General features: G+C 32.9%; 2 protein-coding genes across 2 annotated transcripts in view; both read left to right on the top strand.

Moving 5' to 3' along the window:
- Nucleotides 1-1,983: 1,983 nt before the first annotated feature.
- On the top strand, nt 1,984-23,711 carry LOC127878389 (receptor-type tyrosine-protein phosphatase epsilon-like). Its single transcript, XM_052424914.1, has 21 exons — nt 1,984-2,122; nt 2,800-2,940; nt 5,895-6,038; nt 6,335-6,461; nt 7,036-7,121; nt 7,494-7,678; nt 8,435-8,522; nt 9,212-9,288; nt 9,700-9,736; nt 9,880-9,977; nt 10,310-10,438; nt 11,118-11,272; nt 11,687-11,822; nt 18,392-18,541; nt 18,922-19,048; nt 20,263-20,336; nt 20,631-20,762; nt 21,323-21,448; nt 21,917-22,053; nt 22,339-22,474; nt 22,734-23,711. The coding sequence occupies exons 1-21, from the start codon at nt 1,984-1,986 to the stop codon at nt 22,803-22,805; spliced, it is 2,496 nt and encodes an 831-aa protein (XP_052280874.1). The 3' UTR covers nt 22,806-23,711.
- Nucleotides 23,712-50,587: 26,876 nt separating this feature from the next.
- Nucleotides 50,588-62,457, top strand: part of LOC127877187 (uncharacterized) — an 18,366-nt gene continuing 6,496 nt past the window's right edge. Inside the window, exon 1 of the mRNA XM_052422848.1 lies at nt 50,588-50,713. Coding sequence (XP_052278808.1) covers nt 50,653-50,713 — 61 coding nt within the window. The 5' untranslated portion in view covers nt 50,588-50,652. The remainder of the gene's footprint in view (nt 50,714-62,457) is intronic.

The following is a 62,457-nucleotide window of genomic DNA, read 5'->3' as shown; positions in this document are numbered from 1 at the left end:
CGAAAAATACCTGTTTCAGCACGGACGTCGCCATCTTTACTTCCTTTAGATCATCACGTGATTACCCTCTCTGCAATCTGCGTGTTTTAAAACAGTATCTTTTGAGAAAAAAGGTTTGTTATATACAAAATACAACGAAATAGCCTCGGACCTAATAATTTCAGAAAACTCTTCAACAGTTCTATTTATAGACTCCCTACAAGACATATCAATATTTTGGGTAATATTGTTTAAACACGGTAAACATCCTATAATGCCTATACGAAAGCGCTCTGCGTTTGCCTCGTTGCATTTGTATTTAATTTCGTATTGTGGGTTATCTTTCTGAACAGGTTTTGGGCATAATAATGAAAAACGCAACGGTGCGTGGTCACTACATTCATTAAATGGTTCAATAGTAAAATCATTGATAAGTGAGAAGTGACGTTCATTCATTAAAAGATAATCTATTACATAACAGCCGTTATTCGAACAAAAGGTCTAGTTACTTGTATTAAAAACTCTACCATTCACAATACATAAAGACGAAGATTTGCAAAGATCTATCAATTTAACACTGTTTGCAGACACGAGATTTAGTGTCCTATATTTTAGAAAAAGGCAATTATTCATATATGTATATTATTTTGAATCCGAAACCGCCACTGTATATTAATGACTATCATTTATCACTGCGTTAAAATAATTCCTGTTTTACTCTGTGCGAAGATGTGTATTTTCCATGAGAGTAAGTCTTTAAATCAGTCACCAAAATAAGATTTGGTTCATTCAATGGTAAGGTTTAAGTTCATTTTGCTTCCTCTGTCAATTTTGCCTGGAGCACAGCTACTTTGTTCCTCAAGGGTATACCTAGAAACATCCTTATACAAAATCATCAATCAATTCTTCACACAATAAACGAGATATCGGGGGGGGGGGGGGCTAGTTTATGCACATGAGAAATGATTAATATATTATATAATGTAAACTCAACGAGTTAACAAGGGAAAAAAGTATTATCTTTTGATTGAGAATGGCAAGTATGCATACATTTCAGATTAGCGTGAATTTTGCATCTTGATCGTTCCATTCCGAAATAATAATCTTGTTTGTTGTATTACAATTCATATTTACTGTATAAAGATAAACGATTGACTACATAGCGGCTGTATGCTTCATAGATGTAATATTCTTGCAGAGTGGGCAAATCGAACGTGGAATACAATTAACATAACAAATAGCAATATCGGCGATATCAAAATGAAATTTAAACTTTTTCTTAAATACAGCATAGTTATTCCCACTTGTATCGTCTTACACACTTTAAGTATGTATCATCTTAAATCACAGAATACGGCTTTTATACGCGTCTGGATTATTATTATCATTTGCGAACTTTACGTTGGGTTTGTTATATTATAAATATAATCCTCAGAATCGGGTTAAGATTCAAAAAAGCATTTATTCCAATTGCATAGCACCTGAAATATTTTTTAATCTTTGGGTTTCAAATATTTGGAAATCGCTTATTCCATATCTCATATACCAAACAAGGTATCCGATTGTGCAAATGAAAACGGGTAAAAGTAACGGGTATTGTCCGTAATCGATTCAAAACTACAAAAGGCATTTTGTCATTATATTACTTTGTGTTTTCCTATATGTTACGTATGTGTGCAGTTCATTTTTTATTATCCCGCCTCAGATATTTTGTGGGCTCTATAGGTTTGCAAACACGAAAATTAGTGTTCTTCATTTGTGAAACAAGGAGTTATTCAGATTGTGGATTTCATTATGCATCCAACTATCCTCAAAACGCCACGGTATTATTCATGACTATACAAAGTCACTACGTAAAACGATACCGATTTTTCTCCGTCGTCTCTAAAATATGTATTTCTAAACGTGTTAGGCTGGAATTTTCATCAGGTACGATATTTGAAAAAAAAATCTTGTTTAACGTATATCGACGTAAGCAATTTAATGTTCTTGCAGCGTGCTCAAATGGAAGCTGGGGTGAAGGCTGCAATCGCCATTGCGGTCGTTGCAAGGGAAGCCAACTATGTGATAAGCGGACTGGAGAGTGTCCCGGAGCGTGTGAGCCTGGTTATCAGAATACAAGTCTCTGCGATACACGTGAGATGTTATATTTAAATACACACATCCATGTATACTGCAATAAAATGCATCGTATTTTAGGAACCAAAACTGAAATAATTCGTAATCGGTATTTGGCTAAAGTAGATATGTGTCTACAAATACTAAGTATCTGGAGTTTATAAACAAAGATCCTTAGACATTTTAATCTCTTAGACATGTAAATGCACGACCAAATTGTATGACAATGTTTTATTAACAATGTGCATTGAGCAAGAGTTTCTTTACACATTTCATAGATTCTTACAATCAAAATGTTAAATAATGCAGATTAAATGTAAGTGGATTTTCCGGCTTCATTTTATAGACAATTAAATACAGTATTAGGTAATAGGTATATCGGTTGTTAAGATGTTTAATACCAAGCGAATGAAGCGAATTTATGTGTGTGTTTTTTATAAATATATATCTGTATTAGTATGTTATGTGCGATCCACACGTAAGTCTTCGGCTAGACAAGTGGGGATATTAAAACACATATAATTTTGAATTACAGTAATGTATACATTTGCAGAATCGCATGAATTTCGGATTAAGAGCTATCAATTTCAAAGTAAATTGACTCGCTTAAATATGTGCATTATAAATTGTGTAAAACATATACAAAGTTACACTTTCGAACGCGTTGTATTTGCATGTTTAATAGATGTGTTGTGCTTTCAGCGTGCTTAACTGGTAGCTGGGGTGAAGGCTGCAATCGCCATTGCGGTCATTGCAAGGGAAGCCAACAATGTGATATGCGGACTGGAGAGTGTCCCGGAGCGTGTGAGCCTGGTTATAAGAATACACGTCTCTGCGATACACGTAAATACATACATACATCCATGTATAATTCATGCGATGAAAACACACTTAATTCAAATGAATATGTTTTGAATTTGATTTTTCTTAGTTAAACATTATTTGTATACATGAAACAAGGAGTTATTCAGATTGTGGATTTCATTATGCATCCAACTATCCGCAAAACGCCACGGTATTTTAATGACTTTACTAAGTCACTACGTAAAACGATACCGATTTTTTCCGTTGTCTCTTAAATATGTATTTCTAAACGTGTTAGGCTTTAAATCAACGATATAAGATCTGGAGCATTTAGATGTCACGTGTGAATAAATTTTCCTTCTTCTGACCATTCGTGTGACCCTGGAACGTAGCAACATTTTTATCAGGTACGATATTTGAAAAAAAAATCCTGTTTAACGTGTATCGACGTAAGCAATTTAATGTTCTTGCAGTGTGCTCAAATGGAAGCTGGGGTGAAGGCTGCAATCGCCAATGCGGTCGTTGCAAGGGAAGCCAACTATGTGATAAGCGGACTGGAGAGTGTCCCGGAGCGTGTGAGCCTGGTTATCAGAATACAAGTCTCTGCGATACACGTGAGATGTTATATTTAAATACACAAATCCATGTATACTGCAATAAAAAGCATCGTATTTTAGGAACCAACACTGAAATAATTCGTAATCGGTATTTGGCTAAAGTAGATATGTGTCTACAATTACTAAGTATCTGGAGTTTATAAACAAAGATCCTTAGACATTTTAATCTCTTAGACATGTAAATGCACGACCAAATTGTATGACAATGTTTTAATTAACAATGTGCATTGAGCAAGAGTTTCTTTACACATTTCATAGATTCTTACAATCAAAATGTTAAATAATGCAGATTAAATGTTAGTTGATTTTCCGGCTTCATTTTATAGACAATTAAATACAGTATTAGGTAATAGGTATATCGGTTGTTAAGATGTTTAATACCAAGCGAATGAAGCGAATTTATTTGTGTGTTTTTTATAAATATATATCTGTATTAGTATGTTATGTGCGATCCACACGTTAGTCTTCGGCTAGACAAGTGAGGACATTAAAACACATATAATTTTGAATTACGGTAATGTATACATTTGCAGAATCGCTTAAATTTCGGATTAACATCTATCAATTTCAAAGTAAATTGACTCGCTTAAATCTGTGCAATATAAATTGTGTAAAACATATACAAAGTTACACTTTCGACCGCGTTTTCTCTGCATGTTTAATATATGTGTTTTGCTTTCAGCGTGCTTAACAGGTAGCTGGAGTGAAGGCTGCAATCGCCATTGCGGTCGTTGCAAGGGAAGCCAACAATGTGATAAGCGGACTGGAGAGTGTCCCGGAGCGTGTGAGCCTGGTTTTAAGAATACACGTCTCTGCGATACACGTAAATACATACATACATCCATGTATAATTCATGCGATGAAAACACACTTAATTCAAATGAATATGTTTGGAATTTGATTTTTCTTAGTTAAACATTGTTTGTATACATGAATATGTTTGTGTATAACATCTTTTCAAAGCAGGTGGACGCATGACTTAGCAACACACATTTTCCCTCTCAAGCGCGATCCTAGCACTTCTATATGAAATGTCCTTAAAAGTACAATCTTTCTTAAAATCATTATTAATTAATGATGAAAAACTTACTTATGACAAAGTATTGTAACTTGTTGCAAACCGAAAATGGATTTCGATAACATAATGGTTAGATTATTTGATAGTTTTGCCCACATGTTCAAAGATTTTAATGCAAAGTCGTTGTATTTTTCAAGAATTTGCCTTTGTAGATAATCAACCGTGAGAAATAAAACTAAATATTCGAATTAAACCGATAGTCATTAAATTCGACTAGTCATTTGAGCTAAAAAATAAGTTTTGCTTAATAACGTTTAAAACTAAAAAAAAATCAACATGCGATGAAGACAAATAGTTTGTGAAAATGCGGATTTTTTTTATTCATCGTCACACCAATCTGGATATATGTTTGCTTTACCTATGGCGTGGTTTACTAATGGATTTCATGCAAGCTCTAGCTTTCTTGAATACAAGATACAAAAGGCTTTTGCATATCGTGTAAAGAGGTGTTTTCAATAGCGCCTTTAAAACATTCGAAGAGAAATCTGTTTCTTTCTCGAAAAATGTCAATGAAAGAACATCAAGCAATTATCTACCCCACATATGAAACTTCAGTGTCGATTGTCTATTTTTCGACCGTTAGGTGTGTTGAAATAAGGAGGCTCACCTAGGTTTTTCATTTGGCATGTTGCGACCAGGGTATACTAAATTTCATATGGCTCCCAATCATTTGTGATTATTGGACAGGGTAAGCTTGTCCTCACTATGATATTTTAGAACTTTGTTTATTATTATATAATAATTTTAATTCATATTTATCCATCATGATTAAATTTTAATAAACATATGTGTGATAGGAATGAATCCAAATGCAATGTCAAGGTTAAGAACACGTCTGCATAACTAATTTACATAATTATTCACTATGCATTACAAACTACGATAAAAGCGGGTAAATCAATTGTAACGGCCTATTTTTTCTAGAGAATATTAAGAAGTGGAAGCTGACATTAATGTTGGTTATATGAACCCACTAAGTAGTGAACCTAAATGGTCAACACTTATCAACTATCAAATATCCCATAATTGCTACTTTAGCGGGAAGGTTTCAGATTTTAGTTTTGAACTGTATTTTATCTCTGATTATCTATGTAGACGGCGAATCATCGCGTTTTTTAAAGAAAACCGCCGGATCATTCCTGTTTTGTATTCATCTGCCTAATGGTTAAGTGGGCGATAATGTTTAAACGAAAATGGTATCGCATACAAGCGCAAAATCATGATATGTGAACACATACAGCGCCCGTATAATTATATGCATGAAAATAACATGTATTTTTTTATTGGTTATGTATCAGAATGTCAGGATGGAACGTACGGCCAACATTGCAACGCGACCTGTGGCTATTGCCTGAATCGCGCACCATGTGACGTTGTAAACGGTCGATGTGAGAGCTGTCACGAGGGCTATGCAGGGGAATCATGCGATACACGCGCAGAAGGTGACAACTGCTAAGCTATATAGTGTCTTCATTCAACAGTATAAACTATTTAATAGGAATGCACCACATGCACCTATTAGTGTTATTTGAGTATATTTTAAATGAAACTAATATTTTAATTAAGGTAAATCCCTTTTTAAGCATGCTTGTAATTAGCAAATACATAGATATAAAGTTCAGTCATGTGAAAAGCGTGATCAATTTCTTCAGTGGTATTTTTATCAACTATTAAGTAAATCATTATTTATGTTACTTTGTAAATGAATAAATGATCCGAAAATGTATATAAATTACAGAATCGAGTCAATTTCCAGTGGCGTTAGTATCTGGAGTTTCAATTGGGATGCTAATTCTTCTGGCGGTGTTAATTATGATTGTTGTTTTATTGATTAGAAAGAAAAAAGGCAAACGGACCCAAGAACAGTACGTAGCGTATATTTAAAAGTTAATGTATAATTAACAGATGACCAAGGAAGTCAATTAATGTTTAGTGTGTATCAGATCCAAGTGATGTTTACCGTGTTGTATAAGAATCCAATTAATGTAAACCGTGTATACGAATCCAAAAGATGAATACCGTGTATAAAAATCCAATTAATGTATACCGTGTATAAGAATCCAATTTATGTTTACCTTGTATAAGAAACCAATTAATGTGTACCGTGTAGAATAGCCATATTAATGTATACCGTGTATCACCACGTTTGGATTATTCGCGTTCACAATAGTTTATTAACATTTTACCTCAACATAACCTCTATTTATAAAATGACGACGAAATGTGTACATCATTTAAGAGATATTTTAAACATTTTACAATGCATTCAAATATGACATACTTATCATCATTAAATTTGTATAAGTGACAATTATTTATTACTTGCATAAGTATCGTTTCGGGGGAAAAAATCCCGTTTTAAACTATATAAGTTATAGTGAACGATCATATGCTAATTGAATTATGTTGTGTATGTACCGATAAGTTTGAATTTTGTAGTTCGAGTGTGCTATCAACTGTGCGCGAGCCAATAAGTATCGTCCATGACGAGCCGCAACAAATGGCCGCCGCAAAGCCAAATAATGGTAAGAGTGACGAGATATTGTTACATATCTTTAAAAGCAAATATACGAAAACAACGAGTGTCACTGAATTAAATGATATGTTTGTACAATTATGTGCTTCAGTTAATTGTTAACCAAAAAAATTATGCATGAGTCTTTACATCACAATCATTGTAAAGTTATTAGGAAAAATTGTTTTTACTTTAAGAAATATACTGTAGTAATGCATAAAAGACATTAAGTGGGATTTTAGGGTTTTTGTTGTAAACTTTTCTCAAGGCAACATTGAATAGTTGTAAACACTCCTACTGTGAATAGTTGTTTCACTCCTTATTGTTAATAGTTATTTTAAACTGATTAAAATACGATTCATTTTACACTGAATAAATTCAGAGCAACAATGTTCGCTACCAACATCAGAGTCGGTTACTACAATGTTCATTCAAGAACCGGTATATTCGAACATGAAGGACTTACCTCACGTAGAGTCATCGGGAACCATTATCGCCCTGTCCCAACTGCAGGGATATATGATGTCAAAAAGCGCGGATGAGCTCTACTTAGACTTAGAATTTAAGGTATATGAAAAGTCTTAATATTTATATAAAACATGTTTTCATTCAATTAACACAATTGTCAATATTATGTAGGTTGTACGTGTTATGAAGCGCGTATTATTACATCAAGTGTACAATGATTAAAGGGATCTTTTCACGTTTTAGCAAATTGACAAAATTGAAAAAAGTTGTTTCAAATTCGCAAATTTTCGTTTTAGTTAGGATATTTGTGAGGAAACAGTAATACTGAACATTTACCATAGTCTAATATAGCCATTATATGCATCTTTTGACGATTTAAAAACCTGACAATTATAAAGCGTTGCAACGCGAAACGATTGGATAATTTGGAGTGTTCTGTTGTTGTCATTTAATTTTGTGAAACTACGAAGATTGCTTATATATAGTATAAAATACGTCTCTCATACATATTTGGCAGGATGGCCGAGCGGTCTAAATGGTTTCTATTCCAGGACTCTGGGGGTCACTGGTTCGAACCCTGTTGCGGGCTACTTTGTTTTCATTTTTTTATTTTATTCTTGATTTTTACTGGAGCTTTTTAAATCCAATGTTTACATTTATCAATATAAAGCATTTAATGACAAACTCCAAAGCATGCCAAAATCTGTGAAAAGGCCCCTTTAAAGTAGCATCTACGTTTCGTTTAGTTAACTATTATATCAGAATCAAAGTTGTTATCATTTGTGGCTAATCCCTTTAACTTATAACGTGTGTTCATGTTTGGCTGTAATTTTTAAATAACCATCGTTACTGCAGAAAATCCCCTACGGAATTCAACACCCAGCTACTTCTGCAACGGCGCCAGTGAATGCGGGGAAAAGTCGATACAGAGATATGTATGCCTGTACGTTATGAGAGTATTTAATAATTTGTATCTTAAGTTATGTATATCCGCCATGTTTGCTGTTCATATTATCACGTGCGATGCATAGACGAACAGAGACTGTTACCCAATGAGTGTTGTTCTCGCGTTTGAAGTAAATAGAGCTGATTAAGCATCCATGTTTTATGTCATATATTTTACCATCGGAGCATAAGAAGAAAGGTTGGTAACTCATTTTTTTACAACTTCATATGCTCATTTTTTTTGAAAATGAACCAATGATAAGATCTGCTTACGAGGTCTTACGGATTTTAGATTACTAAATGTGTCCAGTTTAATACATTCTAAATTTGATAGCGGGTATCTGAGACGCGTTAACTGGCTATTTGTATTAAAACACGAATACCTCAATTGGACAGGTATTTAATACAAGTCATTATCAAATTAACTGATGAGTTAAAAGGCAAATATCAATGACTAGTTTATTATTATTCAAATAAGTTCATATTGATAGAGTTGGAACGTTATTACAAACATTTAGCGCCAAACATAAGCACAATTGAGAGACAATTGCCATCCACCATATGTGATATACGTATGCCACAGCGGAACTGGAGCAATTGTCAAAAATAAACATAACTGAATTAAATTTGTATTTTGTATAGTCCTTATGTTTGCCACGACACGATCCTGATATGGCAATGTTTCAGATGACCACTCTCGCGTAGTGCTTAAAATTGTTGATGGCAAAGAAGGCAGTGATTACATCAATGCTTGCTTCATCGAGGTGTGGTTTGAATCCTTTTGTAAAACATTTAAGTGTCATAGAGTACGACACATCGAATCGCACCGCTTATACAAACTTTTTATATCAAATAATGTAGATTATAACAATACTATTCCTGATTAGAACATATATTGTTTATGAAATCATATTTGATTTGTTGTTTTAAATAAAAAAAACATACACCCTACGTTTTGGGTGATACCTCATTTATATATAAATAAATTATTTTTTTAATAAGTATTCATTATTATATTTTAAGTAATTGTATTATTATTATTACTATAATAATAATACTTATTATCATTATTATAATTATTATTATTATTATTATTATTATTATTGTTTAATCACTCCTGTCTTTATTAATGGTTGAATATACGCATACGTGCTGGTGTTATTTTTCTTTTATAGGGTTTCTTCAAGAAGCGAGCTTATATTGCATCACAAGGTGAGTCTTCTTTTAATAACACAACGAGCTAAATGATATGCCATTCCATTTTCACTCGTCACAACATAAGTTTTATCGCATATTAATTGTGCGTCTTACAATATCGCATGTAGTTATACGAGTGATACATAATATGTTTAAAGGCCCGACGGAGGCTATGATGGATGACTTCTGGCGAATGATTTGGCAATATGACGTATCTACCGTAGTCATGGTAACGAACCTCGTAGAAATGGGAAAAGTAAGTAATATTGGTCTGCGTAACGGTGGAACGACTTAATATATAAATAAAACATGAGGGAATATAATTGAGTACATGCTATTATATTAACATTTTGCGCGATTTTAAATGCGTTATTTATTTATAGTATTCTTTTTAGAGAACCGTTTGTTTTGGTGTTGTTTTGTCCATTTTTATGAAAATAGTCTCACTATGATGACGGTCTGATTACTTTTACTAAAAACTGCACTATGGTTACACTTTCTGTGATACGAATGTACGCAAACAACATGTATATTCTGTGTTACATTTCTCATGATTTATGTATGGATTTTCATACCAAACATACACAGATGAAATGTTTGGGGTACTGGCCTCTTGAAGTTGGTTCCAAGAAAGATTTCCAAGCACTCACAACAACTTTGATATGTAATGAGGAGTTCACAGACTATACAGTTCGGAAACTTTCATTGTCACTCAAGGTAGAAATTAACATTGCTATTTCTCGTTCTTTCCATTTGTATATTATGCAAATAAAATTTTTGACATTGGTATGAATTTACGGTTAACTTAACATTTATTGCCAAATTGTATTGATAATTCCCGTTTTAAAGCATAGTACTAGTTATAGTATTTTCACATAAAGAATATAAATACAGTGATTGAACATTTCACATTTTACCTCATTTACTTATCGATTAAATGCCTATTTACAAGGCGTCATAAGGGCAGAAAGGGAAATATTTTAGCGGTCTCTATTACGTTCGCGCACAATAGCTATGACGGGAACATCTAGTACCTATCGCGTGCGCATGTCATATCTATCGCGTGCGTACGTCATAGCCATTGCATTGCTATAACGTTCGCGCGTCAGAGTTATCGCATGAGCATGTAACAACTATCGCGTGCGCCTTAAATAAAGACCGCTATTATTATTTTCTAGGTAACTTTTAGACCACCGTATACGTATGATACATTTTTTATGCATTGGCGTAACATACATTTTGGAGAAACCAGAATGATACGCTGTCTTCGCGACATATAACAAACATTTATATCAGCTTTCATAAAGGCAGTCCTCAGTACACATGGCCCATTTACAGGATACTTATTCGTTATAGATCTTATGACGTCATATTCGTATAAATAATCTTTCCTCAGGACAAACAAAGTGTCTCGCGTGTGGTTACCCACTTTCATTACACGGCATGGCCCGACAAAGATGTGCCCACTAGCACTTCGAGCCTCTTGCACTTCTGGCGTAGGATCAGGGCCCACGATCCCGACAAGAAGCAACCCTGGGTCGTTCATTGCAGGTAAGGCAGTTCACAAACTAAGTATTCAAGTTATTTAACCGGGTTAGTATAAACGAAGAACAAGTACATTCATAATTGAACGTTATGATTATTATTTGAACGTCTTAATATTTTCCAATGGCGGCAACGTCGTAATTTGGTATACAAGCAACGAAATTTAAGCCAAGTGTTGTTTTTTGTTCGAATTTACATCATAGCACTATTAATTGTTTATTTTTAAATCAAGTACGTGCGGGAGCATTCTTTAGATCTCCCCCAAAGACACCATGATCTGATTGTAAGCCAAGGAAACGGACTCGAGAGCGTTTCAATAAGCCTGAGGCTTTCGATGCAATCGAGCTATAATAAATAGGTTTAAACTAAAATGAATCAAGTACATTTTAATGAATTTGTTCGTTTTGGTCCATTTATCAGCGCCGGTGTTGGTCGGACGGGCACATTCATCGCCATGGACATACTGATAGACGAGGGTCAAGACAGACAGACAGTCGATATCTACGCATGTGTGACCAAGTTGAGACAGCAGCGAGTTAACATGGTTCAAACAGCGGTGGGAACTTGAAAGTGTAGCATAATATGACTGCCCAAAGAGCGAAATGATTTTTATGTAGATGTACTTCTAAAAAAATTCTGCATTGAAAAAGGTCTTTAGTTACAAATCCCTCACAATGCTACCGCCCATGTTGTAAACGTTACATGTTGCATTCACACAAAAAATCCTTCCAGATCTAGAAGGTTTTCGATTTTATGACGTTTTCGACAAATTCGTATTATTTTCTAAATAACCGATTTTTTAGATATGGTTTACAGTCAGAGTATAATTACGTGAACGATACAAACTGAAAATTAGTAATATTTTCTGAAGTTTTTATACATGGCTTAAAGTAAAAACAAATAGAATACAATAAACAGTACATACTTTGAATAATATACAATAACAATGATATTCGAATGGACCTTCATCGACGTGGTGTGTAATGGCGGCACTAATATCAATTTGTTTCCGGAGAATATTTGGTTAGAATTTATTCCTATTTCACTTTAAGTAATACATTATATTATTGAAAATTCCCTCTACAAAGACATATGTAGAACAAGATATAATGCATGTAATATATATCAGACAAAAACAGATAAACAAAATTGTGTTAATATTAAAAATTTCAGTAGATATTGAACTAATGACTTACGAGTCAATCAAAAGAGATACAGTGGAAAGCAGTAGGCATTCCTTTCCTTTCCACAGTATATTTTTTCTTTACATGAGGTATTCACACTTGCAATCATTTAATGCTAGTTTTTGTGATGGGTGATAAGTTGGTTCCTTTTTCCTAGTTCCTTATTCCGTATTCGAATAAGGAATAAGGAACTGTTCCTTATTCACGCGTAACATATTTGTTATAGGGTTTTAAAGAACAATAATGCAAACATGTCTGAAGTAAATCAAAACAAAATAACAAGAATACATTTACTTTATGTATTACGTTACATATTCATGTTTCTTCATCGCGCTTGCATAGGATTTCTTGTTTAAACCGAACCGATATTTTCTAAATCGAATACTAACTTCACATCAACAAAACCTAAAGCATATACTATTATTTTACATGTATGTGATAAAAAAATCAAACTTGTACATTTAAACATGTTTGTTTTTATTTATAATCCAGTTCTTTATTCGAGGCTAAATAAGGAAAAAGGAACCAGTTCTTTATTCCTTATTCGAACCGAATAAGGAACTGGCATTTTTCACTTAAACATCAATGAAATTGATCCAAAATTAACCGCATATAAAGGAACATATTATTTAAATATTGGTTGTTAATGTAAAATTATAATCGCAATACATTTCTACTAAGTTTTAAGTGATGATCATCCAGTTTCTTAGTCAGTGTTAATAAGAAATAAGGAACTGGTTCCTTATTCCTTTTTCAAATCGAACTGGACTTTTCTTGCTATAAATTATCAGTCAAAATGAACCAACGAGACGAATAACTCAACGAACATTATTGTAAGTGTATGCCGGGTGTAACAAATATTAATTGCAGTACATTTCTACTTTGTTGTATTTAATTATAACATAGTTCCTTATTCGATTTAAATAAGGAATAAGGAACTTGTTCCTTATACCTTATTCAAATCAAATAAGGAACTGGACTTTTCATACTGAATAAAATATTAAAATGAATCAAAGGGACCAAAAAATCAATAAAAATCAGTGTAAATGTAGGTTGGGTATAAAAAAAACATTAATTGCAGCACATCTCTATTATGTTTCATGTAATGATAACATTATTCCTTATTCGGATTGAACAAGAAATAAGGAACTGGTTCCTTATTCCTTATTCAAATCGAATAAGGAACTGGCATTTTCCTACTAAACAAACAATTAAAATGAACCAAAGAGGCCAATAAATCAATGAAAATCATTTTTAATGTAGGTTTGGTATAAAAACAACAACATTATATGCAGTACATCTCTAATAAGTTTCATCTAATGACAACATAGTTCCTTATTCGTATTGAAACATAAATAAGGAACTGGTTGACGCATTGAAATCGCTTTGCATTCTTAATCATATCCCCTTGTAACTGTTTAGGTATAAGAACAGAATTGGATAGCTAAATCATGACTGGTATTCAGCTATCGGAAAGACTTCTCTAGAAGTAAGGGTCAGAAAAAACTTCAAGAACTGTATCAGACATATAAATTTAAAAAAAAATCATACGTTAAAAATAGCCAATTATAACCAATATATAGCTGTGCTATTCTAGAATGATCCGAATTTAAATATACGAAATTATGGCCTCGGAATAAGGAATTGGCATAAAGTTAGTTAATATTCGGAAGCCTGTATTTCGGACAATCACTTTCGGATATTTTATGTTTAAGATGGAGTGTGGGTTATTCAAGCATGATTATGTTATATGGACGTATTCTGTCACATTTCTTTTTATATTCTATGTCACTATACACGCTGATAACAAGTATTATAACAAGGATAATTGGAAAATGGTATTGCCTTTCTCAAACATAAACTAAAATGTACCAAATAATATAAAATCTCGATGAAAATCATGGTTTATATAGGTTCGAAGTAAAAAATATGTATTGCAATATATTTCTACCTAGTATATTTTAATAAAAAAACACAGTTCCTTATTCAGTGCGAATAAGGAATAAGAAACTGGTTCCTTATTCCTTATTCAAATCGAATAAGGAACTGGCTTTTCATACTAAACAAACCAATAAAATGAACCAAAGACACCAATAAATCAATGAAAAGCATTGTAAATTTAGGTTTGGTATCAAAAACATTAATTGCAGCACATCTCTACTATGTTTCATTTTATCATAACCTAGTTCCTTATTCGGATTGAAAAAAAGAATAAGGAACTGTCTCCTTATTCCTAATTCAAATCGAAAAAGGAACTAGCATGTTCTTACTTAAACATCAATGAAATTGATCTAATATTAACCACATATAAATGAACATATTATTTATATATTGGTTGCATATGTAAAATGCTTATTGCAATACATTTCTACTAAGTTTTAAGTAATGTTTATCCTGTTCCTTATTAAGTTTAATAAGGAATAAGGAACTGGTTCCTTATTCCTTATTCAAATCGAATAAGGAACTGGAATGTTCTTTCTATATATAATAAATCAAAATGAACCAACGAGACGAATAATTCAACGAAAATTATTGAATATGTTGGATTGGTATATAAACATTAATTGCAGTAAATTTCTTCTTTGTTGTATTTAATTATATCATAGTTACTTATTTGATTTGAATAAGGAATAAGGAACTGGTTCCTTATTCCTTATTCAAATCGAATAAGGAACTGGTATTTTCTAACTTAACAAATTAAAATAAAATGAATTAAGAGACGCATTAATCAAGGAAAATCACTGTGTATGTAGGTTGGGAATAAAAAATATGTATTTATTACAGTACATTTCTTGTTAATATTCTTGTGTAATGATAACCTAGCTGTTTTCGCGGCTCAATAAGAAAAGCGTAAAAAGATGCAATATCTAAAGATATCACTTATAACCATCGAGAACAGTGTAATTGTGTCGGTTTTCACGACTTTTAATCGTGCGCCAATGTTGAAGGTGGACGGATGTAACGTGGCATACTAGAGCGAGGAAACGCGCTTTCGGAGATAGATAATCTTTTGAAATAAAACCACCTAATTACAGCTTTGTAAGTTTTGGTTTTTGATTGAAAAAAAAACAACAGCAACAACGAAATACAGAGGAATTTCGATGAAACTTTCCAGTCTAATAGAGGCACCGCTCTCACTGCTTGCGGTTCAGTCTCGCTTTGTTGTGACATCAGTAACGACGCACTGATGACAACTCTGTCCGAAACATTGGCATTCGTCTTGTGCCGAGGTTGAAAGTCGCCAAATGTACCGTCGGTCTGCATGAGCAAGTAAACGCGTATTCGCTTTAAAATTTATCAGAAGAAAACACACTTTTACAGCTAGGATGCGCGCTTTTTCGTTTCAATTATAAAATAAAATAAACTATTGAGGCATTTCGATGAAACTGTTCAGTACTTATAGAGGCACTTAGACCGCTGCTTCCGGTGCAGTAATTTCTTTTATGGAGAGGTGTTAAATCATTTTGCATTCTTAATCATATCCCTTCGTAACAGTTTTCGAATGAAAACGGAACAAGATATATAAAACATGTTTAGTTTTCAGCTATTATATAGTCTTGACCAAAGACCAGGGTCAGATAAGACTTCAAGAACTGTACCAGAGATATAAGTAACAAACTAACGCAAAAAATCGCCAATAATAACGAATATAAAGCTGTGCTGTTCTAAAATGATCCGAATTAAAAAACCCGAAATTATGGCCTCTGAATAAGGAATTGGGCGTAAAGTTAGTTCCTTATTCGGAAGACTGTTTTTCGGACGATAACTTTCGGATATGTTATATTTTAGATGGTGTGTGGGTTATTTAAGTTTGAATATGTTATATGGACGTATTCTGTCAGATTTCTTTTTATATTCTATGTGACGATACATGCTGAAAACAAGTATTATGAAGACGATGATAAGGAAATGGTATTGCCTTACTCAAAAATAAATTGAAATTAACCATATAATATTAAATGTCGATGAAAATCATGGTTTATGTAGGTTTGAGGTTAAAGATATTTAATGCAGTATGTTTCTACCTATAGTATTATTTAATAATAACACAGTTCCTTATTCAGTGCGAAAAAGGAATAAGGAACTGGTTCCTTATTCCTTATTCAAATCGAATAAGGAACTGGCTTTTTCATACTAAACCAACTATTAAAATGAACCAAAGAGACAATAAATCAATGAAAATCATTGTTTATTTAGGCATGGTATCAAAAAATTAATTGCAGTACATCTCTACTATGTTTAATTTAATCATAACCTAGTTCCTTATTCGAATTGAAAAAGAAATAAGGAACTGGTTCCTTATTCCTTATTCAAACTGAATAAGGAACTGGATAATTATCACTTAAATCTGCGTAGAAATGTTTTTAATGAGAAGTTTGCATATACAACCAATATATTAAATAATATGTTAATTTATATGAGATTAATATTTGATCAATTTGATTGGTGTTTAAGTAAGAAAATGCCAGTTCCTTATTCGATTTGAAGTTACAAAGGGATATGATTAAGGATGCAAAGCGATTTCAATGCGTCAACCAGTTCCTTATTCCTTTTTCAATACGAATAAGAAACTATGTTATTATTAAATGAAACTTATTAGAGATGTACTGCATATAATGTTTTTTTATACTCAACCTACATTAAACATGATTTTCATTGATTTATTGGTCTCTTTGGTTCATTTTAATTGTTTGTTTAGTAGGAAAATGCTAGTTCCTTATTCGATTTGAATAAGGAATAAGGAACCAGTTCCTTATTTCTTTTTCAATCCGAATAAGGAAAATGTTATCATTACATGAAACATAATAGATATGTGCTGCAATTAATGTTTTTTTGTACCGAACCTGCATTTACAATTATTTTCATTGTTTTTTTGTCCCATTGGTTCATTTCAATATTTTGTTTAGTATGAAAATTCCAGTTCCTTATTCGATTTAAATAAGGAATAAGGAACCAGTTCCTTATTCCTTATTCAAACCGAATAAGGAACTGTGTTATAATTAAATACAACAAAGTAGAAATGTACTGCAATTAATAGTTGTTACATTCGACATACATTTACAATTATGTTCGTTGAGTTATTCGTTTCGCTGTTCATTTTGACTTATAATTAATAGAAAGAAAATTCCAGTTCCTTATTCTATGTGAATAAGGAATAACGAACCAGGTCCGTATTCATGATTAACACTGAAAAAGGAACTGGATAAACATCACTTAAAACTTGGCAGAAATGTATTGAAATTAGAATTTTACATATACAACCAATATAAAAATAATACATGTATGTTCATTTATATGTGGTTAATTTTGGATCAATTTCATTGATGTTTAAGTAAAACAAGCCAGTTCCTTATTCGGCTTGAATAAGGAATAAGGAACTGGTTCCTTTTTCCTTATTCAGCCTTGAATATGGAACTTGATTCTACATAAAAACAAACATGTTTAAATGTACAAATTTGATATTTTTTATCACATACATTTAAAATAATAGAACATGCTTTAGGTTTTGTTGATGTAAAGTTAGTATTCGAATTAGAAAATATCGTTTGGTTTAAACAAGAAATCCTATGCAAGCGCGAAGAACAAACATGTATATGTAAAGTAATTCATACAGTAAATGTATTCGAGTTATTTTGTTTTGATTTACTTCAGAAATGTTTGTATTTTTGTTCTTTAAAACCCTATAACAAATATGTTACGCGTGAATAAGGAATAAGGAAGATTTCATTATTCATTATTAGAATAAGGAATAAGGAACTAGGAAAAAGGAACCAACTTATCACCCATGTATTTGTGTCTGATTTTCATGGGATTTTTGTAAACGAAATATTACCATTGAAGACGTGTTGATTGAATTGTAAGTTAATTTTGCTGTGTTATCTGATATATTATACTGAATCTTCTTTTCGGTAACCGGGTTATTTATCGTTCTAATTTTCAGGGCCAATATAAATACTTACACAGACTGCTGGTGGAATACCTGACACTTCGCAGTCAGTTCGTGTCCAACAATGAGTTTGCTAATTACCAAAACACGCTTCTCCAAGTCGACCAAAAGCTGGACAAAACTGGACTGTTTTTACAATATGAGGTTCGCGTGTTGTATTATAGTTACTTTGTAAACAAGATACAATTTGATTATCCATGAAATCTGACGACATTACATATATTTATGACATATATTACTCAGTCAGAGTCTGAAATGTATTGCCATTTGGAAAAATATTTTTTTTCATTGTTAACCAGTTTAGTAAATAAGTTTATGTTAACGTAACATTCAGAGTTTTAAATTAAATGGCCGTGCAGATATTTGTGTACGTAAGTTTCCAATAGCAGTCCTTAAGTAATTAATATATCTCGTCATATAGAAATTGACCACCATACTGACTACGATCATACTGTCGAGCTTCCAATGTATATTGCATAAGGATGTTTAAAATTGCCTCATTGATCGTGTCGTGTCCATTCAAGACAGAGGCATCCTACCACACACTGGAGCTTGCTGGGGCAAACATCAAAGGTGACGAGGGGGATCCTTATTCCGTTGCTACCATGCCTGAAAACGCGAAGAAAAACAGATTCGATGCTATACTACCGAGTACGTACTTACGAAAAAATGCTTTAAAGGGTACCATTAGCTTACATGAAAAAAATATCGTAATATACTGGAAATATTGTGTTGCGAATATAAAGATTTGACAATGCCAGATGTCGAGCGCTCTTACCATATTACTTCAATTCTATTTTCCTGTCTTCAATTACCTCTTCTAATTCAATGCAGGTAATGTAAGCATCATACCATGTAAACCATATAATAAACATAAACATATATAACTAACTCCATAAAAGCAGTCATTCACATTCATGGAATATAATGCAAAATAATGGTTATGTATTTCTCTATTTTGTAGATTTGTACAACATTTCATTAGTCATATTCTGATGTTTCACAGAAAGAGACAATTGATAGTTTTCCGTTCGTCCTTTCTTCGGTATTCCAGTCAATCTGCCCATAAGCCCGAAAAATATGTACATGTAATAACTTAAAAAGCTTGAGATAGTTTGATTAAACTGAGTATTCTTTAGAATGGCAGCCTATAAGTGCATTGTACACGACCTTTTAGTTTCTACCAGAGGGCTAAGGCCAGGCTACTGCTATTGCCTCTCCTGCCAACCTGTTTATCCGCGTGACTTTTCATCCATTCGCAAACGTTTAAATTGCTGGTACATTATACGATCATTATGCGATCATTACACTTTAAAATGCCATATAAATCCTCCAAATGTCACGTGCATTTTCATTTTACCTGATGTAAAACGTTTGCTGAATGTTTTAATTACAAAAAATATATTGTCACCCATGTGATAAATGGATACTGGATTCAAATAGGAAACGATTCCTACGTTCATATATAGGATATTATCTTAAATTGATAGAGGTGTCATCGGTTCGGGACTTATTTTTTGAATGACCTTGAATGCAGTTCGGGAGCATATAGTGAAATCAGTCCGCCCTGCTTCGGTTGCCGCGAGAATAAACCGAAGTCGTGTTAAAATATGGACACATTTATTTCCCTCTGGATCATGTCATTGAACGAAGCATAACTCCATTAAGATTATAGAATTTTGAAATAAAACCGTGCATTAAAAGAGCAAATAATGTTTATTTCATAATAAATCATGGTCTTAATTGGCAAGCACAGAATGCCTACGTTAAATATGTTATAACAATAATGTTTGAGGGCAAGCCATTTTTTACCAACTTATTCGAAATTAGTATCAGAAATTAATTTATTATAATTATTATTAAAGATAACCAATATCGAGCGATGCTGACTGTTCCTGTGGAAGGAAGAAATGACTACATCAACGCTGTATATATGCCGGTAGGATTTAATAACCTGCAAGCGTATATCGCCTGTGTGTGTTCTTACTATGTATCCATAGAAGTTATATCATTGAAAATATAACTTTTTGTCGTTGTTTATAAAATCAACATAACAGACATTGAAAATAAATATTGATTGCCCTACAAGAATTTCCACGAAATCTACTAAAATATTTCTATCTCAGGTTTTGAAGCCCAATATGTTGATAAGCAACTAGATATATTTCTTTGTAAGCAAACGATAGATACACGGTTATGGCTGTAATACATCAAATGTCGTTTGTTTCTTCAGAGCTACAAGGTGGACAACAAGTACATCCTTACTCAGAAGCCGCTGTCAGACACTGTGGTGGACTGCTGGAGACTCATAGAGGCCAGGGGCATCAGTCTGGTGGTGACATTCCCCGATGAGGGAAATGAACAGGTAATTGTTCAAATCACATTGGCTTGGTAGTAACATTCCCCGATGATGGAAATGAACAGGTAATTGTTCAAATCCTATTGGCTTGGAAGTAACATTCCCCGATGATGGAATTGAACAGGTAATTGTTCAAATCACATTTGCTTTGTAGTAACATTCTCCGGTGAGGTACATGAACAGATAGTTGTTCACATGACATTGGCTTGGTAGTAACATTTCACGATGAAGGCGATGGACATGTTGTTGCTAACATCACAGCCGTAATTTTGAATTTGGAAATTGAGCGGGAAGTTGTCCACTTCACACCATATTTCCCGACGATGAAAAGAAGAAATAATTGTTCACATAAAATTGTTAACATTCATAGAGGAGAAAAGTGTTCACATCATTTTGCTAACATTCCCTGATGAGGGAAATGCACAGGTAATTGTTAATATCATATAAATATGTTCCCTCGATGATGGAAACAAACAGGCAATTTGTTACATCATATTGGTATTATTCCTCGATGAAGGAAATGAAAAGGTAAAACATATTTTGATTAGTTTGGTACATTCTTTCAGAACGGTCGAATGTTTCCTACTACGGGGTCACTCATTGTGGGTCCCTTCAACATCATGTTCATCACGGAACATCACAAAGAGGACACTTTTGTTTCGAGAGTCTTCAAAGTTCAATACAAGAAAAAGGTAAACAGTTGGGGTTTAAGCTATATTTACTCAACACTGTTTACCATATACATGTGTTGATCCCAACCACACAATTGTATATTCAAAGCCTTTTTAGCCTTAACATACTATTTACCTCTTCCAAAAAGCAGTTTGTATAACATCATTAAGTAATATTTTCTCTTTATGTTTACCTTTCTGACGACATATAGTGTTACATACATCTCGTGCATCAAAGTAATGCTACATACACTAGAACTGTTTAATTGTTTAATACATCAACTATTATCGTATCAACATTTGCCTTGTCGCCTTCAGTCAATTCAAAATGATATTGTAGTGATAATGGTCAGTTTATCAATGAAATAACTTGTCGGTGTTTCATGTATAAGGCCGTACGTAGTAACCGTCAGACTGTGCTTCTCAAGCTAAACATTTGGATACCATACCAATTAAATTGATTGGTGTCAAGCGTGCACTATTCTGTAGGAGAGGACGGTAACTCAGCTGCTGTACCAGAAGTGGCCCAGGCGCCAGATGGCACCGCCAAATGTCGGTGAATTTCTGATGTTAATGGACACTGTGGAGAATAGGACAAAATCTTCAGCAGCGTTGATACAGTGCTTGTATGTACCGTTGCTTCCAATGTGCTATCACAACTTCCCTTTCATGTACAATATTGACGTACGTGTATATTAATAAGTGATATATGTTTCAAATTTAAGAATAATATTCTGTCTCTAGTGTATCGGCGCTCCGGATAGAATAATTTAGAAATTACCAAACTGACCGTCATTAGTTAAATGAATCAAATAAAACAGCTATTTAAACGTAAACCTATATCAAATGACCTTCATAAGTTTAGAATTAAAACATGCATAATAAATTCATTTCATTATATGTCCTTCCAGAGATGGTGCTACAAGAAGCGGCTTGCTGCTGGTACTGTTGTACGCAACGGAATGCATGTCCAAGGATGGGGAAGTGTCGATGCCTATGGTCATCAGGCATCTTAGAACGAGGCGCCCGCAGCTCATACCGAACTTTGTAGGAATATTCTAAATGTTTAACATAGCGTGTTTAATTTTTTTAACTTGGCAGGAACATATGAAATTATGTGAACCGCAATGTCTTCGCAAATTTACACTGTTCGTTATGTTCACCGGTATCATAGCTCACTTTACATATAAGTACATCTGTGCTGATTTTATATTGCTGGATTTATTTCGTATTTTTAAAGCTTTTAATAAAAACTACACTGATTAAGCCATTAATATTATGTACAAATTTTGTTTAATCATTTCAGGAACAGTATCGCTTTTGCTACAGCTTGATGACACAGTATGTAGAATCCAATGTGACGTACGCCAATACATAGCGTCAAGAGAGTACCAATCTATGTTAAGTTACTAATGACATCTGGAAGTCGCGGTGCATGACATGATGTACATATTAGAACGTGACATATGGCAATACGTGCGCTAGGTGTAGATGTTCATGAATATTGCAAGTTTGCACTTATTACGATAGAAATGACTCGCATGTATCCACATTATCCAACTAGAGTTAAGGACAATATGTAACATTTTCAAAAATACGTTTCAAAGTGTGGACCATTGAATTGTTTATGAACATTATTTGGACAGTATACTATTTTAGACTGCAATAGAGAATGTCGACAATGAAGTACACAACTGATGGACCCTGGATTGCATTTGGACTACTTAGTATTAATTCCTGTTTATCTTTGCTTTTATTGTTTAATAACCTCTGTGTTTTTATTTTAGAAATGAATACCGGAATATTGTATATTTAAAATTTATTGCTGAAAGACGAACAGATATTTCATTTCTTGCATAATATACCGTGTTTCTTTATCCCTTATATCATTGAATAAGATACAATTACCCTTGACACAAATACCTCAAGCTTTTGATTGTAAACAAAAACAACACCAATGAGTTGGATGAAACAACATTTGGGCTATACAAATATCTCTTATAATAAAGCTATTGAACATTATGTACGGACTTAAGATCACTTTTATATCAGAAATATTTATTTCAAGTTTATATCAAGTTATAAGAACATGTACGGATATGTTTGACAACTACAACATCATTGAGGCCCTTTACAATGAGGTTTACTGGCATTCAGAGTAATGTTAAGTGTTACATTTTATTCAATATATACACACCAAAAATAAAACATGTCGCAATAAAAGTCGTAGGTTAAGTTCAATCTTTTGCATATTTGTTTTATTCCATATTTTGACACTTAGATAATTGTTTTATTAATTCATATATTTTCATTTAAAAATGTTATTGTTCTGCATTTTTAATGAAATACGAAATTCTTTATGTAGGCATTTAATGATACAAAAACAATATGTTTCATAAAGATATTTAAATGGGTAGGAGCACAGTGAACATTTTTACTTTTGCACTATGATCATATATTCATTTTGTGTCGCTGCCAATGTAAAAGATTACAAGTGTTTATGGATACTTTGTAGCAAACAGCATTCAAGACAGGTTTATTCATCATTATATATTTTGCGTTTTAGAGTTTTAGTCTATCAGAAATTTTAACTTATGTGATTGCATTTTCGTCTTTCTTGCATGGTGCAAAGACATGTTCATTCAAACGACAACTTCTTTTAAACCCTATGTGGTAGTCTTCTAGGTTTGTCAATGTTTAATAATTGGGTTTTACTGGTTAACATGTCCCGTGTTTAACATAGTTTGTATTGATTTAAACAATACAATAAAACTATCATCAAATCTTATATATTTCATATTTGGATTTAAACACGATATATATTATCTTCAAAGATTATTCTTATCATACCCCCTGGGTCAACATTGACCACTTTTCGGTGGTCTCGTGGTATGTAGCATCATATTGTTGTCATTTTCAATTAGTTGCAGACGAATTGTTGCCCTGGCAACATCAATATCAACCCGGGGACACGCGTGATTTATATAAACTTGATTATTACTTTTATGTGAGCTATCGAGAAACATTTGCATTTTGTTTTTGTGGTCATCCACTGCGCTTGTAAAATTAGGTGCACAGTATTCAACTTGATTTTGCATAAATGTATAATGGAGTTTTTATTTGTGATTTTATATTGTGTTTTTATTTGCTTCAGCAAGTTATATTTCTGTTGATCTGGCTTGCATCTACCCTTTGATTCGTCTAATGATAATTGACTTGTAATGTATTATCTTGTTCTGCTATGAAGTTTGAATTGTGATTGTATGAATGATTTTTTGTTATTTTCATGTTAATGTTTTGCAAATAACTACGAGTTTTCGAGCTCCTTATAATCGGTTTGAAAACACAATGCTTCGAATTGACCGTTCTTATGCGGTGATTCCGTTATTAGAATAAATAAAAGACTATATGCTATGATAAAAAAAATCCTGCAGGTGCAGCTGAAGTAATATTGTATATATTTCAACCATAATAACATATTATAACGAATGCGGTTGAATCTACTTTAGAAGCCCTTTAATATGCATTTGAATTTTAATTATATGAACTTGTGATGTATATTTTATTTTTTGCTTTCTAAAAAAAGAATTCTCAATAATATGTTTATTTTTATATTGTAAAAATGAAATATAAAGACGTTTATTATGAACGATTAGAATTAAGGCTCACTACGGAAGAGAAGTTCAAAAAGAATAAGATTTAACGAATGCTTATTTTATTATAATGAATCTTTGCGTTATCATAACTTGTCCAGTAAGAATGGCGTTTTTTGCTTTTCAATTCAAATATATGAACTTGTTCAATGTGTGATGTATAATTTATTCTTTGCTATCTCAAAATAAAATTTTCTCACATAATAATGCTTATTTTTAAATTCTAAAAATAAAATATAAAGACGATTGATGTGAACGATTAGAATTAATGCTCATTACGGTAGAAAAGTTTAAAAAGTTAAAAAAAGATTTAACGAATGCTAATTTTATAATAATGAATCGTTGCAATATCAATATCAATCCAGTAAAACTGGCGTTTTTTGCTTTACAATTACCGATTATAGTCGCCAACGGCCCCGGATGACCCATTAGGCAAAATAGGCAACTGCCTATGGGCCCACGACTTTTAAGGGCCCAATGTTACCGTGACGAAAGAAAAAACACTTACTTACTAAGCCTAATATAATGACTTAACAAAGCCAGTTATTGTATATTAATGTTATGTTTTGATTGAGGGCTTGACATCCTAGCACGGATATTGATTTGTCTTGCCAAGTGACAATAATTTAGTATTTGCAAAACCGTATTGTTTTACTGGTGATTTCGTTTTCAATATAACATTTTATACCTATAAAAGGAAATTGTCACATTTTATGTCTTGCCAGCCTTGCAACTGGTATGCTAATTCAAACGAGTGAAATCGACTGGACACTGGCGTTCTAGTACGCACTAGGCCGACTTGGGGCCTTGGGAGTGGACCCAAACGTTTCAGTGCTTATGGGCCTACACGATGCTAATCCGGCACTGGTCGTCCATTTATGAGAAATTTTACTGATATATTTTGACAAAATATTACACGTTTTCATGGTTTTATACTTAAACATTTTCTTCAGCCTTTTCCCGTTTAAGAAAAGTCTTGTATCTAATTGGGGTAAAACTGCGGTATTAATCAAATGTTAAACTAAATTTAGCCGCAATATTTGCAAACATCAGATGAAAGTACTACATACGACGATTTATAGTACACGCAATTACTATGAGCTACAAAAAAGGTTTGAAACATTTTATTTAATGGTATAGTAGATTGACTTAGTGTGGAATTTTGTGCGTGCGGAGCTCCTAAGATCATATCAAACGTTTTAACTTTCAGTTTACAGTCTATGGAAAAAAAATCAAATTATATCATCTTTATAGATATCTGACGAGAAAAGCGGTACAGTTTAAGATTCGAAATTATGAAAAACGAATAGATTTTGCATAGCGCACATATATCCGTATTAACGTAGGCCTGATATATTTTGTTATCTCGGGAAAAAATGTGGTAGCCGACTTGACTTTTACAGGAAATCATGTATGCCTCCGAATATGGCATAAATGCTTTCGAAGTATAGGCTTGTCATGTGGGGGGATACATTCGTTCTGACCAAGAGACTTGACAACAATGATCATTTAAAGAAAAAAAGAAAATTAAAATTAAAGATTTTTGACATTGATAAAGGACTTTGACAGTTCACATAGATGCATAATCATTGAAGATTACTCACCATCTATTCGTGGGGAATTATGCTCAAACTTTATATTGAAATCAACATCGGCATTCAAAATTAATGTATAGGAAAGGAAAATAAATGCATTACCTGTACCTTTAAATTGAAGCAGTTATATGCGACACGTCATATGGACTAAAATTAATAGTCTTATGAAAACAATCGCTGACACTTACAAGTTAAAGAACGGAAAACGAATACACATGAACTTTGCCATTGAAGTGTGACTTTGACTTTCAACTATGGCGCATAGGATTTGTACGCGACAAGTAGTCTGGTCGATGGAAAAACAATCTAAAGATGTATTTAATTCCTCTTTGGCATTTAACGCCGTATATTTGACTGTCTTGTTTATGTATAATCAATTTCTTACTTCATTTTAACAGATTTTATCAATATTGCATTTAAACTATAAACATGTACGTATATACTTGAAAAAGTGAATATTCATTGTTTTAAAGTTTGTATACATGTTAAGGCGAAATACCGTCGATACTCCCCGTTAACATATAACAGAATTTAACAGAATTTAACAAGTGGTTCCGCTTTATTAAACCAACATTAACACAATTCTTAAATATATTTAACTAATCTCCGATTTCAGGGCGAAAAGCTGCTTTAAGAATATATAGATTAAGTCGTTTTTTAGTTGATTCCTATTATTATTTTAGAAGTTACGGTGTTGTAAAAAGGATAATGTTGGTTATTACTTATATAACTGTCATTAAAAACTTTACTTTTTAAATGATTTTGTACCATACTCAATTCCGATATGTATAAAAAAGCGAATGTTCCTATTATTAAAACAGACACGATGAAATGAAACAAAAACGAATATCAAATATATTTCGTGTTTATTGAAAAGTTGTATAAAAATATCATCAAATAGTTCAACATGAAGATCCTCGTCTTGCAAATTTAGGAAAGAGCCGCAATGAGGTCGTTAAAGGATAAATTAGTACACATTACATTATGTGAGACTATGAGATAGACAATGTCGTTGTTTCTAAAAACATACACGACTCTCGACAGTAACTAGCAGGTTATTTATGATCGCACTAAAACTGCACGGATTTGCTGATTGTGTGAGCATGGCCGTCTTTATTGAAGGCATTAATTATTTATTTCACTATAAAATCAGTTTAAATAAAAACAAAGTGAAACTTATTAATGACAAGGAACCGATCGCCACATAGTATGACACAAAACACAAGCGATAGGTGTGACACATGTTTAAACATGGGGTGAACGCTTTGAAACTGTCTGTTCAAAGCATTGGGGTTTAAACCGTGCATTTTTGCGTGATACCTACTGCTTAAATAAATAACTGATGACACAATTAAAATAAGTTTCAAATCTGAGAATACGAATAACTTTATTGAAATAATCATGAACACAAACGTTTCATTGCCCGTTTATAACAGATGCATAGTACTAGTATCATAGTATGGACAGCATACTAAGTATGCACAGCATACTTAAAATTGTATTAGTTTGTGTATTAAAATAATCTACATGACGTAAAACATGTGGTCCGCATATCTGGACCGTATATTCCGCAAATCTGGGCCGTATGGTACGCAAATCTGGGCCGTATGGTTCGTGGTCCGTACTGTCCATATAACTTTTTGGCTATATTCGCGAACGTTTTGCATATTACATTTTACTAATAAATTGAGTCCCATTTATATGTTTCAATGATTTATTAGTGCCACCTTATGAGTACCCTATCAATGTTTCCAAATGATAACACCAGAACAACTGTCGAAACTGTGAAACATGCTTTAGAGTAAAATATGCTGACTTTTTTTATAGAGTCCTTAGTATAATGTAACTTAAAGAAAGCGCAATTTTGAAAACAAAAACAACAAAACCCAAAATTAAAGAAACGTAAATAAACCAATTGACTCGTCGGCGCGTCTGTATATAAATTGTAATTGTTTTGCGATATGTGTTTGTTTGAAAGGTCCTTTCATATATAGAGAGCCAATTTATTGATAAATTAAAATTTAATGAAGAGTTATTATTAATTTAAGAGCTTTCGTACCAAGGAGTCTACGTTCCACTCGACAACAGACTTCGCACCATTCTCGACTTTCCAATAGACCAGAAGGCCGTGAAAACGATGACTTCCGGTTGCAACGTAATTTTGTTATTGTCGTATTAAAAATCATTTGTCAATCAATTATCATTTAAAAATATTGAAAAAAATATTGAAAATGAATGTTGTATGTGTTTGCATTTTGTTTTCAGTATATATAATATTCATGTGTATGTGTTGCCAACCGTGCGAACAAGTTTTAAAATACACATTAAACAACTGTTATGGTGGGTGGAGTAAAGTGTACTGATGTAGATTTAAAAAAATGTTTGGAGACTTTAACTTATATAGCAAAACGCCTGTAAAAAGATACATCAATAAATATTGGATGATTATTTAGGAATGTATTTCATTTTACATGTTGGGTTATGTTGTATGGTGAACAACAATGTCATGTAATGCTAATGGATATAAAATGTTTAATGTCACTGTCTAGCTAATCGTGTTATTTCCATGGACAAAATGACACTTGTGTAGTAAGATAATGATACCAAATATAACAATTCATATGACAAGACTGTTAAAAAAGTTTTTATTTCTATAATGTTATTTTCTATTTCATGTGTTTGATGCCGTATGGACCTTTAATAGAGTGACAACTCTAAGAAGACGATTCAACATATCAGACCGGCCTTTTCTTGTGCATCACAACGTATAACATCGAATGAATAAAATAGTCTGATAACCATGTAGTAAACATGTTCATATACTTCGAAGAGATGTATAGCCTGGAAAACGTTTTTTTTTCTGGACATAATTTTACATGATGTAATAAAGAGTGTGCCGTTCCTTCCAAAGCTTAGTTTTTGAGGCCTTCCAAAGCTTTGTTTAGGAGGCTGCTCAGCATATTTTGTTTGTAGCACTTACATATATTCTCTATTTGTATGTTTACATATGCTAATCTATATAAAAATTATAACTTTTGTAACAAATTTTATTTGAATATATATATGATTATGCGAATTATTTGTGCAACAAGCAATTAATTAATTTAAACCAGACATATAATTCAAGTCATTCAAACTCAAAATTAGTTAATTTGCTTAATTTACCATTTAATAATTGTATGGTTGTTAATAATATACATGATTTATTAATATAACAATTATTTGATTGGTTGTCAGTATTAATGTGTTGTCATATATCAAAGTATTTTTGGAAGAACCTTCTAGAGACTTAGTGATATCTTGATCAATGAACAGTTGTCATATAAAGTAAAATTAATGTTCAACAGTTTCATGGAGTACATTCTTTTAACTCTTTGACCGGAGCAAATGAGTTTTTTCATTAAGCATAGTATATTCAGTTAGTCAGATTTCATTTGAAATAGAGGTCATTAAGTAATATTTCAAGTCTAGACATTTTGACGATTATCGTTTTTTGAGTGCTAATTGGAGCTTTCATGTGTTTATAAAGCAAGATTTGCAAATTTATAAATTGACTGATTAAAATTACTTTGTAAATACTGCTGTACTTCTTTATGAATTTGATGCTGAATTACTATTGTAAGGTGTGCATGCTTATTATAAAGTAATCTTATTATTAATGAATTGTTTATTGTATATACACAGGATATTCATATGGGGATGATATTGAAAACTAAATAAACTTATTTGACCACAAACAAGCATCATTGGCTTTATACTGTTATTTGTTATGAAACAACTGTTTTATTAACATTTATACTCAGATTTCATATGAATCTAATCAATATCAGTAATAACATAGATTAAAAAACTATTAATATACACTAATATCAATACATGCACTTTGTTTTGATTATGCAAAGTAAATATGTAATTATTTGTTTACATAGTTAATTAAAATAGGCCGGGCTTACTCTTCAATTCGCCGCAAAATTAGCCAATGGCTAAAAATCGACCTATTTGGCTAAAGAAAATCTAATATGGCCACAACTTTTTCTTCATAAACCCTAAAGATAGCCAAACATAGAAGAATTTTGCCGCTATAGGTGAATTTGGCTAAAGAAATTGTTAAGCCACGGGAAGCTATTATAGCTTTCCATAAACACCACAGAATGAAGCTGGGTCCCTGTCTGTCTCTGGGTTTGATAATTAACTTGCAGCATAACACTTTCCGTGTGGTTTGATGGTGTTTATGTAATTCCTACACAGCTTTGCACTTTAAAACCGTTACAAATCCTTCGACTTATCCTTGTCAAGTCTGAAAAGCAACAGAAGTAAATCCCATTTTCACGCAAGTGCTTTTACTTTCTGTGTCATTCATTTATATAACACAATTGGACAAATAACGAAGCAAAAAAATCAATAATGATATTTTTAAAAAGACAATAAGTGAATAGAAGGAACTTTTATATTTGAACATAACATGTTTGTTAAAAAAAGACAATTGATTGGATGCAACGTCTACAGTGTGTTTTATTTCAAAGACATATTCAGTTAAAAATAACTTGTTTTAACAATAGATCTGCACAATGAATTCAGTATTCTATTATTTAACATTTGGTTAATTTGATATTTTGTCAGTACGTACTGAATCATATGTTCGAGATTTTTACAATTATGTGTTAAGATTAAATGCTCGAAGTAATTTTAGTATACACTGGCCTTGGACATGTATCTTTTTCATGCACACACATTCTTATTAAACAGGACCATCATCATTATGCTAATCTGCCATGTCAATTAGGCATATTGGACGGATACCAAAAGTACAATGGAATCTGAAACAAAACATTTATGGATCAATTGTGTCGAAATTTTAAAATACTTATGAAATGTAGCATGCAAGTTTGCTACCTTACCCCACCCACTAGACGTATCTAGTCGTTACGGCACTAGTTAAACATCAAAATCGGCTGAGGACCCAATTTAAGACAATTACTTGCATTTAAATATACATAACTTTAAATGATTTAGGTAAAACATACTACATAATCCGAGTCAAAACATTTTTTATACATGCTTATCCACCGAAGTTGATAATGTTCGTGATTGCACCCGAAGAATCGATGTTTACATTTCACCGGAAATCACCAATGCCGAAATGATTTATGGGAAACTGGAATATAGAGAATATACATCTATTATATTTGCTATATGTGTATGCTACATGTATGTGTATTTTAAAAATAAGTCATTTATAATATTTTCCAACATATAAACAGCTTTAAGTTATTCAAATGGTACGTATTCACAGTTTGTTGCATTTTTATTAGTAAACGCCTTCATGATGCAATTAATGGCTTGATATGAAAATTAGAACTGTATAGCTCAACTTTATTAACACAAATATATAAAAACAAATTAAAGAAAAAAGTTTATCTCCATTTATGAAAGGCTGCTTATGGACTCCGAGAGCCGTCATAGCAAAATTTATAAAAGGCTCTAGGAGTCCGTTAATATTGGCTTGGCACTATAATTTTGAGAATCATACGTTTTTTTAATCACTTTTAATAATTGATTTGGCAAAATGCCCTGAAAAAAAGATTGGGAATGGTACCGTTTTGTATTACCAACAGAATATACAGGAAGAGTGTTGTATATGTAAATTAAGCTGTTTAATCTGTATGCACTATTTTGATGTAATTTTTACTAGCAATTTGTGACAAGCAACAAACTGTTCTTGCAACAGTTTATTTAGCTTACATTTTGGAAGTGTGGGAGTACTAATTTCGAGTCCTGAGTATATAACTTGTCAAAAACCACCTGCAAATATGCATTTCTAGCATTTAATTAAAAGTTGTAGCCCCGCGAATCCTGCAGCGTATTCTTAAATAGAACATTACAAAATAATGTGGTTAATTTGTTAAAAAAATAAACCGGGTTATTTTGTTGAAGTTTCGAACTTTTTTGTCTCTTAGCTTATACCTATTTCAGCAGTTTTGGCCAGGCGCATTTCACGGGTCCGGCCAGGCTGTGTGGGCATTATGTCCCATAGTTTACGTATTAGTCGGGCTTCACAGTTGGCTGCTTTGGGCTTATCGGAGGATAATATCCGGGTACTGGGTAGATGGCATTCTGGGGCCTTAAGAACCTACATAAGAAATTAGGATGTGATCAAACGATATTTTGTAACCCATATAGTTGTATTATTATGTTCTTAGATGTCTGGATGCTTGGCGACTCCATCTTACACTGGGCTGGGCTTAATGCACAAGAGCGTGGTCGGAAAGTCGGCGGGAGCCTCGCTGTCAGCTGGTGTGGTGTCCGTGGTATGAGGTGGGCTGATTTCCAGCACAACCTCCACCTGGGAGTTATGTTCTCGTCGGCACCCAGATACATTTTCTCCATTTGGGGGGGGGGGGGGGGGAATGACATGGCTTCGCTTCAGGTGGCTACCTTTCGTCTTGTACGCTGGGGTTTACGATATGTTAAAGGGGCCTTTTCACAGATTTTGGCATTTTTTTTAACTTATTCATTAAATGCTTTATATTGATAAATGTAAACATTGGATCGTAAAAGCTCCAGTAAAAAATCAAGAAAAAAAATTAAAAAAGGAAAAGAACATTGCCCGGAGCAGGTTTCGAACCAGTGACCCCTGGAGTCCAGCCAGAGTCCTGAAGTAAAAACGCTCTAGTCTATTCCGCCGACTACACATTATTGACGTATTTTATACCTTATATAAGCAATCTTCGTAGTTTCACAAAATTTAACGACAAAAACAGAACTCTCCAAATTATTCAATCGTTTTGCGTTGCAACGCTTTATAATTTTTAGGTTTTAAAATCGTCAAAAGATGCATATAATGGCTATATTAGAGCATGGTTAATGTTCAGTAGTACTGTTTCCTCACAAATATCATAACTAAAACGAAAAATTACGAATCTGAGACAACTTTTTTCAATTTTGTCAATTTACCAAAGCGTGAAAAGATCCCTTTAAGGCAGCTTTCCCTTATGTCCATCTTATTTGGATTGATATTTTGCCTCGGTTAATTTTGGCTCCTGGTAGTTCAGAGGATTAGAAACGGCGACGCCTAAATCGATTTGGTAGGGAAATGAGTCGGAAAATAATGGGTGTGACATGGGTAGTGTAATGGTGGAAATTGATAATGTTACACCAGGCTTTATATAAATGATAGTGTCCACTTGTCACCAGTCGGAAACGAGATGCTGTTGTGGGCCCTTCAGGAAAAAATCAAACTCTTGACCAATTAGGTTTCAATTTTGTGTACATTTTTCTGTGTTGTTGATTCAAGGGGATTGAATTTTTGGCGGATAAATTTTCTTGCGAAAATTTCTTGTGGCGGAAAAATTGAAGTAGCTGACAGTCTCCTTTGGTAGTCACATTTTTTGGAAATTTTAATATTATAATAATTCTGAGGGTGCTATTTTTGTGTGACCGGTTGTCTTCGGATTGCTGAGTATAAATTCATACTTAGGTGGTTACCTTCTGATTATTACAAAAAATAGTTTATTACGTTTCAATATTATAAAAATTCTGAGGGTGCTATTTTTGTGTGGCCAGTTGTCTTCGGATTTAAATCCATACTTGGGGGGTTACCTTCTGATTATTACAAAAAAGTTTTTTGTGGAGATGGGTTTTGCTTGGATATAGGTAACTCCCAGCGGATTTGCATATTGCGGAAATGCTTGACGCGGATTTGCATATTGCGGAATTGCTTTACATTGCGGAACTTTGCGGATTTGGATAACATTGCAATTTTGCGGATTTGGATAACATTGCGATTAATGTTGCAGATTTGCTCACTATTGCTTATAATAAGAGACTGTCAGCTACTTAAAATCAGGAAGGCCACTTGGGGTAATCATTCCTGATTTACATATCTTTGATGTTGTGGCTCATTCTCTCCAACTAAACTTTTATTTTAGCCTAGTCTATATGTGCTAGTCATTTGTTATTGCAAAGGAAACGTAAAATAGATTAGTTATAACTTTATTTTGTGTTATTCGAAATTCATATACTAAAATAATGTGGTATATAAAATAAACCGGGTTATTTTGTTGATGTTTCTAACTTTTTTGGCTCTTAGCTTATACCTATGGTGTGTAACCTACGGCATGTAAACAAGTTAGCTGACAACGACGAAATAGTTCGGGAACGGTATGACTAATAGTCTATTCCGCTTCCTTTTCACTCCAGCGCTAGAGAAACTTGTTGCAACTTTGAAATTAATTGTTAAAAACCAACCCACCACACCCTGTTTGCTAGGAATTATGTATCTTTTGCTAGGATTTATGTATATTTGCTTCCAGTGTATTGTAGAATCTTTATGCATTTTGATAACTTTGCAAGGAAAAGATTTCTTTTGCTTGGTCTGTCTTTGCTGTATATTTGTAGCGGCAACCCAATTGTACTGGAGTTCCACTGGCAATCTGCACGTGCACGCTGTCCCATGTTCCCACCATGTACTGATGCTGATGAGCTGGTACCATAGCCAAATTGGGGGTTTACCAGCCTTCATGGGGAATTTCTGTGACCGTGCCCTGTCGAGCGCCTTGTTCCTGCCTCGTCCTGCTACAACCGCGCCGTCACCATTTACCTGATTTGGTGTTGTGAGCCTATGTGGAATCTATAACAAACATTTGGGAACACTGGGGACTGTGTGGACTTTATAATTCTATTAAAGCAGAAGAACATTCATTTATATGTAGTCCGCTCCAATTCTTACGCTGTTCAGGTTGATTTCATCCTTGTTTGTTAATTATTGCGCTGCAAATGTTGTTCTTACTCGTGTTTTTAATTCCTGTTGGTAATTCTTTATTACTAATCTTTTAACGTTGATTTCATCCATGTCTGTTGTGATGCAAATATTGTTTTAAAATCATGCGTTGAATTCCTTTTGCTTATTCTTCATGCATAAATTTTTGTATTATTGCCTATTAAGGTCGCAACATCAAACTTTTCTTGCGGAAAAATTCAAGGGTGCTATTTTTATTTTTGTGTGGCCGGTTGTCTTCGGATTGCTGAGTATAAATCCATACTTGGATAGTTACCTTCTGATTATTACAAAAAATTTGTGTAGTACAAAAAATAGTTTTTTGTGGAGATGGGTTTGCTCCGATATAGGTAACTCCCAGCTCTTATTTGGCTTGTATCTGGATAGTTAGTCACTTTGCGGAATTGCTTTACATAGCGGATTGCATATTGCGGAATTGCTTTACGCGGATTTGCATATTGCGGAATTGCTTTACATTGCGGATTTTTGCGGATTTGGATAAAATTGCAATTTTGCGGATTTGGATAACATTGCGATTAAAGTTGCGGATTTGCTCACTATTGCTTATAATAAGAGACTGTCAGCTACTTAAAATCAGGAAGGCCACTTGGGGTAATCTTTTTTGATTTACATATCTTTGATGTTGTGGCTCAATCTCTCCAACTAAAATTTTATTTTAACCTAGTCTATATGTGCTAGTCATTGGTTATTGCAAAGGAAACGTAAAATAAAGAAGTTATAACTTAATTTTGTGTTATTCGAAATTCATATACTAAAATAATGTTTAAATTAAATCACACTAAATATTTAAGACAAGAGGCTCTATGTTGCCCACCCGAGTCCAGAGACCAAAAGGTGCTGAATCGTCATGAACAGCGTTTTTCATGTTTCAGAAACAATTTAAACATAACTGTTTTAACATCTCTTGTTTCAGTTTGGTTTCTTGACATGATGATTGCATGACGAACCAGTCTAAGAAACGAAGGTCGTCAGTAAGTTGCTTTAAGCTATTCTGTGGCATTATTTTTATCAACTCGTTTACATATTGTATGCTTTATACTTGCGAGTTTACGATGAATACAAATTATAATGTTTTCTACTAATAACTTATTTATACATATTTTTAATATATTAAGTGTACTTTAGATCCCATTTAGGAGTAATAAAACACTTGTTTTATTTACCAAATCGTAGAAAACCCTTTGTTACCACTTAAGAAGCCACACTAATGACTCAATCTTGATGAAACTTTGTCAGAATGTTTATTTTTACAATATAAACACTTGATTTGAATAAGATGCGTCAAAAAAGTCCTGAGGTCAAATCTTTTAAAAACCTATGTAACACTTCAGAGGCCACATTAATAAGTAAATCCTGATTAAACATAAACAGAATGATAATATTTACATTATCCAGAACAAGCTTTAATATGGGTCTTGTGGGTCTAGAAACTAGGTCTTACCATCAAAGCTTAGAAAAGCCTTGTTACCTCTCCAGAAGCCACATTTATAACTCAAGCGTGATGAAACTTGACCGGAATGTTTATTTTTTATACATGAATTTGTTACCATTTTAGAGGTCACATTTATGACCCATTCTTGATGAAAATTTATCTTGACAAAATGAATACCATGTTTGGATGTAGGTCTGGGATAAACACTAGAGTAGAGGTTTTCTATTATTTATGTCTCTCGATTCTTAACTTCTTCCATCAATCTGGCTGTCCTTTCACACATACAATCTGAAAAATGATACCAAGAACGGTACCATGATCAATACCAGTGTATGTAATCTATTCCTAACCTTTTATGAATAAAACAGTACTCAATTTAAGATACATTATTGGATAGATTATCAGACGTGTTTGTGCAAATACTTTGATAAGAATAGCAAAAGACAGCAACACATCCAATCCAACAAAAACTAAACTTATCAAAAAGAATCCTTTGAAGAGTCGAGATTTTTATTTGAGCTTTTGCTCAGGGAAAACAGGGTTTATTGCAGGTGCTTTAAGTGTGCACCAACTAATAGACGACACTTTTCGCTTTCATGGAATTTTTCAATGAAAGCAGTCTCTTCTTAACAAAAATCCAGTTTAGGCGGAATTTGTCATCCCTGATTAGCCTGGGCAGACTAACATGTTAAACACATTCATTATGCCCTAGTTTTACCAGAGCGTGGCTTAATTTTATGGATTAACAATTATCATAGACATCTGTTTCGTTTTTCGATTCCAAAAATAATGTTTACATGTATATTAACATAAATACTTATTCTTTCTGTCATGTGAAATGTGTATAATAAGTTAATTCCTGTTATATTTTATCTTTCAGATTTTGAAGATTGAGCTATTAAGTATCATCTCCCGATTAATGTTACCCATTAGAGAATAATACATGTGCAAAAGTTATCAAAATATCGGCATTATTTCAGTCATTGCTAAAATAAAATAGGATGACTTAAAAATGCAAGATCATATAATCAAATACTTTTCTAGTTGCGACATGTATTACTATACTAATCTTGTTGAAACTCCGAATGTTTATTTATATAATATCTAGACCGAGTTTGAATATGAGAAAAGTGTGATTAAAAATAAGGTCATCAGGTCAAATCTAAGGAAACTTTGTAACCACTGTATAGGCCACATTAATGGCTCAATCTTTGATGACACTTGATTGAAAGTTTCCCTTGACACAATATGACTGAAATAAACCACAATGAAGAATGCTGTTGTGAAATAGAATCTAAGGGAACTAAACGAAAAAAGTTTTGTGACTATAGTTATGCGATTTGTCTGCCTTGTTTACAGCGCAATATAGTTTGTATTTAATGCGTTATGCTTGATCATTTTAATTTCTACATCAAGTTTTGTTTATAAACACAAGCAAAATTACTGGAATTTGCTTGTTAATTCACTTGTTAATCATGGACAAGTGGACTACATGTACCATTCAAATTTAGTCCTGACTTGAATACTTTATGGCTATCATGGATTTGTGGGTTGACTTCCTATTTCCTGTTGTTGTTTAACTTAATGACTTTAATTGTATGGCAATTAAATAGTCTTGAAAATAAATTATATGAATGGAAATGGCAATTTCGTTGCATTTTTTCATGAAAAGAATATAAACATACCACTTAAAGGGTGTTTACTGTTTTAACAAATGTTCTGTTTGGAACAGCGAATAACAAAAACATTGGTTTATTTTGTCACCCATTGCATAAAAGATAGGAAACCCGTATTTAGGGAAATTGACAAATGCAGTGTATAATTAATTTGTTCAGATATACAGGTGTGAAGTGTTTTAACATTTTTTTATTTGATAATAAGAATGGTCAACATAGTGAATATCCATGAATGGATACACAAATTTATATGAACCTCATTCTGTGAAAACTTGTCTTAATACATGTGTATAAATGGGCGACATAGATTAGCCTGTACAGTCCACACAAGCTACATGTAATCATGGACGCCGCTTTCCGGCTCAACTGGATTTTAGTTTAGATGAGACTGAAATGAGATGAATGACAAATTCCAAAGAAGTCGAAAATGTTGTCCCCAATAAGACTTTCCTGACTGTGACAACACATTGTGCACATGCATATAGGCCAGTTTTCCAAATTTTCCTGAATTTTCAGGATGAAGACAGCACTCGCATCCTTGGTAGTAATAAAAGTCCTCTAAGCGAGTTAGTTTTGTAGATTGTTACCAAGTGAAGTTTTGAAGTATCTTTTGAATATCACTTGAAGCTTCTACATGCTGATAGTATCATCCTCTGTACAGTGCAGCAGACATATTAAACTTGCGTCACATAAGGTTACAAATAATAATGGAGACCCTGCATGGGTGTTCGTTTGTGGCCAGGCGGGTGAAGGTTGATGTCAAAGTCACTAAAAAAGACAAATTGCTGCATAACTTGAATATGGGTTGAGATAATGTGCTCAAAAATTTTGTGAAGATTGCTTACATGTATACCTAGGTGGGATTGTATTTTAGATCGATTTGGTCAAGATCAAGGTCACTGTTTATAAAAATATGTTTATTTGAGGGATTTATTTCTGAAATAGTGTGTGTTGGAAGCTTACAAGCAGCTGAAGACCTAGCTTGGTATAGCACAATTATTTAAAGAAAATTTAAGATTCAAATGTTGAAAAGCTGTTGTAATCTTGAAAATTGCCATGTATTTTGCGTTTTGTTTGCCATTTAAACTAAAATCCGGATCCTGTGATAGCTCAAAAAGCGTGTTACATTAGCTAGATTTGTGAGGTTCTTACTGTGGAAACGTCATGGGATTTTAAATAATATACACAAAATATTCACGATGAGGAAACGTCATATCATGTGTTAAGCTGTCTCGCTCAGGGCTCCCGTTGCCATTCGCAATTGTTTCCAAATGCAAAAGGTTTAGAGAGGCGGAGATAAAATCTTTCAATTTGCGAAAACAAATAGCGATTTAAAGCAATTAGATATTCAAAAGGCTATTTAATATAGGGGTCTCTGTCATAAGTAGCCACATTTACATGTCATGCATATACGAATGTTGATATGGACGGTCAGAGGCCTTTAAACTTCTTGAAATTGTTCACAAATGATGCCTTGGTTAATTGCCTTGTGCTATTCAACTATGCTTATTCAAAGTTAAATTGCCCATCAAACCAACAATAAACTATGAGAAAATTAGAAGAGATAATCTCTCGGAAATAAAGGTTTTCCTGGCACTGGCAAATAAATATGGGGCTCGTTTACAGGTCAGATTTGGAATCTGTGCTGTTAAATTAGATTTGAAATCTTTTTTTTTTTCAACAAAAAGTTGTAACAAAATACCTGGCATATTTAATTCAATGTTAAATTGCTTTAAATTAACAAGGACGTAAACAGTCACTGAACATTACTGGTATAATCACACTTTTTATAAGCAAATTCAACCGTACATGTGGAAAAGTCAAGTACCGTCATAATCTACAATTAATGAAAAATAAGAAAAAATATATGTATTGGCTAATGTCTTAAAATAATTGAAATGCAGCCTGTTGAAATCAACCACACATTTTAGCCTCTATTACAGAAAGTATTTCAGCAGTTATGAAGCATTTAAGAGATTACATAGAAGGTTACAAGTTAAATATATTTATTTAACGCAGTTATATACACCAATAACACAACATCATCACTTAAGTGTGTGTGTTTATAAAAGTGTATTATTCCCCTAAATTGCCAAATGCTAGTTGTTTCATATTAATGATGATAGGCAATTATGGCCATGTGTAAATAGAGGGTTTTGCATATGACGCTATAAAATAACATGGCAATATATGAGAATTGCACTTTTAAATGCGGTCTGTTATAATATTGCAGGTTTTTTATATATTAGAGGACGTTTATTGTATCATGACAGACCACACATTAAAACTAGAGATTCGATTAAGGACTAGTGTAACATCAGGCTTTAAAAATACAACAAATAATAAATGCATTGTGTTGCATTGAAGACTATGATTTAAAAATGGTTACAAAATGGTTCAGATTATTATGAGCGTCGCAAAATAAGTAAAATGGCGAATGTGGATGGCGAACGGAAATTTTGATCCAGCGAGAGCTTTGCTAACTAGCTCAAAGGTCAAGGTCACACTAAGAGGTTTGTTTTGGTAATGAATTCTAATCAAGTACGGTTATTCTTTATCTATTAGTATATGAACATTTTACACATTTATTATTTGAGTTGAGTAATTTATAAATGTTTCCTATGGTGATCAGAAAACATCGAGTTTTTATCATACATGAGGTTCTGACTCCTAAAAAGTTCTTGAGCAGCTAAGTTAAATTAAGCTGAAAATGCTGTGAAATCTTTTATTTTTTGTCAGCATGAAATTTCATAGTTTTTCAAAAATGACTTTATCGTCAATACTTAAATTCGCTGATTTGGTAAATGAAAGGAATTTGAGTTGATCATTTTCCGATTTGTTTGTAATACGTGTTCGCTTTAATTTGCAGGGGTAATAGGGGATAACTTGCGAGTCACTTGCAGGAAGTGAACCCTGTGTATCACATGCCTCTTACTTGTCCATTATTATTATAATGTTATGATAAGCGGAATAGTGGGGCTGAATGACCGTTAACGAGTCAAAGCTGACAGGAATCTTCTCTTTATCAGCGCCAATTAGAGAAGGTGGGAACATTATGGGTTATAATACGTGTAAGAAAAAAATAATCTTTAATCTTAAAGATCCCTGAACAACACAATTCAAATAATTGGTAAGAAATTAATTAACAATTAGCGCTAACCTTTACAATTCTTCCTTTACGAAGAAAACGTTAACGATACAGCTTTACTTCATTAGCGTTTTACAGGAAATGTTATGTGTCAGTTACGTGCACAGTATAATGTTTTCCCCATTTTGTAATACTAGTTACTGGATTTATCTAGATTGCTTAACAGACACAGGATGTCTTTCATGCTTACAGTCATTCAGTCTTTTTTTGTATTAATGGTACATAATTATTTGTAGCGAACTTAAATTCGTCAATCGCTCTTATGACAATATCCACAATATAACGAATAAGAATGGTTTCAAAGTATATTTCAATGTAGTTCATTAAAGCCCCTGTCAACAAGAACCGAAATTCATAAAACTGTAAAATAATATTTTTTTATGTGAACTGATGTTTTTAAGCATGCTATCAATAATTTTTGAAAGTGACGCATTACTTATTATTTTTAAATTAAATGTATTTTAAATGAATAATGGATTTCGAATATATAATAAATTATGATTATTTTATCATTGCATCCATTTGGAATAATTATTTTGACTGGTAAATCTGAAGACTAAAGCTGGCTGTCGCTAAGTAAGAAAATTCAAGAAGTTTTATCCTAATGCATCAGTCTTGGGGAATGTTTTGTTTAAAGTTTTTAAATTGTGCAACTTAGCTGTGATAAGGAAGGAGAACAAAAACAAGGGTTTAACGGAAATGCTTTGATAAATTTTCTGTAATGAAGATGCACATGTTTATATGACAGCGTTTGATAATAAATCCAACATAAACAGGAAAATGTATTTTGATGTTGTCACACAAGACAAATGATCCTAGGTCAAGTTTATCCTTCAAGTTAAAATATTTTCAATTCAAATACTTACATTATTGCACTTGTCTTCCATGTGACTAAAAATTAAATGAAAGTTGCAATCTTCACAACCAATATCTGGTTGTAATATTTGTTTAAAGGCCTTAATCACAATTTACGAATACAATAATTTACTATTTGTTACTCTTTGTTACATTTCAATTCAATCTGATATCATGATCCTGAAGGAAAATTGATTGCAGTCAAGTATGTTATTGTAAGCCATTTCAAACTAATCAATAATGATTTATGATTTAAATTGAGATTGCTATGATTGAACTAAAGTTTTGATAAGATAGCCACGTTAACGTCATAATTAATACCAGGATTTCAACTGTATCTTGAGTCGCGGTCGTTGATACCAAATCAAAACATGAATATATGATTGCTGTCAGTGCTGCCCTTCAAAAGCTTTTGTGAAAGTAAGTGCTCCAGAAGAAACATTTATCTTTTATTAACACTGTACCTTTAAATCACAAATGGGGAATTTTGCAGTCTGACTTACAGTTACATGAAGTGCTACTTCCATAAATCCGCTTGGTAAACTTGGCTGAAGAGACTTTTGATGCGATGAAAATTGCCAATAAGTGTCAGTTACGTGCACAGTATAATGTATTCCCCATTTTGTAATACTAGTTACTGGATTTATCTAGTTTGCTTAACAGACACAGGATGTCTTTCATGCTTACAGTCATTCAGTCTTTTTTTGTATTAATGGTACATAATTATTTGTAGCGAACTTAAATTCGTCAATCGCTCTTATGACAATATCCACAATATAACGAATATAACGAATAAGAATGGTTTCACATTATATTTCAATGAATAGTTCATTAAAGCCCCTGTAACAAGAACCGAAATTCATTAAACTGTGAAATAAACATTTTTTTATGTGAACTGATGTGGTTTAGCATGCTTTAAATAATTTTTGATAGTGACGCATTACTTATTATTTTTAAATTAAATGTATTTTAAATGAATAATGGATTTCGAATATATAATAAATTATGATTTTTTTATTATTGCATCCATTTGGAATAATTATTTTGACTGGTAAATCTGAAGACTAAAGCTGGCTGTCGCTAAGTAAGAAAATTCAAGAAGTGTTATCCTAATGCATCAGTCTTGGGGAATGTTTTGTTGAGAGTTTTTAAATTGTGCAACTTAGCTGTGATAAGGAAGGAGAACATAAACAAGGGTTTAACGGAAATGCTTTGATAAATTTTCTGTAATGAAGATGCACATGTTTATATGACAGCGTTTGATAATAAATCCAACATAAACAGGAAAATGTATTTTGATGTTGTCACACAAGACAAATGATCCTAGGTCAAGTTTATCCTTCAAGTTAAAATATTTTCAATTCAAATACTTACATTATTGCACTTGTCTTCCATGTGACTAAAAATTAAATGAAAGTTGCAATCTTCACAACCAATATCTGGTTGTAATATTTGTTTAAAGGCCTTAATCACAATTTACGAATACAATAATTTACTATTTGTTACTCTTTGTTACATTCCAATTCAATCTGATATCATGATCCTGATGGAAAATTGATTGCAGTCAGGTATGTTATTGTAAGCCATTTCAAACCAATCAATAATGATTTATGATTTAAATTGAGATTGCTATGATTGAACTAAAGTTTTGATAAGATAGCCACTTTAACGTCATCATTAATACCAGGATTTCAACTGTATCTTGAGTCGCGATTGTTGATACCAAATCAAAACATGAATATATGATTGCTGTCAGTGCTGCCTTTCAAAAGCTTTTGTGAAAGTAAATGCTCCAGAAGAAACATTTATCTTTTATTAACACTGTACCTTAAAATCACAAATGGGGAATTTTGCAGTCTGACTTACAGTTACATGTAGTGCTACTTCTATGAATCCTCTTGGCAAACTTGGCTGAAGAGACTTTTGATGGGATGAACATTGCCAATAAGTTTTCTTCACTTAACACTTTCTGATCAACTTACCAAGAATACATCTCATTTAAGCTTTTCGTTATGGCATGCAGAAAGAATAATTTATAGTTCAGGGGACTTATTCTAACAAATATCTGTAGTGAAATCCTGCACTCACCATTCTGTCTATATATCATATTGTATAATATTGCACATGTAGTAAATGTTTACTTGAACATGATTTTAATTGTTGATTGGTTGACTTGTGGAAACTTGTCCAATTATGGGTTGTAAGGTTGTAATAACTGCAGGAAACAACTTAACATGGTTCATAATTAATTGATTGGCTAAAAACCTTTGATAATCTGTTCATGTTCTGTTTTCAGGTCTTGTTTAACAGTGGAATTAGACCATCCTCAAAGGTATTTAATATAGTTAATAAACGCTCGCTTTAAACGTTCCAAAGTTCACATCCAAAGCTTAATTAGTGAGAACGTTTGAAAATATACATACCAGATTTGATCCTTTTTTAAACACCTGTCCACTGAACATAATCCAATGGAGGCTAAATATGCTTTTTAGTTATAATCAAAGACAACGACATTTATTTTACACTGAGAAATATATTTAAGTGGGAGGGGAATATATACTAAGTGTAGGCTTTGTTAAAATGTATTGCACATGCTTGATTTACTCCAGAGGCATCACATGTAAAGCATGTATAGAAACTGTACAGTTAATAGTAACCAACTTGTTTTCTGCATCCAAGTCTTTTAGTTTACTCACAGTCTGTCAGTCCTTGGCACGTTTTGGTATTAGCTCTCTTACTTTATTATTTTGTATCTGATTGTCACCCAACCTTATGAAAAAGTTAATAACAATAAAAAAGTTAAATAAGCAATTAAATCCAACCAGGCACTTAATCTTCTATTAAGAAGGAGTGCTGTATCTGAGGAAGAAGTGTATTGATAATCAAATAATAAGGGTCACCAAACATTTAACCAATACAAAAGGGTTCAATATTCTAGAATGTGGGTAATATTTTTTGGTGGTCCTTAAAACACTTATTTAGGCATAGAATTTGTTTCAGTACAGAAGGCTGTTGTTTTTCATGTAGCAGATGCACTAATGTCCGTCCCCGATTCCTGATGTGCAAATAGAATATTCCGCTTTAAGCCTTAACTGTGTCATATATTAATGGATTTTAATATATTTAGTATTTACATGCTAAAAATTTAACTCATCATTAGGTGACGTGTCACGTGTAACACTGGTATCCCTTTCTCAAAGTTCAAGGTCAAACATAGAGGTTACATGTTAAATTTGGCCATAAAACAGCTTAAAAAGTCATGTCTTAGTAGTAACTTTGCCACATGTTGATGGATTTTACAATAACTTGGCACAAATGTAACATCGGTATCCCTACAATTTATCTGGACTGAAACTCTGTAATTTATCATGAAACACAATAATAACCTTTCACAAGTGACCACCATGAGCAGGCAGCTAAGGTATGTAAGACTTATCTCCCTACCTAAAAGGTTCAAGGTTGCACTTTAAGGTTAAATGCCAAATTTAACCATAAAACAGCTTGTCCTGACTGTGGCGTATTCCAGTCAGTGTATTATTTATGATTTTCATTGCTGGCTGATTCATAGCTGTATGCACATGACATTTTTAAAGAAATGCTTGTTCCCTGTTGTTTTTTGTGTTTTTTTTGGGGGGGGGGGGGGGGGTTATTATGTTTCCAAATATCTTGTTTCTCAAATTTAAAGTAATTCTACTAGACCCAAATTAAATTACCAGGTTACTTAAGTCAAGAAAATTCTATTCAATCTTTTTCATCAATCAGTTACTGCTGCACTCTTTAGAGAGCTCCCATCAAAGAACTGTCTGCTGGGTTGGGTAAAAACAGGAAGTGATGTCATCACATCTGATAATGTTCAACGGACATGCACCATTTGCACATTTATCAATATGCCAACCAGTATATTCTGCAGTGTTTGTCTGAATTCTAAAATTTCTGGGAAGTCATCCTGATTACCACCTTCTGCAAGTGCGTAAAGAAGAAAGTTTCTCTGGGTGCTTTGTTATCAAGTTATGTCCGAAATGCTCATACAGACAACAAAAGAAAGTCTTCAGATACTTATAGCTTAGGTAAAAACTTAAGTGCCAAAGTTGGAAAGTGATGTTGGTGAAGCACGTGTAATTTATCCGCGCACACATTAAATCTACCACAGGCATCACTTCAGTATCAAGCACAGGTGCTGGCAGCTCCTCAGCCAAACAGTCAAAACAACAGCGATGTAAATGGCAAATCAACAGCTGCTGAAAAGAATAGCAATCCTCAGAAGGGAGAATCAGATTGTAAAACCCCATCATGTTCAACACACAAGAAGAAGTGTTGCATGAAGGAAGTAAGGAAGGTCAAAACAAAGGAAGATGGTTCTTCACCTGCAATGTGCGCACATGCAATAACTGTAAGTTTGTTTACAATTTAAAGTTGTTGATACGGTCATGAACGATGACTTTGGTCTGATTTGATGTTTACAAATTTAACCACATAAGAGGGTCCTCAAAATGCTTAAATCAATATCATTATATAATTATGTGTTGTGTGTTTTTATTTCAAATACTTGTGTTACCCAAAAATTGAAAAAATACAAAATAGACACAAATATTCAAATATATATCTATTGAAGTATCAATTACTGTTCGCATATTCAGGACACAACTCTTTATGAATAATTGTAATAATAAGAAAGAAAAGTGGCACTTGTGTGTTACTGGCACATGTTGGCTCATTGTTTTTGCCTAGACTTGTATAAAGTGCTATTGCAAGTCTTTTTGAAGTAATTATCAGAGCATATACATCTTTTTATATTTATCGATTACGTGTCTTTAACCAGTGGTTGCTTCATGGTTTAAATTTAACAATTTGTTCTTCTGAAGATATTTATACCCCGAAAAGGGGAGGTATTTTTGAGTTACTATATTGGTCAGCCAGGCTGAATAAATTTCTTTACTTATTAAATTTAACTTCAAATGTGCCATCTACATGTTGTGGAAATGTGCAAGACATAAAACATTTGTTGGCGATCGATTTTATGAAAATAATAAAAAAATGATGGCAACAAGTGAATGAAAAATAGACAATATAACAAGGCCAACAAGTTTTCTTTTTATTTTATGCTTTTCTATGCTTGATTATTTTTTACATGTTAAACATTCGAATTTTGCGCAATAATGATATCATCATGTCCAAATAACGACATAATTTTACAATGAATTTATAGATATTTATCACTGTTAGTTATCATGTTATGAACAGTGACTTACCATGTTTAAATCACTGATATTTTTCTTTAAACTAGTTGAATGCATTACAAAATCTGTTATAGAAACATTGACTGGAGATCGCGATTGAAATTGTTTTGTTACCAATATATTGAATCAGTGTGTTTTTGCAGTGGGCAGATGAGCGGTTTCCCATATGTGCAGGCCACGGGAAGCCATGAACCCTAAGGCCTGTGATGAAGATTGGGCCCAACAATGGCCGAAGGTTTTTCACTTGCAAGCTGCTTAAGAACAAACAGTGCAAGATATTTGAATGAGCAGAGGGCAATGATTGATATAAGCTATATTCCACTTAAGTATCTGTGGTTGTTTTATTCACTTGGGCAGTTTTAAATCAATGTCTTGAAAAAAAGTTCACATTGTGCTAATTGATGTATTTTTGTGTACATAATAATGTGTTTAAATGTTTATATAGCCGTGGGTATTTTATATAATTTTGTTGTTACTTTGCGATGCATTTTTATTTTCATGATATTTATATTACATGTCCATTCTTCTTTATAGCATATGCATCTTTTATGGGTCATATATTGATTTAATGTTTAGGTAAATATATACTTTGGTCTTCCAAATTATTGCAAAATGTATTTGACTTTAGATTGATGTATTGATTTTATGTTTACGAAAATATACTTTGGTCTTCCTCATGATTGCAAAATGTACTTAACAATAGATTGATAAATTGATTTTATGTTTACGTAAATATATACTTTGGCATTCCTCATTGTTGCAAAATGTAATTAGAATAGTCTTAAAATTGTCTTGTAAAGATCATTGCGCAAGAACTTGAAAACTTGTTTAACTAAAGCCTGATAATACACCGTGAATTTTAACCTTTCATTGAGATGCTTGTAAACTTCTACTGCTAAAAGCAAATGGAGCCCTCTTATGCATAATAAATTAAATAAAGTTAATAAATAAATAAATAAAGTTAATTGTCTGCTGGTGTTCATTTGAAATGACCACTAAAGTCAATACGCAGACTTGGCCAAAAGATATAGAAACAGTCTCATGAAAGGAAATTTTCATTCTCTGTACAAATGTATTAAACATAAGTATCGCTTCTTATGGAGTTTTAGCGTTGCTGAATCTGTATCTTTTCCGAAATTTGTTGAGATTTTCTTTTTTTTTAAATAATTTTGTTGGAGAGATAAAAACTGTAAGCATTTGCTGTATTCATTTATTTACACTTGGAGCGCCTGATTTCGAGATTATCTCAAATATTTATGTAGACGATCGAGACAACCATACGAAGACACGTAAAGCCCCGAAATGTCTGGCAATTATCGACATTAATTGGATAACCAGCGAAATGTGAACTTAAGAATTGTTGACGGGCCATTTAATAAGAAATGTTATTCTATTTAATTTAAAGAGAAATTCAAATCTTTTATCAATAGTAATATTTAATGCAATGGATATCTTTAGATAAGTATGCGCTTATTTGCTAAACTAGGTGATTATTATTCCAGATTCAATGTCTTTTAGCAAACTTTATTGCATCATTAAATAAGGTGGATGAAACCGTGCTCAAAATGATATATTTGGTATGAAAGAACAAGGTGGTCGATACAACTTTCATATTGGAGTTTTCTGCTCAAGTTTCTTGCATGTTAAAAGTCCAGAGATAAAGACAGTCACCTAAGGTTTTTGCTATCACCTTTGTCTTTTCGATCATGGAAACATCTTCATCATTTTAAGTATAATAGATGTAGTGTATATACAAATGTACTTGTATCAATCAGAATTTGAGGTATCTGAAAAATAAACATAATAATTTTATATTGAATTTCGAAAGCAGTTGATGTCGATATATATTATATATTGTAATGACGGTTTATCATTTCTGCCTACACACGAACTTAATGTATTGAACAATATATTGGTTGTATTTAAATTCATTTATTGCAAAAGTGCCTTTGATATCAACCGTTTATGAACATGACCCGCTTGAGTTCTCATCACATACTCTGAATGATTACTGAACGATTCCGATATATAACATTATATGTGCTTTTAAAACAAGTTAATACTAAACTATAGACTCAATATATCCTTTCTTTCGACTAAGCGTTAATTTGTACATTCACTTTTTTAAATTCTTATTTTGATGATATATTAGTAACACTTTATAAAAGAAACATGGCTGCAAGATAAAGGCTTTTGTCCTTGTATGGCTAAATGGAAACCGTAAATCCTATATTCCAATAACATGTTTCACACAAATAGCATTGGGTTGATACTTAGGCCAAATTTAATGAAAATATTTTAAATCCGTACACTGAGATCGAGACTGAACTTTCTATTTCTATTAATATGAAGTTCCTGTGACCGCCAACAGCACGGGACATTTATATTTTTCTTTCTTTTTTTCCCTGTCATGGCCGCATGCGCTCTGCTTCAATCAAGTTTATTGAAAATAAACAAATATGTGACCACTTTGGCGGCTTTGTGTGTTTTTAGTTTGGTTGGCCTTTCTTTGATCTTGGTTACTGGTTACTCAAACCGACATAGAAGTTCACTCGATATTATTTCCAAGCAGCGAATACAAATATAATTATATTTTAAGTAGTTTAAATACTTGTCTTCCTTCTGTGGTAGCTGGCATGTAGTTGAACCTTATTGTTCTGTCACCAACTTCCCGGTGGCTTCTGATAGGTTAAATGACACATCTAGTGGCGACGTTTGGAAGGCAGCGTTGATCACAAAAGTCGCTCCTGTGTTCTTTAGTGCTACGCAAGAACTAAATGGAACATACAATTTTATGATGTGTTAATTCGCTTTTCAGTGTTTTATTTTGTTATGGAATATCGCGGGCGCCTCGTATTCGCACTGTGTGTTGCCTGGATTTTCCATGTTTCCGGTATGTAGATTTAAGTACTGTTTTGTTTTTGAATAAGAATATTCATGAACGACCTTCATATTTCATAACACATTTTGTCATGAATGCATTCATTATTTAAATAAAGTCTCTAATCCCAAAGCTAAAGTTCACTACATGACAGGGGGAATACAAGTTTGGTGGCAATCTTAACTTTATTTAGTGTTTCATGTTGAATTTTCGATTACGTTTGCTAATTTTGCATTTTATTTCATTCCATCGTTCCTCAAAAAGTTGTAACTCTGTTGCTCTGGTATCTTTAATACCATTGAGTAATTAAATGGTAATTAAATTGAATGCGTTTTAATTCCCTTTTATTATTGTTTAATTTTAGTAACTATGCTATGAGGTTGAATTTTATTTACACGTACATGTATTATGAATATTGCTGGGCCAAGTGTGAGGTTGAGCGCTCCAAAACCGGTTTAAACCCCCAATGCTTGGCATTGACCGTTCCAAGGCGGTGACCCCAGCTTTATTCTTATTTGTGTTTATGTTGTTTTGTATTGTGCTGTAATGTCCTGTTTTGTACTGTTTTGGCAATCGGTCACTTGCCTTAAAAAAAGGACCTACTAATTGTTTATAATAATAATTCAATACTACTCCAGCAGCTGGAGTTTCACTTCTTTATATGAAAGAATCTTCCAAAGTTTTTGCGGAAGATTTATGTCATTAAACTACCTGATTAAAGTGGAATGTAACTTACGAATCGATGTTAAGGTTTAGCTCTATTGAATAGGAATGTTAATAAGTGTGTAGTTTAATATATAGGAAAAATGAAAATACAGAAACATTATTCTGAGAGAAATTCTGGTCCGTTATTCCTTGTTAAGGCAATTACCAATACAATACAGTACATGCCATACGCCATTAAACATGAAGGAACGATTACAGCAGGGGGGCCTAGGAACTGTCAGTTCGAAGATTTGCAGGTTAAACCGGTTGATGGCCAGTCTGTTTATAATTTAAATATCAATTCCAAACGAGTGAAATATATGTATAGCATCGTAAAACTTATTGTCCCGCGCCGATAGGCGTACATGTATAGACGTCATTGCGTACCTGTGGGCGTGCGTGCGTGTTTCCGTCCGTCATTTGAACAACTCTTGCGTCCGATTTGCATCAAACGTTTGAAGACTTTTTTTTCTTTTAGTCCTCCAGCTAATATCATCATGTTTTGCGCTTGCTTATGTTTTAAAGGGTTATTGATCTTTTTTAATAAGACATAAAACGAATCTTTGCGCAGAACCGCTTACATTTTTGTGCGATTTTCGTGCGACAGCGTATATTGTCTACGCTGTTGCAACGAGTAGGAACAGAGCAATCGGCCTGTCCGTTCGTTCGTTCGTTTTTCCAAAACAACACGTTTTATGTAACATCAATTATGCTTTTTGCGAAGCTTTTATACTTGAATAGATGACGTTTTTTAACAGTACGTATCAACACACCCTGACCAAATATAGACATTGCAATGGAATACGTTTGGACTAAGACTAATACAACACCTTTTTTCTTTCTTGTTTAACCCAAAATGGCGCGATTCGTCTTACACCAATAATGTTTTCTACCAGGGACCTATACAAACAAAGGGATTAGCAACCTCGCGATATCCCGTTACAGCACGCAAAATAAACCGAGATTTGATAATCTCGATCGATTGGTCCCTGTGTAGCGATAATAAACCGGTTCGCGAGATTTGATAATCTCGATTGATTGGTCCCTGTGTAGCGATAATGCGGCTACACGATATCGATTGCGAGGGATTTCGCTTATTGAGCGGGTTACGTTTTTTCGGATTCAAATTATATAATGTTAAATAAACAAGTACCTATTCGTTCAATTGTTGCGTTGTCGATCTCAAAATCAATCATTATTTAGTCTAATTATTACGCAGTATGTCGAACGGGGACCCAATTATCAGACCCTTTGATGAATATTAATTGCTGGTTGTTTCGCCAGGGTTAAATTGCCGTTGTTAATCGCACGTATGTGCATGTACAAAAGACCGGTCTTTTAATAGAATTAAAATATTTCCATGTTTTGTTTTAAATAGCAACAAAATCAAGACATGTTAAGTGCAAACAACTCAAAATGTACTACTGTTCTTTTAACCTCCGACGCAGCAAAGTTTCGCATGCCATTTTAATATTCACCAACAGAGTCGGTCAGAACCTGTGCAGCCAGACTGACCTTCATGTAGCTGAAGGAAAGCAGATTCATTCGATTGCGAGCGATTTCGCTCATTGATGGTGATAGTTGTTTCGCAATATTCGACTTTCGTTGTTTAATAAACAAATATATTCGTTCAATTTTGCCTTGTTTGTCTTGTACATAAATAATTAGTAATATTAACACGCAGTATGCTACACGGAACCCAATTACCGGATGCGTTTTCGAGTAACAATACCATTTGTTTCACAGGGTTTCAATTGTCATTGTATATCGCACATATGTGCATGTAGCAAAGACCGGCCATTTAATTAATTAAAAATGTTACTCTGCTGTGTGAAAAATATCAACATTATTAACGCCTGCCAATTGCTTATAGTTTAAAATGTATAATTGTTCTTTATCATCCGAGACAATGAAGGTTCGCATGCCATTATATTATTCTGTTGGACTCCTTTCGAACATGATATCCATAGTAGTGCTGAAAGTCTTTTCGTGATTTTGTGTTCAAGTATTGAACAAAAATCAACAGAATTTGAAGGCAAGGCAATTCATAAAAGTCGTTTATGTTTTATTTCTCAGTATAAATCAGTTAATCACTGAAACATACACATTAGTTCATGCATGATAGGTAATCTTGGTATTATTTAAGTTTAAGAGTATTTGTAACTATACATTCATGTTACTAAGTGTAATTAGCATTCAGTTAAAGAAAATATTTTAAAAACTCAATAGCATGTAAAAAATCACATGTTTGTTAAAGATTTTGCACACGTAACCACTTGCAATGTGAAATAGAACAACAAAATTTGATAATAATACTAACAATTTTCTATTTATTATTTCAACAACAAAAGATTGAGATTCCTCCTGACATGGTAATGCAGAAGATTTATTCGAAGCCTACAGCAATACAAAAAGCTTACTAAAATTAAATACCAAATTATCTTGTTTAAACAAGTTTGAAAATTTTATATTTATAATGAGTTTTTGGGAACACATTTTTGATTAACATGATCAAAGATCTAACAGTCACTTTTGAGTTAAGCAGAGATATTCACTGCTGGAATGTGTTCATTTATGAAAAAATGCAACAGTTTAATTTAATCAATTGAATATTTAAAACTAATTCATACTGAATTTTCTTTTGTCTTCGGCAAGTCTGAAGGTTTGTGAAGTTTGTTGTCGCCACTGCTTTATATAGTAGACATGAATATAGTAACATCATCTTAGTGCTGGGATGGTCAAGGTACGTCTCAGGAAAAGAAAGGAATCCAATTTCCCAGTTGAATCAGACACTCCACAGTATCAGTATCCTTGGCATAGCTGTGAACACACATGTATGTCAGCACTATTTAAAGTCCACAATGTTTTTCAACCATTAAAAGTTCTTAATGTGGAAATGACCTGGGTTTGTACGCCCAAGTATCGCTAGCGTCATGACATTTTCCTTTGCGGGGTCAAACTTTCCGTCTAAAGAGCAAGAGACCCTCTTTTGCTTCTTTTCAGCACACTGAAAATATAAAACAATATGAATTTAAACCAACAAGATTAATAAAGGGCTAGTATTGACTGAGCCTTTCCAAAAATGCTGCGACATATGTTGATCAAATTAAGAGTGGTTATAAAATTTAAAACAATGACTACAATTGTATTGTTTTTGAGCTTATGCAAAATTATGATTTTTCAAATAATGCAAATGAAATTTGCACCACACAATAGATTGAAATGCAACGTTTGTAAAGAGGCTAGTATTGACTGAGCCTTTCTTAAAATGCTGCGACATATTTGATTAAATTGATAGTGATTACAAAATTAAAAAATGACTAAATTTGTATAATCTTTGAGCTAATACAAAATAATGATTTTGCAAATAATGCAAATTAAATTTGCACCACACAATGCATTGAAATGTAACGTTTGTAAAGATACAAACATGATTACTATAGGGCTAGTATTGACTGAGCCTTTAGAAAAGAGCCACGACATATGTTGATCAAACTGAAATTGTAAAAAATAAAAAAATGACTAAAATTGTATTGCTTTTGTGCTATTCAAAATCATGAATTTGCAAATAATACACATGAAATTAGCATCACACAATGCGTTAAAATGTAATGTTTGTGAAGATACCTATAAGATTAATATAGGGCTAGTATTGACTGAGCCTTTCGAAAAGAGCCACGACATATGTTGATCAAACTGATAGTGATAACCAAATAAAAAAATGACTAAAATTGTATAATCTTTGAGCTTATACAAAATAATGCCTTTGCAAATAATGCAAATTAAATTTGCACCACACAATGCATTGAAATGCAACGTTTGTAAAGATACCAACATGATATATATATGGCTAGTATGTACTGAGCCTTTCAAAAAGAGCCACGACATATGTTGATCAAACTGATAGTGATTACAAAATAAAAAAATGACTAAAATTGTATAATCTTTGAGCTAATACAAAATTATACCTTTGCGAATAATTCAAATTAAATTTGCACCACACAATGCATTGAAATCTAACGTTTGTTAAGATACCAACATGATATATATAGGGCTAGTATTGACTGAGCCTTTCAAAAAGAGCCACGGCATATGTTGATGAAACTGAAAGTGGTAAAATATAAAAAATGACTAAAATTGTATTGCCTTTGTGCTCATTCAAAATCATGAATTTGCTAATAATACAAATGAAATTAGAATCACACAATGCGTTGAAATGTAACGTTTGAAAGAACACCAACATGAATTGTATAGAGCTTTATTTGACCAAGCCTTTAAAAAAAAGCCACGACACACGTTTCTCGGATTATGGAAGTATAAACAATGATACTGTACGCATGATTTGGTGAAAATACCCACCGTTGTTTTATAAGTAAATACAAAGCATAGTCGAAAACAAATGAAACAATAAGATGTATCATACTCAACAAACCTTTGCAATGAATACTTCTGTGTTGGCAACACTTGGTTAATTTGTTATCTTATTCTGTCTCGATTGCTTTGTCACGGTCTCGCTTTGTCAAAATGGCGGCTGTGAAAATTTGCCTTGTCGCGCGAAGTCTCGTTGGGTCGCAAGTCTCGTTTCCCTTTTGCGTAACAACGCGTTAGCTTGTTCTTCGGTTCAGTGAGTTTCTCATCCCTTTGTTTGTATAGGTCCCTGTTTCTACAAAGCTTTGATACTTTCATGGATAATATCTATTAACACTCTCAACACACGCTCATCACCTGACCTCATTTTAATCTTGACAATGAAGTTCTTTGAATATTAGACATTTTACAAGGTCCAAATTGTTGGTTTATCAAAACTTACGCATTTCGTTTATTCAGCGTGCTACGAAGCTTTGATACCTGCATGGATGTTATTCTTGCACACCCTCAATACATCCACATCACCTGGCCTCATTCTGACCTGACATTTACCTACTTTTGGACTACGACTTATTTAAATAGGGTTTATGATCAATACTGATAATCCTTCCACTCGGGACATATGCATCTCTTGGCAGTATAACCGTTCTTTTTATGTTCACGGATTATTTGAAAAATCAACTCGACATTCGCCCTTTACCGGTCATGTGGCGGTTTACAAGCTAACTGTATTTTATTATTGCTATTTAAGTTTATTTAAATGTTTGATTTAGATATTGACTTAGATTTATTGAAAGTACGTGTTCAATGAATTGATTAGATAATAAATGCTTTAGTTATTATTTATTATTTATAGCGATTATGTTTCACTGACCAACATGAGCGGCTGAGTGAAGCAGTGGTAGCCCATGAGCTTTTATTTTCAGAGGACCCGAGGACGGCAATCTTGTATATAAGACTTATTTCTTTCTTTTATAATAAGTTATCATAAGTTAATACTATTGAAAAGATAATAGATTTGTTAGTCAACATATTTAATGACATTTTAAAAAAACGAAAACCTGTGACCAAGTCCATTTAAAACCAACGAAAACTTTGCTTAACATATGGTTTCTTTGCTAACTATATTCTTGAAAACACGCACTGCAATAGTGGCATACTTCCATAGGTTCAACATGTGTACGTATGATATTTCATAAATATGATGCTAAATTCTCAACATATTTTGAAAATATTTTAAACATTGTAATTTACAAAACACATAAATTTACAATGTAATGCGGATAAAAATTCTAATCAATTAAACATTTTCACCATGTTGTCGACAACCCCAAAATAACATGGCAAAACTATTACTGTTTCTGATTCTAACAGAAATGCAATATTCCATTGAATGCGTATTTTTTACCTATTTATTATTTGATTTTAAAATACACTGATCTTTTGATGTATTGTTTCCCCATATATTATGAATAAGTAAATTTGAACAAAATATACAATAATATATTAAGACAAATTGGTTGTATATGCTTACAATAATGAGAAGGATAATAACAACTTGTGTTAACTCAATTGATGACAATTTCTATAATTGATGTGTCCCCCATCTCGTATCACAAATAATACATTTATTTTCTCTCAAATCTTGACTATTTGTTGTTATTTTTTAAAATATTGGTCTGTTCAAAATCAATGTCACTTGCGTACACCACTAGATCGGCTTTGGTAGATAATCTAGGTTTTATTTTAGGCATTATGTCTTAGTGCAAAATACTGAACCAATGAATTGAGCACCTTTTGTCGCCATTGGTAATATACGTACTTTTAAAATAAATTTCACGAAACCTTTCCCGAAGGTTCACAGAATGTCACAATCTATGTAACTAGTTAAGATTTAACAACATACTTCAGAACACTCTTAATTAAATATATATTTTTGCACATCGCCATGAAACTGTCCCACAGTAGTTGCTGTTATTATATTTACGTCGATAAAGAATCTTGTCACGACTAGGTCAATTTCGCAAATTAAAGAAAAAACGTTAGGGGTCATAACAAACCAATTTTGTAGAATGACATTCATGAAACGTCTTTGAAAAATGTATTATTTAACGAAAGCGCCGACGGCGTTGAAAGTCCATTGGCAAGATACCGGGAAGTTTCTGCTGAAGTAAATGTTAAGTTGACTGAATGAAAATCTAAATGGGTGTAAAAAAGATTATTTTTTTAAGAATAAGTACATATAAATAAATCAAAGTACTGACAGTACTGGTGTGACGATGCTTTTGAAGAGGATTGATATAAAAGCTTCTATTTAAGTTTATCTACATCACCACAATTGTTTATGTGGGTACGAAAATTTTGGGTAGGAAACAAATGGGTACGAAAATTTTGGGTACAAATATTATGCAAAAAAAAATTAAGTACGTAAAAAGATTTGGTTACGAAAACAAATTTGGGTAGGAAAAATATTGGGCACGAAAAACAAATTGGGTACGAAAACAATTGGGTTCGAAAAATGTAGGGTACGAAAAAAAATTGGGGGTACGGGGAAGAAGTACCCGAGGGGAACTTGATCCTTTCAGCGAAACTGGGAGGCGGGTTACATTCTCGATCAAATATAACAAGAAATGTCTTTAAAAAGGTATTCGACGTGTATTTTCTGTACTACTTATCTTAAAAAACTGTCTGTTACAGTAAAACGTGTGTGGGTTATAACATTACGTTTCAGCATATAAATTCAAAACTTGACATGCTCTTTAATTACACCATGCTCTTTAATTTCACATGTATATCATACCAAACTTTATATTTCGTTGTTTCCTTTCCTAAGTTAATGATGCTATGTGTACGGACGTGATTTCACAATCCCATGTGCATGAACATATACTTTTTCTCTTTTGATTATTGTTCTTTTTCTCTAATTCAATAAACTTAGGCATGTTTGTTCCTTAAGTACGGAAATAATTTCATGATGATTCCCGATCGAAAGTGGGTATGAACACATAGTCGTAAGAGCACTTGAATACGTGAGTTCGCCCATGAACACACGGTAAGGTTAACTAAATCTCCGCGATATGACCTAATATGTGTTTAAAACCGCAAACAATATCCAACAAACGAATGAATTGTCAAACATAGTATGTGCACTGATGTGGCTCTGTAATTTATGTTTGAAAAGTTTATTAAATATGAAAAATGAGAAAGCACGCAGAAGAGCGAGTATCACATATATGATACGGCTATTATGCTGTTTATATACCATAGTCGCTACAACGTTTACAAATGGCAGGTACGAAATAGTTCGTTTTCTTTACACTCATGATCGCGTTGAAAGTTAATTATACACGTTATAATTCCCAATTTATTTACTGAATTACTACAAATGTCAAAAACAATACAGAAAATGCAAAGTTGTTTCATTGATCTATAAACATATAATGGATTGAATATAACTCATTTAAAATTAACGTTTTCAAACTATTATTAAATCTTTTCCCAGAATATGCTGTCCTATTTGTAGCTGAGCTTCCTATACCTTTATCAATGATAATCAGCGAGGTATGCCGATTAGAAAAATCGAGCTATCTCAATCGGACTGGCTCGGTCTTTTACATAGGTTGCCATTGTAAAGAATTTGTTCATGATATGATAACTTAGACGATGCTTCGCAGCCTCGTCAAAAAAGAAGTGATGAAATATTGCAAACCATCCTATATAAATCGGAAAATCAAACATATGTATCAAGGGCGCTTGGTATTTTGCGAGCAAGTAACTGCCCGAATGATACTGTTATTTCTGATTTGCTAGACGTTTATTTATGTTCTTGTTTTAATTAACGTTATCATTACATTAGTACTATCTACGAGACTGAACGACCTGTTAATTCGGAAGCTAAGGTCAAAGTCATATCTTTTTTTTTCTTGTTGTGTTACTATTAATTTATTAATGATTATATTGCTACGATCGCTTCATTTTCATTTAATCAGAAATGAACAATTCCTTTTTTGTGTTGTTGTTATTGTTATATTTACCGATTTCGTTACATACGCATTACATTTACGATATATTCTTGAAAACACGCACTGCAGTATTTCATCCTTATATAAATTATTAAAATAATTTCAAATAATATGCTAAATAATTTGCAGATCAATATCAAAATACTGTAATTTGACCCCCTCTCTTGCCGTCGCAAAATAAATGTTTGCCGTCACAAAGTTTACAGCCCTGAAAAAACTCGACAGCATTCTGCAAAAAACAAGACAATTATTTATCTGTTTGAACTATTTAGAGTAACGTACCCCATTTATAAATACATTGAAAAAGTATTTTATCTTAAAATCAAATAAGAAGAGTTTAACTTTGAAAGACAACACATGACTGAGTATGCAAACAAATAGCAAAAAATGTTAGAATCATATTTATTGGAATGATGACATATATGAAACAAGTGGAACTACGATAATTTAATCAAAATTTCGTCCCCATCCACGTTTTAAGGGAATTGTTAACAGATTTTGGAATATTTTCAAATGGCAATAGCTATATTTGCTTAAAAATGTTCATGATATTTAATAGAATTTTTATTGCAAGAAAAAAAAACGAAAAAAAAAACGTACGTCGGCGGTATTCGAAGCCGTGTTATCTTGACCTTTACCCGGATGCGCTACCACAGCGCCACTTAAATTTTTACCTTACAATGCGAAACATAATATCTATAACAGAGAGGGTAATCACGTGATAGTCAAGATGGCAACGTCCATGCCGAGACAGTTATTTTTCGTCGTTTTATATCCTTCAATGCTTTTGTTTTATTTTTAAATGACGCTCAATTTCCAGCCATATCAGTAACACGTGATAAGCGTATATTTCGTATTATAATACGCTCTATATCTCGACTTAACTCCACGCAAATTTTCTTAGTGAAAATTGGCTGTTATTAGGTCATCCCGTTAAGAAATTCCGCAGCGAGTATAGTCGAGATATAGAGCGTATTGTTTTTATTCGTAATAAACGCTAGTAAATTTGTTGCTGATATGGCTGAGCGGCATTTGAAAAATTAATACAAAATAAATGGTATAAAACGGCGAAAAACCTGCCTCGGCATAGACGTCGCCATCTTGACTTTCACGCGTTTCCCTCTCTGTATAGTATACGTTAAAAGCTTTTGCCAATAATAGAATTGTTTTACGAACGATATTTGTTGTTTATTCTAAGAACGTTTTTTCACTAAAAATGGTCTTACACATATTCACTAAAAATGGTGCTAGAAAAATTTCCAAAAGAAAATCTTCAATCAAAAGGTTTTTAAGTAAACAATTGTAAGAATTACAAAATTTAATGTTAATTATCTTATTTATTTCGTCTATCAACATCCTACTACATCCGCGCATTTACCGCATTTTTTACAATTAACCGGCCGGATCGTCTTTTCGATTTGTGGTTCTTAAGTCCATTGGCAAGCCAATGGACAAAAACTGTATGACGGATGAATACTATGTCAAATTGAGGAAGTCGCTTGAAAACATGCTTAACAAGTGACTGCATGTATATTTTGATTTAAAATAATTTGCAATGTAGGTACATGTCTACCATTTATTCTACCTAGTATAACGAAAGACTATGTGGGTTAAAATACATATGGGAAAGGTTCGAAAACGGATTACCGAAATGGAATACAAATTTGTGAACACACTCTTTATCCGAATGGTATTTAAACGAGTTTGCAACAGTTCATGTAGGATAAAAAAAAACTAAGCAACACATCAAAAGTAAGCATAATCTTGTGATCACCAAATCTTTTGTTCAACTATAATGACATTCAATAAATACAAAACTCAAAACAAATTAAAAACTTTGTCTCAAAAACAAGTAATGTGTCGTGTTCTAGTTTACAGTGTTTCTTCGTGGTCAGTTTTCTTTGTTTGTCTCAAAAAAGATTTACACTTCGAATATGTATTATAATTATCAATTCCTTTTAATGGTGTTTATGTTACTGTTAATAATTTACATCCCATACCTGCATGTTTCTTGTATGAATATACATTAGACGCCCAGTTTAGCTGTTACTGTTTTAGTTCTAGGTATAAAAATACTTTCAAATCGCATCAACTATATCATCTTACAGGTATTGAAGAATTATACTCGTAACTTAGGATACACATTTGAAACATGTTATTTCAATTATCCGGTTGATATTAATTCTATCCACTTTCATTCGACAATAACATAACACGTTACATCTTACTAATAATTTAAAGTTCGCTTAGTAGGTTTCCAATCATAATTAACTAGAAATGGCGCGGCAGAGGCCGACGCGTATCCCCACGCCGCATGTTTGACCCAAGGGCGCCCCAGGGTTGATCATGGGGCCATGCATAGTTGAGATTGACTGTATTGTCATAAGAGAAGTTCAGTATCAATTAGAAGTGAATGGGTGTAAAAATAAAGAAGTTATAGTAAAAGGCAATTTTGGGAGGGTGTGGCCTATGTGGGCGGGGTGCCCCAGGGTTGGTAATGGGGCCATGCATAGTTGAGATTGACCGTATTGTCATAAGAGAGGTTCAGTATCAATTTGAAGTGAATCAGTGTATTAATGAAGAAATTATAGTAAAAGGCAATTTTGAGCGGGTGTGGTCTATGTGGGCGTGGCGCCCCAGGGTTGGCAACGGGGCCATGCA

The sequence above is a fragment of the Dreissena polymorpha genome, chromosome 4 (assembly GCF_020536995.1).
Source record: "Dreissena polymorpha isolate Duluth1 chromosome 4, UMN_Dpol_1.0, whole genome shotgun sequence".
In the NCBI taxonomy this organism is placed as follows: domain Eukaryota; kingdom Metazoa; phylum Mollusca; class Bivalvia; order Myida; family Dreissenidae; genus Dreissena; species Dreissena polymorpha.
Note: the sequence above shows the minus strand (reverse complement) of the source record. Positions and strands in the feature narration are given on the sequence as shown.

Coding starts and splice junctions, on each gene's coding strand:
- LOC127878389 (XM_052424914.1), top strand. CDS start 1,984: ATGGAAGCTGGGGTGAAGGCTGCAATCGCCATTGCGGTCGTTGCAAGG. Junction 6,039..6,334: donor ATGCGATACACGCGCAGAAG/GTGACAACTGCT, acceptor TATAAATTACAG/AATCGAGTCAATTTCCAGTG. Junction 7,122..7,493: donor CGCCGCAAAGCCAAATAATG/GTAAGAGTGACG, acceptor GAATAAATTCAG/AGCAACAATGTTCGCTACCA.